Below are 60,948 nucleotides of genomic sequence, written 5' to 3'. Positions count from 1 at the left end.
CATATAAAGTTCAGCCTTATATATAAAATGTCTAGAAATGGAAACTCTGTACAAAAATGCCTGTCAATAAACACCATTCGTTAAGCCTATTACTTGCTAAAAATTACACACTTTTTATTAAATATATGTATATAATGAATTATTTGTGATAAAAGTCAGCTGTTTGCTTAGTGAAATTTCTCTCAGGTGGTCATTCTACAGAGGTCAATATATACAGGCCTGAACTTCAGGTGGTCATTATACACACCATATAAAGTTCTTAAACATTGAACACAAATGAAATAAATAAAACTCTGATTTCGTTAATCATTCTACATATGTACAATCATTTATGATACCTAAATCAAAACCAAATAAGAAATCCTTCTTTTGTGAACAAAGTCAGCAGAAGTCACAAAGTAATACCATCCCCCTCAATGATCTGTTGATTCAGAGGTCCAAAATACCATCCAGTCAGAAAACAATACAATTTTACAATGTAATTTAATTTTGTAACAAAGTCATTCAGAGGTTTGAACTTTGACCTCTTGTTGGGTGACCTTGAACTCCCAGATGCAGATATCAATGTTGATATTTGACATACTGGGTTATTTTTTCATTATAAACATATTAAGGAAAGTTAATTAATTTAGCAATAGATTTATCAGGACAGAAGTGTTATCCAACAGTTATACCAGGGTATTCACACAGTTAATTTAATTTAACAGAATGAAGTACAATTTGATATTTTATTCTAACAATCCTGATACCACATCAATCTAAATATGTCGAGAAAATATGTCAAACAAAACAGTATATTTCTCTTACTTCCCTTCCATTTTGTATCACAGCACAAGTACACAACAAGAATGACCTAAATATGTAAGTCCTGAGTGTGACCTTGAAAATGTTCACATATTGAGATATGTATCGCAGCAGCATCTCCAAATCAAACAGTAGATGTAGGCTACCCACAGAAGGCAAAAAAAAACAATTTTACCAAATTATGTGTAGGTATGTGTCAATCAAGCCTGAAGTAGCTGCACTACCGACTGATTTCTGTAGATTACACTGTAGCAACTAGATTTATCAAAGTAAAACATTGTACCCGATATATACCCAATAGTAATAATTAGGAGAATAGAACCGATGTGATATTCCGTGATACTGAATATCACTTATTGTCTAGTATACTGAATTGTGCACTTTTACATGCAACTCAATAATGAAGACTCCATAGTTAACTTTACAACATGGACTGTAAAACCGTGACTTAATGCCCATCTTGATAATTGTCATCTCGCTTTAAAACCTCCAATGAATTTCATCCTCTTTTTCACTTTTCTTAACAATTCCTTAAAATGAATTCCTCATTACATATCACAAAATCCCTTTATAGTGTCAAAATTTGGCTGCATACATCTTGTTTCATGTGTTAACAATTTTTTCTTAACTGACCAGTTCCTTTACATAACCCTCGATATATTACCAAACCCCTTTATAAAGCCTAAGGATTTCGCTCAACAAATGGTTGCAGTATAAAAGGTATTGCTGTACCTTGGTCAATGTTTGCTGTATAAAAGGTTTTGCTGTACCTTGGTCAATGTTTGCTGCCTGTGGAGACTAATATGAACTTACACTACATCAGTATGTTTAACAGACATATGTATCACACACACAAATCATTACAGTATCAACCAATCACATGCTGTTGGTAAAATCTGAGAATGATCACAGCCAGTAAATTTTATGAAATGCATTGATTTCTTTTTAACTTAGCACATATAAGTATATAATTAATTTTGAACATATTTGAAAGTAGAACCAATTTCTCCCATTGTATTCTATAATAGAAAAAACCCACAAGAGAACAAAGTTTCAGCTACAACCCTACAGAGTTCTAGTACCATTATATACAATACTTACTTAACTGACAATTAAGTCTTACTATACATCTAATGATTTGTCACTTGATGATAAAGCAACAGTTCAAGTTTAGTTATCATTGAAATCAAACAGCACATATGATTTTGTTTATCACACATGTAATTAAGTATCACAAATAACATCTAAATGGTTCATTCTTAAAACACAATCCTACAACCTCTGAAACGCACTACCATAAACAAGATAGAATGTATGAATGAAGCCCTGAGTATAAAATCAGCACATGTTTTATCTAATGATTTATTATTGGGAATCAGGTAAAAACATCACAATTGATGGATGGGTCAATGTCCGAACATTGATTTAAATTGTTAAATGAAAATACAATAAATTGCTGAAGAAACACATGTTAATGGATGAACTTGTATAAAATTGTATTGATTAAAGTATATGTTAATTGTATTAATGGTATATCTATGTACTGTAAAGCGCTTTAGAGTGGCTTATGTAAGCTAGATAGGGCGCTATGTCAAATGTTGTATATTTTTATTATTATAAAATACAACAAAAATAAAACTTTTTGAAAATTAATTATCATTATTTCAATTTATTGATACCATCAGTGAACGGGTATATATAATTCATGAATATCGTTTTTGTTTATAGCCATTCTCCATTGCTTTATTTGTCAATGTTTTCCACATAAAATAGCTAGAAATGATATACGTACGAGTGAAATGTCAACATCGAACATATGTTGTCACTCATGATGTCACTCTTTCCTGATATCATTGGATGATTAACACAGATATGCATTTGCAACAAAACATAGTACATGCTTTTTTCTCAGGGAAACAAAATAAAATCTGGTTTTATATTACCTATAACTAGGCATGATTTAAAATTGTGATAAAAACACAACATTTGATACCAGAAATATCACAGAATATCTGAGCATCAACCAAATAACATGATTTTCTTGTCTATGCAACAACATAGACAAAGTAAAATTAATTATGGGAAATAATGACCAATAGACTGACGCTGAGGTATGAACGACTAGACATTGATTACATTAATAATCTTAATGCCAATATAATTAAGTATGTTCCGATAACATAATTAGAGGTATGACATGTCACTTCCTTCGTATTAGCGTTTGATGCAATTTTCTAATGAAAACATTGGTATTTCCTTATCAGCTGGTTGGAATAGGGGATCATCTTTTCTGTGAAAATCTGATAATTTCACTTCATCACAATATTAACTTTATAAAAAATAGGTACACTTCTATATTAAATACATATATATTTGTGAACTCATGTTTCAGCAATCATCAACAATTTTTAAAATCATGATTTAACACTACGGATATCTATAATACTAGGAAACAGTGATTTATAATGACAGTGATGAACCTCATTTAGAGTTTACAAATTAGCTCCAAAAGCACTAAATTAGAATGACGCTAAAATGTACGGTTTACTGTGTCGCCCTGATGCATTTCTGCAATATTACGTTTCCCACATATTTACTTAACATCGCTACCTTCCTAAAACTTGCATTGTATTCTTAACATGGCCACCACCGTACCTACGAGTAGTTAAGTATGCAAAATGTTTAATTCGACTCCAGAATGCTACCAGGGCGGTAATGGTTCAAACCATATAAACATTAAAAAAACCAAAAAAACACTGGTTCCTCATTGTCACAAAATTCTCTAGAAAAGGCAGTTAAAATAGATATGTTAGCACATGTGTATTTCAAAATTTAACTTTACATAGTACTGTCTATCATGCTTGGATGCAAAATTTTCACAGGATACCGAATAAATAAATAAATTCTTTGTTTCGGATCTCCCCAAAATTTCAATTTTTTTATTCTGATTTAAATTGGCCTGTTTTATGAACTTTTGAAGTGAAAAAAGACAGCCTCAACTAAATGGCAAGGCTGTAGACCAAAACTGGCCGACACTGGTGTAGCACAATCTACTTTACACTGGCTACTGCTAGCTTTGCTGCTTCCTCAAATCCAAAAGCTGCCTTTATAGGGAGGTTACTTTCTTCTAAGATTTTTCTTCCTGCTTCTACATTTTGTCCTGTGAAAAAAACCATCAAAATTTTTAATCAAACACCATCTACGTACCACAGAGTTTGTTGTTCTCGATACATATATACCTTACAACAAACTAGAACCTTCAATCACCTTAGCAAATTTTGAATAATTTGTATTTACCATAAACCTCATAAGTAACCTTGACTATTTACAAAAACCTTCAGATATTTTCTTTCATCTTAAATCGATTAGCAATCTGTGTCACATTCTAATACTTTAGATTCCAGGTTAATTTGTTCAAATCAGGTGGATGTTCTACTGACATCTGGATCAAGTTAACAGGGTTATATTGATATAGAGCAGCCTGGTTTATCCAGCCACCATAAATTTAAAGCAAACGAAGAATAGAATAATGAACAAGTGTTGGCTACCTTCTAGTCGTACCACCAGGGGGAGCTTAAGGTCGATCCTCTGACAGGCCTTGAGGATACCAGTAGCTACGGTGGCACAGTTTACGATGCCACCAAACACATTGACAAGAATTCCCTTGACCTGCAGTTTGTAAAAATCAAGATTTGTATAATAGAGAATACATTTAGTTATATTTTCGTGATTGTTCTTCAAAGATGTATTCAGGAGGTCTTGTATACACAAAATTATTCCTTGTTTAAATAATGTCTGCTCGATATTTTTGAATTGCAATCAGACTCCCTTCATAAACAACAATACACAAAATTAGACATCTTGTACAATGAAAATGATGCAACAAGCTAAAAGATGAAAACTGTTCAAAAGCCCTGTTTATAAACATGTCCATAGTCAAACCTCAATAGGGCTCTGGGGCTATTCCAGTAAATTATTTTGTCCCTCCCATGGACTCCAGGTTTTGTTTAGGGTAACTATCCATAGAATATAATTAATAATCTACAAAGAAGTCATAGTCAGGAAACCCATCAATGGATAGAAGTGAGTTATTTAAGAGACCTGGGGTCAGGAATTGCCCTTATAGTGGAGCCGGATTAAGTCAGACAATTTGGAATATACACACTTTCATCATAGAAGTGCATTAATAATCTGCATAGAAGTAAAAGACAGGAAACTCATCCCTGGCATAAGTAAACTATTTTTGAGTCATAAGTCATGATCATGATTAATGGAAGGAGAACTCTCTTCAGAATATATTTTAAGAAATGGAATGCGTACATGTGAATCTGCAGTAAGGAGCTGGAATGCATCGTAAACTTGCTGTTCTGATACACCGCCTCCCACATCCAAAAAGTTGGCTGGTTCTCCTCCGTGAAGTTTGATAATGTCCATAGTTGCCATGGCAAGACCTGCTCCGTTCACTAGAAAAAGTGGATAAAGGGAGATAATCAAAAACAAATTTATTGACTATTTAAATATCAGAGTGTTTTGGCCTTTGGAACAGCTGCAGCTATGTCACGGAGATTGTGAGTGGATGATTATATTTATCAATGGTACGGTATCACTGGGGTTACGTAGGTGCTAGAGTACCTCTGGATGTAGGGGTAAGGCGTGGCGTCTACCGTACACGGTGAATTACGTGTTGCTCGTGAATTACCTGGGGTAGGGGGTTGTCTTATACAGGGTGTATAGGGGGTAGTGTCATTCAAGCTGTTGCAGCCAGACAGTGCGCTTGTGGTATTTACCCCCCCCCCCCCCCCCCCGGTCAACGTGGTAGCGAGCAATAAAGAGTTAATTTGTTTTGATGTTACTTGCCATTTGGTGTATGCTTTCAGGTTTATAGGCTTTGGCATATTACAGAGCTGCTAGGACAGATCCTTTGGGATTGGGACTTGGAGCTAGAGGAACAGTCGCTCAGGAACAGCCGTGCACAGTCGCGTGTTGTTGCCGTGTTTTTGTATTTCCACAATAAAAGCGCTAGCTGCAGTCAGCTATTTCCTATATTACAGTGTTGAGTTGTAATTGATAAATGATTTATGTTCGTTTGAACTGGTGAATTAGAACATAAAGGAAATTATTTGGTACTCTAATCGCATTGATCTGATATTTTGCAACATCACCAGATTTTACGACCCAATTATAATCACAGTCAAATTGCTGGTCAACATCAAGACTGATTATACCATGAGGCATTGATTTGATACTTTACAACTTCATGATATTGACCCAGTACAACAGAATTACCTAAACATCCGATGCTGCCCTCCAGTCCAATATAGTTTAACTTGAGTCTGCTGGCCTCTATCTCTCGTGGGTCTGTTTCACTTGTGTCCTCCATTTCAAATATTTCCTTTTGCCGGAATTCTGCATTGTCGTCAAAATTCAACTTGGCATCAAAGCAAACCACTGTTAAAAGACAAAAGTAAAAATAAATAATTTACACAGTATGATCAAATAGTACACTTTATACAATATTACATTTAGGGGTATATTCACAGCTGAAATAAGTGTTCAAACCCCCTGTCCAAACCCCAATGGTTTATAAGCTACATTTTCCTTTAAAACTCCATTTAGTAACTATTTACACAATTATGTATATACTATACACTGTCCCTCAGAGAATCCCTTTATCTCGTATTTTTTCACAATCCCAACTTAGTACTTCAACATAATTAGGTTCTACTGTGTGATAAAATTATTAGAGCTGATTTACCTCGTCCATCTGGTGTCTCTCCAAATGGATTGATCTCTAGCTGTGTGGCGTCCACCTTGACAAACAGGTTGTACAGACGTGTGATCTGTGTGGCTGCCTGCATTAAGTGTACAACTGATTATTTCATGGGGCTGATTTACAGATTCACATATCTTCAGAAACAATTTTGTATTAAACCAAATGAAACACCACTGAAAACTGGCATACCTTTGTATATATGTGGGTAAGTTATTGATGCATCATCTGAACAAGAGAAAATCAGTAAAATGCAGAGCCCAAAAAACAGCATTATAAGCACACACCCTTTGACATAAAAGCAGACATTTAATTAATTTAAACAATCTTTAAAGATCTTGAAATCTATCTACCTGTTTCAACTTCATCAAAATTAGAAAGTATCAAATCATAATTTTGCATTTAAATAAATTTAAAACTGCTGAAGTGAACCTGATTGTAATAACAGAATGTTTAGAGGAAACCTCCCTGACCTACTTTCTTTCACTGAAGTTATACCTGTTGTAGATGCTCTCCTGTAAAGTCTAGTTTTTCTGCCATCCTTAGAGCCTGCTCCTCAGTTATACCCGTCACAATGTCCACAGCCTCCTAATAATGAAACAGATCACACTTTACTTAGCATAACCTCAAATCATCAATGATTTCTCTTTCTATAACACAATTACTGTGTAAATACATAACTTTAAATACATTATTTTACCAGTATCAGACAGCTAAGCATTGGGTAATATCAGATATCAATAAGGGTGTTTTCATAAGTAACGGACTCAGTCTTAAGTCCCCTTGTGGGCCATGATGACCAACCCTGTTCGGCTGTGAGGTTTAGAGTATTTGCTAGTGCTAGAAATCCGATGTGCTGGTAGGCACTGGTGTGTCAGGTCTCTACAGCAATTTTATAGATATTGTTCGTTTTGGGCAACCCTTAGTGTAATCAATGATGGACTGTACCAAATCAATGTGAAAAAACATACAGTAAAGTGAATTCTTTTGTTAGGACTTTTCAAAACAAGTGTACTACGAAGCCACTTGTCTTTTAATGTATGCAGTCCCTACAACAGGAACTCACTTTTCGATTTTTCACTATACATGAACTTATTTTTTCTGTAACAAATCCAGGGAACTTAAGTTACAGTCTTTAAATCAAGTTCATTTTATTATCAAACTGAATGAAAGCCATAGACTTTGAAAGTGAAAGTGTCAAATAGACGATTTGATAAAATTCAAAAATTGTGTAATACAAAAATAAACATTTGGGATTATTCTAAAACTTTACACGGAAAGCTTAGAAAATGGATCATATGTGCCCAAATGATAATCCACTGCATTGATTTGAGGTAAAATTTCCTATCTGAAAGCAGTGTGCATTATTTGAAGGGTTTTGAAAATGTAAAGCACTGAAAACTTCACTTCTCAGAAGGGGAGAAGTAATCAAAGTATGATTGTAACTGATCTATCAGCTTGAGCTTTATTTTTTCCCTGACCTCCGTACTTTGATAATTGAGTCTGGATCTTTTTCTGCTGTTTCCTCGATGTCCACACCTCCATGTTTACTGCCAACCATGACCGGGCCGTTGTACCCTCGATCCATCACAATGGCGAAATAGGTTTCTTTAGCAATGTCTAGAGCTTCTGCCACCATCACCTAGGCAACAGATACAAGAAAAAAAAATAAGTCTCACAATCTCCTTGGAAACACTCGAAGCTGCTGCTACCATCACCTCGGCTGCTAACACCAGAGATTTTGATAGGTCTCACAGTCTCCTTGAAAACACTCATTTTACCAATACCTAGGTAACAGCCAAACAGAAAATGTCATTGGTCCATATAAATACCAACATGATAAAACCTGCATAAAACATGTGTTTTATTTTATTTTTTATTTTTTTATATTGTGATCTGAACCGTTTCATCTCAAAAGTTTTATGGTGCATGTTATATATACCCCTACTAAATAGCACTAGAATTTACATGTAGAAAAGTTCATACTTTTATTTCCAGAACAAATTATCAAGGTTTTAAACTTTGCACATTACCATTAAAATTCAATAGCCCTACCTAACTCTATATTAGAAGGTCAATGTATTTGTATACAGCAAGACCAAATTTTTTGAAGATATTTTTTGAGGCTATGGATATACAAAGAACTCCAGTTTTAGAAATCTTTTGATATATCTAAGTATCATTCTGTCTTGGACAAACTACAATCATTAATAACAAGTCATTATGTATCAGTGCTAACTTGTTAATTGTGATACAAATGTACCGACCTGGTTGACCTTGACCCCATCAGCTGAAGTCTGTTTCGTTGTCAGTTTGTTACCAAGCATGTTTTCAACAATCCCTTCTACTTTGGATGGACTGAAAAGAAATTAATGGCAGGTAAGACTTTCCGTTATAAAAGTTCTCTGGTGGCCTCAAAACTTTTTACATATTGTCTACAATACAGAAAAAACACTATCCACATGACACAAAACAGCATTTTTGTGATTATTGGTGCTACTTCTGAAAAGAAATGTTGATAGTAAGGAACTTCAAAATCAAAATTTATGAAAAAGAGAAAGTGCTAAAATGATATGCATCAAAGTTTGTAAGGAATCTTACTCTTTCGTTAAATGCACGCCTCCCTTGAAGCCGTTAGAAAATGTCCCCTTGCCTCTTCCACCCGCCAGAATTTGAGCTTTAATTACATATTCATCCACCGCTGAAAAATTAACATATGAAATTGTGATGTTCATGATCTATACAAAAATTTCAATACACAAATATTAAAGCTGGCCTTTACTAGAAAAGTTTTATGCTCAAAATTTAACACCGACCATTTTGCTAATTCTTACACAAATCTTGATATTGACCTTCATTAGATTTAAATCACAAACCCAAAGATGGACCTTCAGATTCAGTAAAATTATTTCAGCAGTGATACCATAAGACACATTCAAACAGAAATAAATAAGGATATTAGAATGTTTTAAGTGATTTTCTCATACAACATTACCCAACAATATTATAATCACTATGGATCATATACCAATTAATACTTAACTTAATTTATGTATAAGCTAGCAGCACATTATACCAGGTATATTTTATACAATCTACAAATCACCCCACAAAGTCACAAAGTGATACCTACTTAGTCTTTCCGCAGCAGTTTTAGCTTCGTCTGGACTACTGGCCATTACAAATTTTTGTACAGACACACCGCCATCTTCCATCAACTTTTTACTCTGGTATTCTTGTAGATTAAGATTTCGAGACGGTATCGTAACTGCAGCCGCCTGAAATTGAAACCATATAGTGGAGCATGATTAACAACTACCAATCCCGTTTGTGATAGAATTTATAGTACATATTTATTTTCTTGCACTAAATATGCAGCATTTTTACAGTAAACAAAAGGTTTTGCAATTAAGTCACTTTAGCTTTGAAATATAGTGGCTATATCTATGAAACTTTCCACTACAAACTGTCATTCAGATTTAGAAACAATAAGAATAAAATTGCATTTATTTTCATGTCAACTAAAAAGACAAGTTGAATGTACAAGTAAATCAAAAAGCTCAACTAAAAGTATCTTTTTATTCCTTCATTTATTTTCATGACTTGCGATGAACATAATAATTGAGCGATCTAAGCAAGGTCACAGATGGCGAGCCCCTGAGGCTGTGTCTAGTAGAGATGTCATATATGCATGTGGATACTTAGCAAGAAGGTCAGGGATAGTGACCAGAAGAGTCCAGTAAGTATCAGAACAGGGAGTCTAGGATAGTGAACCAGGGTGTATATCCTGCAATATCTGGGATAGTGGAACAGTTTGGTGACTGTGAATCAGCTTGTACCCGACAGGGTCTGGGATAGTGAACCAGTAAATATCCTAGAAGGGGGTTTGGGATAGTGAACTGTATCCTAACAGTTGATTCTGGGATAGTAATCATGAAGCGGTGTCCCTGGCAAGGGGTCTGGGATATAGTGGAACAGTGAGTATCCTAAAATAGGAGGTCTGGGATAGTGAATGTGATTTGGTGTTTAAATACCTGATAGGGGGTCTGGGATAGTGGACCAGTATACTAAAATAGGGGTGTGGGATAGTGGATGTGAATCAGTGTTTTAATACCCAATAGAGAGTCTGGAATAGTGAATGAATCAGTGTACCTGGCAGGGGGTTTGTGAAAGTGACTGTGAACTGGTGTCCCTGGCAGGGGTCTGGGATAGAGGACCAGTTCGAATTTGTATCTTAAAAGTTGGGTCTGAAATATTGACTGTAAAATAAAATTGGTGTATATATACCTGACAGAGGGTCGTTCTGGGATAGTGGAACAATACAAGCATTTTAATAGGGGGGTCTTGGATAGTGACTGTGAATCGGTGTGTATCTGGCAGGGGCCTGGATGATGAACCAGAAAACATTCTAGTAGGGAGTCTGGGATAGTGAACTGAACCAATAATTTATTCTAGCTGGGGGCTCAGGCTGATGATTGTAAAATCTGCATGCATATGGCAAGTGCCAAGTTCAAGGGGTCTGGGATTGTGGACGAGTCATGATCATGATCAATCAGTATGTTTCTGAGGGGTCAAGGATAGTGAACCAGTAAATATCCTTGCTGGGGATCTGGATTATATAGTAAACAATTTTTCTAGTAGAGAGTTTAAAGAGAGTCATAATGACTGTGAATCAATGTATTTTCCAGAAAGGAGGTCAGGCTGAGGGACTAAGACTAAGAAAAATATTCTGGCCTAGTGTCCTACTTAGATAAGGTTTGGCCGAACAGCTGGTTCATTCGGATGCGATAACCCCTGTATATTACATATGGCAAAGTCCGAGGTAAACCAAATGCGAGCACTGGTAATCTAAGAAGAAAATATAGACGATCATTTAAGTGACAAACACTAGCCATGGATCATTCAAATTTGACCAAATTGAACATATTACGATAATGTGTTACTGCCAACCTTCCGATTCCATCTGCTTTTGCATAAACATCGATACGACGAAAGTCGCATGGACGACCGCAAAATCTGCATAGGCGCAGCCATATCTACAATCTCGCGAGAAGTTGTTACTAGCCTCACTACCTTGACATTCTATACTATTACGCATTCAAATAAAGTCCTACATTAGTTCTACCAGTATCATAAAAATTGGCCGAAATTATTAGATTTAACAGAATTGTGTGGTTAAAACACATACATTCTATTTTAATTTAGGATAATTATTAGTATTTACATTTTTGAAAAAGTAAATGACGGCGAAAAATCCATACGAAAATTTGTTCATCCGCCATCCTGGTCCTTGCTCATCCTGGTTCTTGATGAAACACCCGGACGAAAACATCGAAGTAAGATTCTCAGCTAACCCACGTGGTGGAAGAGGACACAACTGTCAAAAGTTGTGAATGAATGAAAACGCGTTAAAACTCAAGTCTGTGACAAATACTACTTGGAATTGTTTGTTTTCGACAAAACTTCCAAAACAAAATGGCGTATGCCCATACACTTTTGACAAGTGATGTTTTTAGGCTCCACAAAAAATATGAGTCCAGACGGCAAGTGTCTGTTAGGTGAAATATGACTATTAAAATATGGTGCTGAACAAGTAGGTGATGCAACTTCTTGAGAGGCATGTTCTCCATACAATCTCATGCTAAGTCTGCTTATCATAATTAAAATTAGAAAAAAATGTTTCTTAATAAATGCATCGTACCAATTAGGAAAAATTTCTAACCTGGAAATAAATATTTTCCTAACTGACGTTGGCCACGGCAGCTGGGTACTGTAGTAAATGACTATTTGTCCGGTAGACGAATAGAATAGTCTACCACAACAGTTCGACCCAGACAAAGCACAGGAGCCTGGAGTTCTGTCAACAATGAATAATAACAGTAATACAAAATAAATACCTAATATTTTTTAAGCACATTATAGGTGTTTTTTTTTGTATTACTGTTATTATTCATTATTGACATAACTTCATGCAGGCTCCTGTGGACAAAGTGAATATATGTGTAAATTACAAATGAAGCTAAATATTGCCATAAGAAAGTATAGCTTGATCTTATGCATTCAACAGGTTGGGCACAATGGCGCATATTATGCCATTTATGGGTAATAATCCTGCATTTGGGTATTACAGTTACCCATTTGCAGTAACAATTTTATTACTGAGATGGGGGAATAAAGTGAAATGGGGCAAAAAAGGGTGTCATTCTTTCAACATAATTCAATAAAAAATACAATGAGGTACAATTGGGCACAAAAAAATGTAATTCAGTTGTCTAAATGTTTGTGAAAATGACAAACTGAATCGATCGCCTCCATTGCTTATAGTGATCTGTAGAGCAGCTACAGTTGTCTAAATGTTTGTGAAAATGACAAACTGAATCGCCTCCATTGCTTATAGTGATCTGTAGAGCAGCTATAAATAGAACACAGAAAAAAAATCATGCTCACCTGTCACATTTCCACTGGATGATCCCATTGACTAACGTAAGTGCAGGCAAATTCGTCACATTAGTAAGAGTTTCGGTATAATTTGTCCGAAAACGCATGTATCAAATGCAGACGAGCACCAGTACAGAAGAAGATTGGACTGGAATGCCTAGAAATACACATTGTTGTAAACACGCATGAATGACGTCACGCAGCAACATTTGTGACGTCATCAGGCCTTCCATGGTTTTGCAAAAAGGTGCAGGCAGTTTCGCCACCTTCAAACATTTCACTAATTTGCAAGTAATGTAATAGTTTAAATGTAATATTTTGTATGTTTATGTTACACAAGCCGTACTAGATACGAACAGCTCCAAATGTGTGTGTATAAACAATGATTAACATTGAAATAGATGGCTTTTCTTAGTTGTGATAGTTAATTTTCGGTAGCTTGAAGAAACTGATTATAATGCTGTTTGAGTATCATGGCTGGGATCGGCAGAGATGAGGTCAATACTCATGCATCGCAATAAAGACTCAGTCCTGAACAAATTTAAACTTCCAAATCGATACCCAAAACTATATTTTTCATCGGGTCCGGATGAGAGGGTCCAGGGCTTTCAACAGTCGTCCTTTCCCCTCGAATTTTGGATGATTTGTCACATCATCAGTGTCCATCTCGAAATCGTATTGCACGTAAACAGGACACATCTAACAAATTAAAAAAAATTGGGGGGCTTGAAAACTTATTCAACAAAGACTGCCCGGCCAGATGTTGTAAGTGTGCTTACTTTTTCATGTAAAAATCAGTCTTTGGTAACTGTCAGTCTCTATACATGCATTCAGCGATTGCACACCAGTTTTTTCAGGCCAACAATTTTTTTTCAGAAATAAATTTAGAAAATTTAGATTTAACAGTATTTTTTAAAAGCTACTGGTTGATTGTTTTCTAAGTAGCCTAATGAATTTCATAATTGTTTTAATTAATAATATAACTTTTCCCTTCTTGTACCTGTCCTTGTCAAAATATTTGAAAGCTTTCACTGTTTTGAAGACTATGGTGACACTATTTATGTCACATCTTATGTATTATGACGTCATATGGCATTTTTCGTTTCGGGGTGGCAAATCTGGGTGTATGGCGATTTTCGCCTGCGCTAACATTACACACTGAAGTCAATGGAGAGCAAAGTCAGTGATATGGTTTGTCATTTTTAGCTCACCTGGTCCGTCGTCCATCCGTCTGTCAACTTTTCCTATAAAACGATACTAGTCATGAACGACTGAGCAGATTTTAACCAAATTTGGTCAGAAGCATCCTTGGGGGAAGGTGAACAAATTTGTATAAATTGTGGGTCTGGCCCCCCTGGGGGCTGAGGGGCGGGGCCCAATAGGGGTAATATAGCAAATTATTCTTTAAAATCCTTCTTCTGTAGGAATGAAAGTATTTGTTCCATATTTGGTCTGAAGCATCCTTGGGTAAAGGGGAACCAATTTTGTATAAACGGTGGGTGTGGCCCCCCTGGGACCTGAAGAGGGGGGGGGGGCAATAAGGGAAATAGAGGTAAAACCTTTATAATCCTTCTTCTACCATAGGTATTAAGGGATATTATCCTAATTTAATCGGGAGCTATCTTGGGCAAAATGGACCTAATTTCGTATAAACAGCGAGTGTGCCCCCCCCCCCCCCCCTGGGGGCAGAAGGGAGGGGCCCAATGGGGGAAATATAGCAAATTCTTCAATGGCAGGATTTTGTCAAAATTGAATATGAAACACCCTTGGGTGAAGGGGAACCAATTTTGTATAAACAGTGTGTCTGACCCCCTAGAGGCAGAGAGGCAGGGCCCAATAGGGGAAATAGAGGTAAGACTTTTAAAATCTTTCTTCTACCATAGGGATTAAGGTATTCAGGTGAGCGATACAGGCCCTCTGGGCCTCTTGTTACAAAATGTTAGACATCAGAATTGATAACTTTTTTGTGAACAAATGTACTTCATTGTGTTTTATATTGGATTTAGTCTAAAGAATAACGCCCTTTTTACTCCAAGTGTTAAAAAGAACTTTATGTGTTTTTATTTCACTTAATTCCCCATCTCGGTAATAAAATTGTTACTCAAATGGGTAACTGTTACCCAAATGTAGGATTATTACCCATATGCGCCATTGTGCCGAACCTGTTTGATAATATTTAAAAACATTCACACAGATTTTTTTGTGTTCCTAGTTCAAATAAGTTGGGAAAATATGAAATTGGTTAATGTTGCCCAAGTTTGATGGAAAGTATTAATACAAACACATGTATAAACCAGGACAACTTTTGTCTAATACCATTTTACTATGTGCAAAAAATGAATATAAATGGATAAAAAACCTTACATAATTTGTTTGTTAAAAGTTGATTGAAAAGAGTCTGACGTTTAATCAATATTCGTATAACAGTCTGTATATATTAAAAAAATACCCCATATACTATTTTTAAACGTCAGACTCCTGTGAAAAGAGCAGAAATACTTATAATACGTCGCTTTCTATGTACTTTTTTCTATCAGCTAGGATTAGTTAGCACTGAAAATCTAAAGATGTCCACAACAACCCTGTTGTGCAGTTCCGGACCGCATGTTTAACATATAAGAGTACATGATATGGTCAGTAGATATCCCTTTCATGAAGGATATGAAGTTTCAGCCATTTTCGTCCAAATTTATTGATGTTTTCAATCAACAAATTAAGTTGGTTTGCAACTAATTTTTCTTAACACCAGAAGTACACATGCTCCCTTATATTAATGTACCATGTGATCAACAAATTATTTGGATTCTATTCCTGAAACTTTATATTACTGAGAGAGAAAAAATACTCTAAATTTGGGAGAAAAAGAAAAGATTTATAACTTTAAATATGATTGATGTGAATTTCAGGAATAAAAGAGGTAGTCAACAGAGAGCATGGAGGTTTTGTCGGAAGAGAATTCCCCGGACCTTTCATCTGTAGACACCACCAGTATGACGGATCTGGCGACAGTGAACATCGGTGGTGCCGTGGGGGATTTGTGTGAGGTAGCAATAGGCGAATCTGTGGTACCCACAGTTAAAGAGGAGGGCGGTATGAGCAACGACAGTGTGTGTGCAATAATCAAAAAGGAAGTAGACAGTGAAGAACCAGCCTCAGAAAATGTTCTACGATTAGAATCCGGTATTGCTGATGGTTACATTATATTATCCAGAGAAGCTGCAGGTATGTGAGCTACATGAGCTGGTTGTTGTAGAGATTATATCAAGACTGTTCACATAGGCTGGACTTGTGTTCCATCCACTTGTTAAGCAGGCTGTGTTAAGTACATGTATGTTTTAATCTAAGCTGTACAATACTTTCAATTTAAATTTCATCAAAATGCATTGCAATATAAACTTTATATTGCAATTCATTTTCATGAAATACTTTATATTGCAATTCATTTTCATGAAATTTAAATTGAAAGTATTGTACAGCTTAGATTTTCAACAAAAAGATGTCTTATTTAGAAATATGTCTGAAGAAATAAGAATGAAGCCAAAAAAATGGCAGAATTCACTGTAGTGTTTTAAAAAATGTGAGTGTTACTTGCTATATAAAGTTCTGACGGGGGTTGATGTACTTAATTTATGCCTGGATGTTAACTTTTGTCCAGAGCTAGAACAAAACAACTGTTAAATGTATCTCTAAAAACCCTGTCAGCAACTGTTATACTCTGCTTAAAGAATTGTTAAGGAATTCAAAACAAATGCTTGAAACAGAACAAGATATTATTGAGGACAATTCATTGCAACCATGAAATGTGCATTTTGCAGGGGAAAAAATTAACAGCATTTGTTTTGTAACACTGTAAAAGGAATATTTGATTTCCCTCAGATGCTTTTAACCTTCTTTTAGCTTTAACAATTATCAGTAGTTCAGTAATTTAACACAGAGATATGGAAGAAAATCTATACCATTCCCTTCAAAATTAGTAAAAACACAAAACTACAGTGGCTTCAATTTAGAATCAATCAACAGATTTTAACTACTAATTCATATCTTTATAAAATAGGTCTTGTTAATAGTCCATATTGTTTTCATTGTAAAACTGACACAGAAACTATAGTTCATGCATTATGGGAATGTAAAGAAGTACAAGTGTTTTTAACAGATTTTGAATCATTGCTAGATGTGTTATTAATTCCATTTGCTTTTAATAAAGAATCTTTTATCTTTGGTTTCTATGATAGAAAAAACAATGTTGATAATTTAGTACTTCTTATCATTAAACTATATATTTATAAAGCTAGATGTCTGCAAACTGGTCTATCAGTTTTAGCTTTGAAAAACTTAATTAAAGATATTTACAATACTCAAAAATACATTGCTGTAGGTAATGGTGAAAATTATCTCACTAATTTTAAAAGGGAATGGAAAAAATGGGAAAGATTACTGCAGGCCATATAAATGAAATGTAAATTAATTATAATAATATAGTACCAATGTAATTCCTGTTAAAGGTAGCCTATGTACAAAAATTTACACAATATTGAACAATAAGCCCTTGTCAAATCCTTCGACACCTCTCCAACCTTCCTTTTCGTTCTTGTCCCTCACTCTCTTTTCATTACTCTTTTCTTTCCTATATCTTCTTCTAAAACAATACAATTGTACATAACACCTAATATCCTGGTTTCAACATGTGAAAATAGCCAAACTGGGTTTTTTTTCGTTTTTTTTTTGTATTTGTTTGCTTCTCAACTACAATGTATACAATATTATTCTATGTATCTTGTTTCAAACTTACGAAGAAAATAATTGTTTTTCTAAATATAACAATGTTAAAAAAATGTCAAGACAAACAAAAAACTTGTGTGAAAATTAAGAATGTGAGACTGAAATATGATGTGTTATGTTTAATGTACTGTTGATTTTTTTTTTTTTTTTTATCAGTAGTTCATTTTATTTCCTTTATTTTCTCAATTACAGCAGCTTTTAAAAAATCCATGAGTATTTGTATTAAATTATTATATAGAAATGTTTGAAAAAAATATCATTGTGATCAGTACCTTTGAATAATACTGGTTATAAATGTCTGCTTTCTACATGAAGCTTCCTTGGGTATGAATTCTGACACAGCTACTGTTGAGACAGATGTCACTGAGCCTGCCAACAAGAGATTTAGGTTCCAGGGTGAGGATGGACAGTCGTACGTCCTGACTGTGGCAGACAGCACCAATGGAGAGAACCCAGACATCACACTGGATGACCAGCACAAGAATCAAGCCACTGCAGCTGTTCAGGTATGTCTAGCTAGCTGTTTAAACAATTGTTGGCTCATAAACTTAGAAGTATGGTTTATGTCAGAGTTTCATTATAACAAAGTTATCAACATTTGAACCTCAGTTTTTGTGTCGCCTACGACGGATGTCGGAAAGACACATACATGAAGGCGCTGCTTTTCCGACGGCGTCATCAACAATGTTAAGGTTTTGCGTTTAGCTCTGTTTCTGACAAAGCTACACCATCAAAACCTTGATCATAGATGTAGCATGGGTAGTGGAGCCTTCTGCACTAAAAACATTTCCTTGATTTCTGCATTTTTTTGGTAAAAACCTCAAATTTCTGGACTTAGAAAAAACTCAACGTTAAGGTTTTGCGTTTAGCTCTTACATATTAGGCTGTTTCTGACAAAGTATAAATGCTAGAGCAACCAAACTTGGGTCATAGGTGTATCATGGAATGTATAGCTGAATGCATTACACTCTTTACTAGCATTTCAACGATTTCTGTATTTTTTTGCTAAAAACCTCAATTTCTGGACTAAGAAAAAAACTCAACGTTAAGGTTTTGCGTTTAGCTCTGTTTCTGACAAAGCTACACCAACAAAACCTCGATCATAGATGAAGCATGGGTAGTGGAGCCTACTGCACTAAAAACATTTCATTGATTTCTGCATTTTTATTGAAAAAAACTCAAATTTCTGGACTTAGAAAAAAACTCAACGTTAAGGTTTTGCGTTTAGCTCCTGCATATTAGGCTCTTTCTGACAAAGTATAAGAGCTACACCAACCAAACCTCAATCATACATGTATCAGGGGTAGTAGAGCCTACTATAAAAACATTTCATGGATTTCTGCACTTTTTCGGATAAAAACTTGAAATTTCTGGACTTTGAAAAAAAAACAATGTTATGATTTTGCGTTTAGGTCTGTTTCCTTATGTACTATGTCAAATGCTTATTATATTGACAAAGCAGGACAGGCGTCACATATAATTATGCGTAATTCTTGTATTGTCTTGCGAGACAAAGGTGTTGCTTTTCAGGCGACAGCGTCAACATTAAGTTTTTACGTTTAAGTTAGTTTCTCTGAAAGTACAAGTGCTACACCAACCAAACTTGGACCATATATGCATCTTAGGTAGTACATCTCAACTTATGCATCAAATGCTGGATGCAGCCTATCTTTCATGGTTCATTGACTTTTTTTGCATTTAAGTTGGTTTCTCTGATATGTGCATTGATGGTCAAAGCGGAGCATAGGCAAAACATATCAATTTGAATGGCTTGTTTTCCTTTAACAAGAGGGTGAATTCTAAAAGAAATGAAAAATATAAACATTATTGTGGCAATTGATTGAGGTGACAAATGAATCTTGGGGCATTATAATGAAGGTTTACTGTAGATATTTATATTTTTCATGTCTTTTTAATCAACCAGATGGAAGAACAACAGCTTCCTTTAGCAACAGCAATGGCTTCCACTGTTAATGTTCCGTTAGTGACAACCACACCATCTGTGTCTGAGCAGCTCCTGGGACAAGGAAATACGGGCAAAAAGGCCCCCGGCAACTCTGACGTAACTCAGGCCTGGTTTACCACCCGGTTTGATAAGGTCGCTATGCAAAGTAAAGGTGGGTATCGCAAGGATAAAATATAGCAAAGTCAGCAGGTAAAGCTATTGCCTGTATATTGTTTCATTGTTGTTTCGTGTAGTAGCCATTTACTGTTCTATTGACATGTAATTCTTAGATATGTATGAAATAGGCCAAACTGTTTGTATCTTTGAACTTAATGAGTAATATACCTGACATGAATAAACTTTTTCTGACACTATTTTTAAAAGAAGGTAATTCAATTGCAACAAGTCAGGGATAGGTTTGTATACTAATTGCTTTGTCTACCAGTTTTGCTCAGTGGGCTTCTTCGAGATAGTTTTCATTGAAATTTCTTACCCTTATTGTTCTAAAATTCATTGTGTATCCATATATATATAATGTGAAATAAATATTAGAACTATGTATGTTCAATATTTATGTTTTTTCCTTCAATATTTTGGTGATTTATTGTAGGAGCCAGCTGGAAGCAGGGTCAGTGGACTAAAGAAGAAATAGATGTTTTGCAGTGCAACATTGATGCATACTGCAGGGTATTTATTTTGTTATAGTCTAATGATAGTGGGGACTTAGTTGTTAGTTTAATAATAAAAATCCTGGCAGGGTTTTGTAAATTGTAATTACATTGTACTGGTGAAACACATATGTATCATAGAGAAAAGGAGAAGGGATTTAAAGCTGATTTATAGTGTACCCCTGTCGTCCACTCCAAACAAGTAACATCTAGACTGATGGACATTATTTGACAGTGTCCATCTTGTCAAATCTTAACTGTAAAATCTGAAACTTTGGAGATATGTGGATTCATAGCAAGACAGTGTGTTGCAGACCATTTTTGAGATCAAATTTCCAGTGAGAAATCCAGATCAATTATTGCACTGCTTTGAGGTAGCATAATTTATGAAACTGGCAATAAAATGATTATGACTATCTATACTTGTAGAGTGATTCACATACCACAGTCTTTATGACTTTAACACAAAGCTCAGGGCCACAGTAAGGACTGAAATCATTGTAACGTCTGTCCTACATGTAACTATCATTGCAACGTCTGTCCTACATGTAACTATAACATTGCAACGTCTGTCCTACATGTAACTATAACATTGCAACGCCTGTCCTAAGTGTTTATCTTGAACTTCTTTTACAGGAGCGTGGTATCAGCGATCCTACTGAAATCATATTTGGCATGTCCAAAGACGAAAGAAAAGATTTCTATAGGACAGTTGCCAAAGGTTTACAGCGTCCATTGTTTTCTGTGTATAGACGTGTCACCAGAATGTATGACCAGAAGAATCACATGGGCAAATACTCTCCAGAGGAAATGGCCAAACTGAGGGAGTGAGTATTGCTTCAGAGGCTGTGTATTTGATCAACATTTGATGTCATTTATAGATTATGTGTGATAGACAAAGATAATTTCTGCTAAAAAGATTTACAAGGCCATACTGTATGAAAACACTTACATGTACATTTGGATAAGATAAACATTTTGTCTAGTAAGAAACATTAGCAGTAATTAAGGTATTTGTCTGAAAATTCATTTAAATATTTTTACAAAAATCAGAATAGATAATTGGCTGTAATAAAAAGGCAGAGTGATTAGTTAACGATCATTTATAACACTGAATTGTAGTGGAATGTCTTGTGTTGACAGCTAACTCAAAATATTAATAACACATATCTTTTGCAGATTACGTTGTAAATATGGCAATGATTGGGCATCCATAGGGTCTGTGTTGGGGAGAAGTGCTTCATCTGTCAAAGATAAATGTCGGCTGATGAGAGATACATGTAATTCAGGTAAAATCTCTTGTTTATGCATGTACAGAAATAGTGTAAACCTTTGTTTTCACCATGACACCTGTTTGCTCCTCAAAATTTTAAAATAAAGAAAACATTATCCATTTGGAATTTTCCTTGTTGTTCAATAATGGAAATGGCTAGATAAAAATATATGTCAGCTGTAACTTTATGGAAATTTGTATATTTCTGTGTGCATCATATTTGATTGAAGCCTCTTAATTCTTGTTTATCCTTTCTTTATGTGATTTACAGGTAAATGGTTGCCAGAAGAAGAACACAGACTTTCAGCAGCAGTTTATGAACTAGCAGGTGTCAAACCAGGTACAGTCATTGTGTAAATGTATATTTATTACAGATTGTATATATAGGATCTTACACTAGTTTTCATTTCATATGAGATTTATGAAACAAGTCTTAAGAACTTTTCAATTAGCGAGCCTCTGGCGAGCTAAAATGAAAAATTTGTGACGAGTTTCATAAATTTCATATGAAATGAAAACTAGTGTAAGATCCTTTGTATCACATAATCAAGATTTGTTGCATTTATTCTGACGTGTAAAACGACAATTTTCAGGCAACTTTGAAATGTAAAAAGCCGCCATTTTGACTCCAGTGCATAAGTCTACGACATCATGTACTTGTCCTAGGTGTAACGTCACAATTGAAACAATTGAAACTTACAACCAATCACAGGGCTGATAGGTCATATTACATATTACATGGGTTAACATGCAAAAAAATATGACATGGGTATATTCACTGGATAACACGGTAAATTATGTGATAAATATATTTCTCATTTATGTATACTGCACTTACTCCCCCGCAGCATAATATTGTTTTGAACCAGCTTATAAAGCAATGTTGTGTATTGGTTCTACTGTTTCTTCACCCATATATTCTTTCCTGTCATATGATCTTGTGTGAGACTTGGTGTAAGTGCCAGGTGATTTTAACCTTTCAAAGTATAATGACCATTGATGTACTTATCTCCTAAATCTGAATGAACATCCTTCTTTAAAAATCAGTGCCAATTGTTATAATTTTTATTACTGAAATTACAGAATCTGAATATCATCTTCAAACATCAAAAGAAATGTGGAAGAATCAAGGCACTTCTGGCAGCAATTATAGGGAATATGAAGGTCATGTAGGGGGTGTTAGCCTTTTGATACAAGTTCTAGTAACAAAGCGAGGTGATGTGTTGTAGGTGAGAATGTGACAAGTGGCCTCTCCTGGGCGTCTGTAGCAGAGAGAGTTCTCACCCGCTCAGAGAAACAATGTCGAACCAAGTGGTTAAACTTTCTTAACTGGAAACAGAAGGGCGGGACAGAGTGGACAAGGGAAGATGACATCAACCTGGTCATAAAGTGAGTCAACACTACAATCTGTAGGACGGTTAGGGCACTGATGACATGTTAAACTGTAAAACAAAAATGAAAATGTTAAATTTGTTTTTCAAGGGTATCTGCCAAAAGTATGAGTTTTGTCTTGTTATTCTATGTATTGGCTTTGGAGAAATTTGGATCAAATGATATGCAAGTTTTGGTTCAAAAATTCAAACATTACCTTAAATACATTTCTTTAATATGAGCAGTGACTATTTAATCTCTAATTTAGAATTGCTAACTTGGGTGTATCTGATGACACTGAAATTGACTGGACAGAGTTAGCTAAGAACTGGCCAAGGTAAGTCAGTGACAATTGTGGTATTTTAAAATCATATACAGGTGTTATACAAATTATTTTGAATGAAGAAATGATGAAAATTCTTCATGATATTTGTTTTAATTACATCAAGTTATAATCACATCCTTTTCAAAAGTCACAGGTACAATGTGTAAGGTAGCATACAGCCTAAACTCTAGGTTGGTACAATGTGTAATATAGAATACCTTTAATACAAATTGTGTGTATGATTGCATATAGCTATTAACTCTTAAAGGTGGCATATGTCCTTAACACAAGTACAAGGTGTAGTATATGTCCTTGACTTATATTTTGCAGTGTACGGTCACCACAGTGGCTACGAGGGAAGTGGTGGTCTCTAAAGAGACATGTACCAGATTATCAGCTGCTGTCATTCTCAGGTACAGACAGTTTTATCTTCAACATGTACAGACTTAGATATGGAAAACATATTTTTTAAAGACTTGAAAGGTGTAACCTTTACAAAATCAAGGTGTTTTCTTTTAAAATAGAAATTTAGCACATGTTCAACCTTTTGTAAGATGTTCCCTATATTTCTCATATGTATAAATGTATCACATATGACATTATATTGCTGTCAGTATTATTCAAGTTTTTGTTTCGGTTCATTTCAGATCTGATTACATTTTTGAAAAATGTACACCTACAAAATGTTCGAATGAAGAATCCTGTAACATCTTCTGGTATGCGACTTTCTCACATTGGATTGCCGCGACAAGTAACGACCGCAGATATGACTACACTACAGATACCCATGTCCCTTAACTCAAACCTACATTCACTTCCCATACAAACAGGTAAGCACTACTGTAGAATAAAATAGCAAATTTGTTGGGAGGGGTAGGGACACAGGTTTCCGTGTAGAATTGATTCTATGTAGAATAAACACCTTTGGTACGTTATAAAGATACTGATCATGACCAGCTAGTGATTTAAGGGACAGACTGGCCATTTTGTGATACACTATTGCTACAACAATCCAGCTGTGTAACAGAGCCAGGAAGATTCCATTGTACTTCAATACAAAAATGGTTAAAGGATTATATAGAGGCCAAAATTAGTTCACGGTAGACATTTTCAGGACTTGATCTCAGTGTATATATTAGAATGTCAACATCTTCTACACTTTTTCTTGAAGCAGGTAACCTAGACACAGGATCTGTAGATGGGGATACTGCTTTCCAGACATTCGAGGTACTACATCAGACAAGTTCAGGAACCTTTCTTATCTCTCAGCCCCAAAACAGTCCAGTTATCTCCCTTAGTGGGGCTGCTATGGGGACTGACCACATCATTGTACACACTCTACCTGTAAGTAATCTTCTCGGGTTCTTCTTTAATACTCAAAGTTGCATCTCATTTAAAGCAATGTGTGAAAATTATTGCAGTTTACAATTTATCTCCAATTAAATAAACGACATTATCAATATATATTGTTGTAGAAAAACTTCCTGAATAAATGTTCATTTTGAATGGGCTTTTTGCCGATTCTAACCCTGTATTTGTGTGATAACTTGCAGCCTAAGTTAATTAAATGACTAGAGTGCTATCATTGTATAATTTGGAAGTATAAATATATTTCACATTCATTTTCATGTGTGCAAATATTAATGGAAAAAGAATCTTAGAGAAATCAAATCAAAACTACCTTATATTTGCAATACATGAAGTCTATTAAGAAAAAATGGTACAAGTTCAATAAAAGTGGTTTTTATGGTGTTTGTTTTCAGACCACCACAATAAGAGGCAATGAGAATGTAACAGTACAGATGAACCCCACACCTGTAATACTGAGTACTGGTCCTTCACAGGACGAGGTGTCCGAGGTGGTGGCCACACTGGACGCCAGCGAGATGTCCAGCTCCATACAGCTAACTGACACCATCACAGAATCAGATCCAGGTAGGTTCATAGAAAAACGATTTTAAATTATGCTGTAGAGCATGATTTTGTGAAGCATAACCAGGTATTGATCAGATTTTGAAAAGGTGCTAGTTATTTTTATTCTGTACTACCGATTCCAAGAAAAAGACACATTTTGTAAGTAATGATATTTTTCATATCAATCAAAATGAGGCTACTGTAACTGTTTTACATCAATAACATTTGTGCAGATCTACAGACGCTAAGCCAGGATGGCCAGTTGCCAGGAGATGAGGGCGAGATGCCAGGGTCAGGACTTGACAGTAGTGACCAGTTAACTTCTCGAGGTCAAATCATCACAAGTGAAGAAATATTTGAGGCTGAGGTAACGCACCATCTACACCTTCATCTTTGAATGTACCTATAGTTACTGATAGAACAGTATTTATAGTTGTTTTATTGTGTTTCGTTGCTGGGGCCAGCATACTTATATGCAACCAATATCAACAAAACCGTGGATTTCAGTTATGTATTCAAGATCTTTGTGTTAAAAATGTCAATATATAATGAGTTTACTTTGTTTAATACTGCCACTGTTATTCCTCCAATTAACGAACAAGATGTTCTTTCATTTATATCCTATTTTCTTTTCATGTTCCTTAAAATAGCTAAAGGTACTTTCCAGGTTTCTCCCACAATGGTTTGAACCATGCCTTGGTAACCAATAATTTATTATTTATTATACCCCCTCATCGACCAATTCGGGGGTATATAGTGTTTGCTTCGTCCGTCCGAAGGTTTTAGGAGCATATCTCCCATACTATTTCACCTACGGTTATTAATCTTGGTTTGTGGGTACATGCATGGAAGGCGGTGTGTCACATACCATATGTAGGTCACTGTGACCTACATACTGTCGTCAGAAAGGTTTCCGGAGCATATCTCACCTAATATTTCACCTAAGGTTATGAATTTTGGTTTGTGGGTACATGCATTGAAGGTGGAGTGTTCCGTACCATATGTAGGTCACTGTGACCTCTACCGTGACCTGTGACCTACATATTGTCAGAAAGGTTTCCGGAGCATAACTCCCGTACTATTTCACCTACGGTTATGAATCTTGGTTTGTGGGTACATGCATGGAAGGCGGTGTGTCACGTACCGTATGTAGGTCACTGTGGCCTTTGACCTACGTAACGTGAGACTTAGCGTCTGCAAGGTTTGCAGAGCACATCTCCTGCTTTGTGGCTACTGCAACCTTCAACCTATTTACTTTGACTACCAGAATCACCCTCATCTTAATCCTATTCATGTGCTAAATACATGTACATGTATATACTACGTTGTCATGTATCAAACTACCTTCAGTGCAAATACTTGCAGCATATAAACTCTTCACTTGATTCTTCCAATCCACATGCCCATCACTCCCACCAATTCCTGATCAATCAAAGTGGGGGTATTCATGAAGGCACCCCTTCAAGTTACATCTAGTTTACATAGCAGAAGATCAAACAGGTCATCCTATGAAATTATGTGGATGCTAGTGTGTTTTAAAATATTTAATGTGAAGTTATAGCAAAAATACCAAAAATAATGATTAATGTTTTGTGTATAATTTGGAAAAGTCTTTAACAATGTTTATTGAAAATTAGCATTGGTTCTTCTGTGTTTAGATATTTTGTTTGTTAGTTTATTATTAAGCGAAACAAGAGTATTTATTGATGTTTTCTTGTAAAAAAATGGAATAAAATTCTGCAACTATCACTTTACCATATACAGGAGACCAACATTGGAAGCTCGACTGCAGACACGGTGGACCTTGTTATGGTCAGTACAACGTCCCCTTCCTTTGTCCAGACCACCAGTAGTGAACTCATGTCATCCCTATCAGGTAATTTTATGTCAGCACCGAAAAAATCATGGTGACTTGTTGAATTATACACTGAGTTGTTCAATACAGCTAATCTGTTATTTATGAAATAGTAAGTTCTGGTTATGGAGGGAGAGTCATAGTGAGTAATAAACAAGGTCGTAGAAGACAGAAGCTCATTTAATATGGGTTATGTAGAAAATAATGAAAGTGTACGGAAACCAACACAATTATTGGCGAAGGAGTCCAACGCCCTGGAGTGTAGGTGATGGTTGGTAGATGTCTCGATTGAGGAATATGGGTTATGTATACAGGAAAAGTTTGTGATTGGAACACTTGTGGTTAAATAAGAGAGAGGAGATCACTAAGTACCATATACCATTATAACACTGGAACCTTTGGTCCTGGATATGTATAATTAAAAAATATAGTAAAGTCAACTTGATGAAGGATGGAGCATCAACGCCAACGATTCCGTAGGTTTAGAATTTATTAGTTTACATGTTTCGGTTGGCTAGGCCAACCGTCTTCAGAACCTTCATCAAGTTGTTATTACCTATCGTCTATGGAGCTCTGCTAGAATACTCCGGTATCCACCTAGGATTCCTACACCGACACATCTAGCGAACATTACCACCCACGGGACGTTGGNTTAAGTAGACATGTAGGAGTTTTAAGGATGGGTTAATTGTCCAGAAAATGTACATGGTATATGTATCAAATATAGTTTTATTCCTTTGTCGGTGTTAATGCTGAGAGGAAAGCAGAGAATAGGTTCTTTTCTATGCCATTAACATTTTGGGAGATATGTATTTTATACCCAATTCATAACAAGTGTATTGTAGATTCAGATGATGAGCAAATATGTATTTCAATTAAGAAATTAATTTAATAATGCTATTGTTCCTTTTTGAGAATTAAAGTCCCTTCAAGTTGGTAGGATATTCATCGTGTTTTGTTCTAAACTAGGTATACAGTAAATTTCAGATGTCCTGTTATTTTGAGTCTTGATTATAATCGTCCTCTCATCTAATTTACGTTTGATCTTTGTTTCGCTCCCGTTTACTGATATGTGGCATAAAAGCAACATATCAGTTAACGGGAGCGATTCCAAGATCTGATTTTAATTAGATTGAACGGTCCTCAGAAAGTGAAATGTGAACAAGTTTTTCCATGTATGTATCAGATGTCGGTAACTTTGTGTCCAGATTATCTAAGACCACATCAAGATGTGAGAAAGCTTGATTATGGTGTGTTACTATGCGTATCTGAGTGGTTTATTTGATATTACAGATCCCATGTTACCGTACGGAGGGTCAGACTTGATAGGGTCATCATCCGACATGGAAGGAGAGAAATCACATGGTCAGATCTGTGAGAATGACACAGACATCACTAGTTCAGATATCAACGGGGCTGACAGTTAGCACATTGCTCTCAGCTCGCAAGACTTATGTGATAAATATATTTATTATTAGACAAATGATGATATTATTTGGTTTCTATTGAAAAAATGCATTCAGTAAGAAAAATGGTTTAATAAAAAACACAAACACAATTAATCTGCTGTTCTAGTTTTGTTAAATTTTGACTCAAAACTCTTTAACATTAAGGTATAAAGACGATTTATTACGAAACAGGAGTTTGTTTAGAATGAATGTTTATGAGAGCATTATTTTTGGTTTGTAACAAACTTTTTTCACGGAGATTATCTGACATCATACATCTTTGGAATAATCCATATACATCAGTTTGTCATAAAGACAAGGTTAGTAAAGTGCAGCCAGTAACATAGGAACAATGTAAACAATTCTCAATGGAGTTTCATTAATTTTCTTACATTTGATCAGACTTCATACACATCATCGACATGGAAGTGAACTTGTCACGGGTTTGGTTTTCTTCATAGTATTGTTATATTACTTTGACATCCACTGTTGGCAATGTTTAGCCTTTACTGTGTATCTTATGGGGTAGGGGCTCCAAAAGCGGGAACAAGGAAAAGTTTTAAAACTTTACAAGTTAAGCTATGTCTGGACGGAGAGAGTGGCTTATGGGTTTGTCCATTTCAGCCCTAAACTGGGCAGCACTAAACGTAGAAATTCCAACATACTATATCAACAGTAATTTGATTAATTTTGTCAATTAATGTTGCTCTGAAATTTTTGTGTTAGAGAGTTGATGAATCATATTATTGGCAAAGTCCACACTGATGTAAGTATTATGCTTTGAAAGTATTAATATCTTTATGTATAGTCAAAGCTGTGATATCTCACACCATTCTTTCACAGGGATCCTTGAACTTCATTCCATTTGACTCTGCTCACAGACTATCAATAAACTTTAAGGTCGTGTGATTTATATCATAATAATATAATGGTACCTTTGTTGAAACTAACAAAGTTGCACATGATTGTCGTAAAGGATGTTTTATTTTTTGATGCATTTGTGGAGTCGTACATCACATCTCCTACAACCTTATTCTTACAGAAATATTTGTGTTCAAATTGTCTAAAATTGACACTATTAGAAAAGAATGGTTTAATGACAGTGTGAGCTTGGAAGTTCAAAGCAAAACGTCGATACAGTTTACCAGGTAATGTCTAGAAGTAACAATGGACCTTTAACACATGATAAAGAGTCTTTAAGACGCATGGTTTATTTTACCTTGTGCATAAAACAACTTTATTAAGTGTTTTTATTAGGTCCTTTTGAATTCCAGGATGCTTTTCCGACAGAAGTGAAACCCAGTTATTTTGTATGTAGTGCTAACAAAGGGTTTGACCCAATACAATGTTTTCCAGCGAATTTATAACTTATTTCCTTATTTATCAGCACAGATCATGTGCATGCATGTGATACACATTTGCTCAATAATTAGAATTTTGTTGTGGTGAGATTCCATTGTATGGTTTGTTGTCTTCTTCCGTTACCCAAGATCTTTATTTAATAAAGATGATACTATTTTTAGTCAAATTTGCTGTGATTGTCATTTTTAAATCGCTCTTTTCATCAGTCTGTCGTTTTAGGCTACCAGCCCAACTATTGCTTTGTATAGTGGAGAACACTGATTAAGGCTTGGATACTGCAATGCTTTAATTTTGCCAGGTAAAGCTTTGCTTTGTGCAATACCATTAATATTTTAGTAGTCAATGGTTCAGAATAACACTATCAAAAAGGAAAAAAATCATGAAGGAGGGGTGAAACTGGGCAAAATATTAGCAATACAGTCCCAACAAAATCCATGGTATGTGTAATATTTATTGTTCTGTATCCAATTTTTTTAATGAAAAAAGCATTCACTCAAGTTTTAAGAAATATTTATTTCCATTTTTTTTCAAGGAAACCAATAAACCAATATTTCAACAGGCATTTGTCGCAAAGAGAACTTAAATGACCAACACCTACATGGACGAGATGTAGGGATACATAAATACATAATTTCTTTTATTATTTACGATCCAACAAGATTGAAAAAGCTTAAAAATATCTTGGACATGCCGGAGAAAACCACATCCATACATTGATCTTTGGCTTAGATTTGTCAGGTCATGACAGTACTAAAGTTTCTATTAATATGAATGAAAGAATATTTTTAAAGCTAAAAGAAAATTCTTAAGTAATGATTCTTTATAATGAACACAAGTTGAATACTAATAAGCAAGTAACTGGACACTAGGAGTACTAGATATGGCGGTGTAGTGGTAAGCCCAGTTGCTTTTACCAAGACTGTTGAGGTCCGATCTCCAATCAGAATGAGAAACAGACATCTGATCTGAGCCTGAACAGACAGCCTTGTGGATCAGAGCCTGAACAGACAGCCTTGTGGGTTTTCTCATCATGAGACTAAGTACGTGGTTTCCTCCCACATAATGAGCTACACACGCTTCCACTGGGCCAACAAGAGTGACGAAAATATAATTTGATAACTAATTTCATAATAATTGTAAAATAAGTAGTGCTATGATAATTAAAATTCAACTGAACACCAAGCTTGTCTATAACACCCTTTAAATCCTCTTTTCATGCAGACATGATAACTTTAAACATACATGAAACTCGCATAATGATAACTTTTATCATACATGATACCCTCAAATAGATCTTTATTAAGGCTATATGCTTGCTTACACATTCTGTGATTTGTGTTACCTCCCTGGAGAACGTTTCAATCAGCACTAGCTGATCACTAATAATTACCTGAGTGTTGTCAATACACGTTGGACCTTTCAAGTCTCATCGATTATGAAACTGTTAATTATAAACTTTAAATAAATTTCCTTAAATATGTCTCAAAATGAGAATTGTCCAAATACACAATGTTCCAAGTTATTGTCAGGTAATGTTTAGGTATCATGAACAGAATGGACAGATAAGAGAATAAAATGTGTATTTTCCATTCTCACGTTGTATTAAGTGCATTGTCATACTTCAAATGAAATGCCAACTACTAAATAGAATATGCCTGTTTGCCACTGCACTTAATATCAGGGTAGAAAAAGACAAATTACGCTTCATTCCTTATAATGGATCTGCATCTTGCTGACTTACTACACTTCAGATACATACCATCCTCTGTTATCTTTCAAAAACAGTCAGTAACAAACAATGTTCCACCTAGAAAAGCTACCACCGTTGGTAAGTCAAGAGTATCAAGTCAACAAAATGGGTATATTTCAATGAACACTGGATTTTTGATTATGAAGAGCTTGTTTCCCTTGTCTATAAAACGTGTTATATGGGAAGTGGGCTTATGATACAGAGCGATTGGTCTCCATTCTAAAAGAGTCGCACTAAGAAACCTGTATACAGTATAATAACCCTTTTTTTTGTAAGTCCCGTATTTATCCTGTAATGAGACCAGGGGCCAATGCATAAATTCTGGCTCAAAGTAGTTGGAGGATTATGAAAAAGCATTTGTTAGTCACCCACGAAATTCTGAATTGGAATTACAATAATGCTAGTTCATCATTTAAAAAATCAAGGGAAGTAACTTTTAAATTCAATGTGTAATGCAACATATAACCTTAAAAATGATGGAGAAGCCTGCATAATCTTTGAGATTATATTCATCCATGAAGTATCTACAATATATACAGGTTTAATCATTATATACAGTGTTAAAAATATGTCATATATCATAGCATCAATGTTTCATACAAATGTCACATGCTTATCACACCAAGATATTTTTCACTGTAAAATATGTACCGGTAACGTAAAAATAAGTTAGTGCAAATAACATGTCAACTATAAACCATTTATTATCCGAGATTATATTTCCAAAACCTTATTTCCAGGGATTTTAAAGTGTGCAATAATACATTTACATGTACAGTGGAGTCCTGATAATCCAGCAATATTTGTTCCTAGCAACACTTACTTGATAACGGGGACAATTCTGTGGCTGGAAAGTGGGTCTAGCAGAGGAGAGATGGCTGTGTAATAGGTCAACCAGATTATTGGTGACTGGGAAGTTAGATGGCCGATTTAGAGGTGGCTGTATAGGAGACGACCAGATTAGTGGTGACTGGGAAGTGAGATGGCCGATTTAGTGGTGGCTGTATAGGGGAACAACCGGATAAGTGGGGACTGGGAAGTTAGATGGCCGCTTTAGAGGTGGCTGTATAGGAGACACCCAGATTAGTGGTGACTGGGAAGTTAGTTGGCCGATTTAGTGGGGGCTGTATAGGAGACAAACGGATTAGTGTTGACTGGGAAGTTAGATGGCCGATTTAGAGGTTGCTGTATAGGAGACAACCGGATTAGCGGTGACTGGGAAGTTAGATGGCCGATTTAGTGGTGGCTGTATAGTGGAACAAACGGATTAGTGGTGACTGGGTCAAGGGAAACTAGATTAGTGATGTTAGTATAGTGGAACAATCAGATTAGGGGTGGCTGTATAGCGGGACAAGCAGATTAGTGGTGGCTGTATAGAATGACAATCAGATTAGGGGTGGCTGTATAGCGGGACCAACAGATTAGTGGTGGCTGTATAGAAGTACAATCAGATTAGTGTTGGCTGGATAGAATGACAATCAGATTAGTGGTGGGTGTATAGAAGGACAATCAGATTAACGGTGGCTGTATAGAATGACAATCAGATTAGTGGGGGCTGTATAGAAGGACAATCAGATTAACGGTGGCTGTATAGAATGACAATCAGATTAGTGGTGACTGGATCAAGAGAAACTAGATTAGAGTTGTTAGTATAGTGGAACAATCTGATTAGTGGTGGCTGTATAGAAGGACAATCAGATTAACGGTGGCTGTATAGAATGACAATCAGATTAGTGGGGGCTGTATAGAAGGACAACTAGATTAGTGGTGGCTGGATAGAAGGACAATCAGATTAACGGTGGCTGTATAGAATGACAATCAGATTAGTGGGGGCTGTATAGAAGGACAATCAGATTAACGGTGGCTGTATAGAATGACAATCAGATTAGGGGTGGCTGTATAGAAGGACCATCAGATTAGTGTTGGCTGGATAGAATGACAATCAGATTAGGGGTGGCTGTATAGCGGGACCAACAGATTAGTGGTGGCTGTATAGTGGAACAAACGGATTAGTGGTGACTGGGAAGTTAGATGGCCGATTTAGTGGTGCCTGTATAGGAGACAAGCGGATTAGTGGTGACTGGGTCAAGGGAAACTAGATTAGGGGTGTTAGTATAGTGGAACAATCGGATTAGTGGTGGCTGTATAGCGGGACCAACAGATTAGTGGTGGCTGTATAGTGGAACAACCGGATAAGTGATAACTGGGAAGTTAGATGGCCGCTTTAGAGGTGGCTGTATAGGAGACACCCAGATTAGTGGTGACTGGGAAGTGAGATGGCCGATTTAGTGGTGGCTGAATAGTGGAACAACCGGATAAGTGGGGACTGGGAAGTTAGATGGCCGATTTAGTGGGGGCTGTATAGGAGACAAACAGATTAGTGGTGGCTGTATAGAAGGACAATCAGATTAGTGGTGACTGGATCAAGGGAAACTAGATTAGTGGTGTTAGTATAGTGGAACAATCAGATTAGTGGTGGCTGTATAGAAGGACAATCAGATTAGTGTTGGCTGTATAGAATGACAATCAGATTAGTGGTGGCTGTATAGAAGGACAACTAGATTAGTGGTGGCTGTATAGAAGGACAATCAGATTAGTGGTGGCTGGATAATGGAAAACCAGAGTAGTAATGGTTGGAAAATGAAACAAAGTGGTTGCTGGATTAACTGGGCTCAACTTTATGTCAAAGTAGTTTGAAAAATACTACAATTCCTCTTTTTGACTCCGCTCTCAAATGAACATGTAAAAATAAATCTAACAAACTATAATGACTTACAGCACACTAATCTAAGTAACAATTAGTTTTGATTAGTTGTATCATATTTCAATTTCTTCAAGTTATTAGGATTGTAAATCTGATAGTATTATTGTTAATTTGGAAAAAATCTACGTTTTTGTATAATGTGCACTTTCCAATCATGATGACTAGAAGAGATATTACATGCATGACAATACAAGATAAGGTTCAATAGGGTCAAAAAGACACTTAAAATTTTCACATCAAAAAATATTTTCCTTGTGGAAATATGAGTAAGTTTTCCCCATATACAAAAATATCATTTGAAAGTAATTCTGTCATACAAATATTAATGTAAAGCCATCATAATTATCTTAACAGGACATCCAATGCTTTTCTGTACATATTCCCAACATAATTCACAGTTGAGTCAATAAAAATACTACATAATATACCACTGGTAACATGCTCCCCAGGGATGTAAAAATTTGGTTAAATCTGCACTGTAACTGGCTGTTATTTATCAGATCTCCATGGCCAAAATAAAAGTAATGTTCCTGTTCCTTTGGCATATCTTAACTGCAGAAATAAGGGAAAAGTTTTCTTCTTTTTTAACCTTGCTTAATTCTTATGAGGGTGGCATTATTTTTTTCATTTTTTGACTACATCAAAATTTTGAAAAATTAAGGAGGATTTCTATGATGTAAGAGAAATTTAAACAACATATTTCATATTATCATCAATCAAATAAATTTAATGTACAAAACCTTTTTATCTCTCAAATAAGCATCATAGTAAACTTTTTAAAAGTTTTCAAGATTAAATTTTTACTTTATTTATTTTTAAATTTTCAATAAAAATCAATTCATTTTATACTTTGAGTTTGAATATGATGTAGGAGGCCTGATAAACACGATATTGTTCTGTTTGCCTAATACATGTTACAAATTGGAATACATGGAAACATGACAAATATGTACAATATGTATGTGTCAAAAATTTGGAAAAAAAATACCAGGAAATAATAGTTACTATTTTAGGATGAAAAATTAGAAATGACAGAATTTCTGAGAACTCTTATTAATTTGGCTTTAGACTACAGTCCAATTTGTTCAAGAGACCACACTTATTAACACTTTGACCCATATGTCACTTTAGTAGGCTATACCATGCATTGTTATGGCCGAGTCCATTATGATCTACAGTGGTGAAAGGGTTAATCAGAAGCAATTACCTCTTTTAAAAGACTAGCAGATTCTCATCCCAACAACATATTTTTACTACATTGTATATATACTCTATTATGAGATAACCTCTATTAAGATACCACTATTGAGCATTTCCTTGGATTTTTCTTAATACAAATAATATATTGTTTGTCTAATGTGTTCGAAGCATCTACATATGTATAACCTCTTTGTGAATTTACACAATATAATTAAAAAAAAATCACAAGTAATTCATATTAGTAAGTCTTATAGGTACAGCAAGTCATTACCTCAGAAAGGTAGTAATTACCACCTAAGATTAGAAACCTAAAGCTCCCCTTGAAGGCAATGAATTATTAAAACAATAAATAAACCGGAAAGAAGATATTTACAATTGTAATAAAGAGAAGCATATCATGATAATTAATGTGGAGAAAAAAATTCGAAACTACATTTTAAACATATATATCTGCTACATTGTATTATCATATAATATAACTGTATAACTTAATCACATTGGAAAAAGTACAGGTAGTATGGCACATTACAAGTAACTAGATAAGATCTTGAAATCTATAATGAAAAACTTTCATTTTATAGACAAATTTACCCTTCACATCAGATTTCACATTCACCCTAAACATTGCAAATACTATGACTATTAATACACGATGAATTTGTGGAGGAGAGGACAGTGAAAAGTTAAGCTGCATGAAGTGTTCGCTTAGAATACAAGTCATAGAAATTATAGCATGTCTAATTTTTTCATAAAGTGAAAACATAGGCAAACTTGCAAACCAGATGTGCATGTAAATACTCTTTTACTGACAATGTTTTGGGCTTTCAATCATATATACTTTGTACACAAGCTTTGCCTCACAATCACGGTAAACATTTTCAGTTCATTTTGTAGTCTTTTCACCCCCGAATCCATGAAAGTATAAGTTACCACACACACAGAGTAACATGATGGTGAAAGCATTGTAAATGATCATGGTCCTAAACTTGGGCTCAAGGTCACCTTGTCTGTACCAGTAAATCTACAAAAACAAAACAAAACACTTAACTGACTGATATAGAATCGAAGTCGCTTCACGTGTATGTTCGTTAATGTACAAGAAAACTGAAAACAGAAAAATTTCAATTTTTGAATAAAATGTTCAATAGGATTAGTTGGATACAAGCTAAATATTCAATAATAATATACAATTTCACAAGTTTCATTATTTAAATACTCAAGTTTTTTTTAGTGATAATTGCCCTTGTATATATACAAGCCTAGCATCCTGATACTCCCGGGGAGCCACCTTGTGGATGACACACAAGAAGACTAGTTTGATCTTTTGATGTACATCAAAACAATTCTGTAACAGCGTAATAGTAAAATTGATCGGTTATGAGATGGGTGTTGCTCCTCTGTAATGTTTAAAAGACAGGTATCAGCCTAGCGATTGGTCAGGGTTTTTACATGAGACCAATCAAATTGTCAGCCACATGCCTTCAATATTGCCCTGACATATTCCAGTACAAGAAAACTTGCAGAGAGCAAAAGCGAGCGTAGCCCCTGGAGTATTGTTGAAGATGAGTGAAGCAGATGTACCTTATAAGATGTAACATACATTAGAATTATTCGTATCCATTTCCTCTGAATGGTTTCAGCATTAGCAAGTAAAAAGAGTATGTTTGTCCAATTTATACACGTACCAGAAGTAAATGTGAAGCGCAGATCAAAACCATAATAATAGCAAAGAATACATTGTTTCCCGCAGGTGGCCATTTTGGAAAGATGAATGCACTGACCAAAGTCACCTAGAGTAAAAAATAAACACACATGTATTTACTAATTACGCATTTGTCATATACATGCATTATTTAGATTTGCTAGATATTTACATGTTTTTACAAACATTTTTTTTTAACAACATATTATTATGATTAAACATCAAACAATCTTAATTTCATTCATTCTCACCTTTTCAAATTCTGATTCAGGTACTAGATAGGATGCAAGTGTTTGTATCTGTACTGCAAAATGTGTTCCATAAAAAATTTCCATACAGTATATCACATATGTTTGGTCAAAGAGTCGCAGAGGTCACAGGGTATGCTATTTATGGAACTACACATACATGTAGTGTGTAATCAGATACCATAGCAACCTCTTTTCAGTGCCACTTCATATTTACTGGAAACACTCCATATTTACTGGGAGTGGTTCATACTTACAGTAAATGGTTCAGGCTAATAGGGAACAGTCTATATTTACAGGGAGTGGTTCATACTTACAGTAAATGGCTCAGGCTTATAGGGAACAGTCTATATTTACAGGGAGTGGTTCATACTTACAGTAAATGGTTCAGGCTAATAGGGAACAGTCTATATTTACAGGGAGTGGTTCATACTTACAGTAAATGGTTCAGGCCTATAGGGAACAGTCCATATTTACAGGGAGTGGTTCATACTTCCAGTAAATGGTTCAGGCTTATAGGGAACAGTCTATATTTACAGGGAGTGGTTCATACTTACAGTAAATGGTTCAAGCTTATAGGGAACAGTCCATATTTACAGGGAGTGGTTCATACTTCCAGTAAATGGTTCAGGCTTATAGGGAACAGTCTATATTTACAGGGAGTGGTTCATACTTACAGTAAATGGTTCAGGCCTATAGGGAACAGTCCATATTTACAGGGAGTGGTTCATAATTACAGTAAATGGTTCAGGCTTATCGGGAACAGTCTATATTTACAGGGAGTGGTTCATACTTACAGTAAATGGTTCAAGCTTATAGGGAACAGTCCATATTTACAGGGAGTGGTTCATACTTCCAGTAAATGGTTCAGGCTTATAGGGAACAGTCTATATTTACAGGGAGTGGTTCATACTTACAGTAAATGGTTCAAGCTTATAGGGAACAGTCCATATTTACAGGGAGTGGTTCATACTTACAGTAAATGGTTCAGGCTTATAGGGAACAGTCCATATTTACAGGGAGTGGTTCATATAGTTCATATGCTTACAGTAAATGATTCAGGCTTACAATGAACAGTCCATATTTACAGGGAGTGGGTCATATTACAGTTAATGGTTCAGGCTGCAGTTCAATTAAAGAGCAGTTCATAGTTACAGGTAATTGCTCATACTAACAATGATTGGTTCATATTTCTAGGATAAGTTTCATATTTACTAAGAATGGTTCGTACCTCTAGGGGGCATGATATGGCTCCATATACAAGGTTCATACAGATTGGTTCCAATTCACAGGAAATGGTACAGTTGAATAGTCAGACTTACAGAAAATGTTTTATTTACTTCCAGTTGTACATATACAAATGTACTTCTATGGATTCAGGAAATATTTATAGTTACCTTGATTTGTACACTTACAGGGATTAGTTCCTACTGAAATGAAATGGTTCATACTTACAGCTACTATAATACTTGTAAATACTGCAACAACAAGGTTCAGCATGCGATCCTAAAAATAAAAATATGAGATAATTACGACCAGTGACAGCTAGTTTGTTAACATTCGTCCTATATTTACCTATGGTCATTTTACTACACAGCCAAATCGGTCTATATAGCCAGATTTGCCAGTGATCCAGTGCCTGATCAAGTGACAGCTAGATCAAGTGGCGGATCCAGAGGGTTTTTTGGGGGCTTCAGGAGACACTCCCCGGCCACCCTGAGCATTTTCTTTAAAAATCATGTATTTTCACCATTATCCTCAGTTTTGAGATCGGTTTATAGTTCAACATATTATAGGTATATATAAATAACGTATATATATACTGTACACCTAAGTTATTTTACGTACCCTCGGCTGTGGGTCGCCAAACAACGGGCGAGCCGCTGGGTCCTCATACGTGTTGCTCATAATGGGTCCGTTGGGAATGGAATGTTAGATTCTTGTTCGTCGACTTGTCTACAGTCTGTCAGTAATCACGTCATGTTAATCCTGCAAGTCAATTTTGTATCACGGTCGCACTTTAGGCCATGCGTTCCCATGCTTCCATTTATCAGGATAAGTCAAATGTATCTCCACTTTATTCAAATCCAAAAGTCTCGCTACAAAACCAATCTTTTTTTAAACCTGCGCGTGATCATCGACTTTTATAGATCGCGATACGATTTACATTATTCAACAAGTAAAAGAAATACTCATGGGTAGATCCCTCGTCGCAGTTCACAAACATACATATATTTGACGTTCGGCAGAACAAATTTGAAAGAAGATGTTTTGTTGACAAAAACTTCCTTGGTCTTGATACGACCTGTTTTCACTGTCAGGGACCAGAGCAGAGCTTCATGTGACTTCCTGTATATTTAAAACGAGGCTATAATTTCCCCGTTCTATTTTTAGAAATTAATACTTTCGTTTTAAATTGGTTCTCGTTGTGCCCGCTACTGCTATTAGTTATGACAACGATAGCCTATTAAACACCGAAGCATTTTTATCTGTGTCGACGTGTTATTTTAGAGTACGTCCATGTTATTATAACTAGAGAAGATCTGCTACGAAAATAGCTAAGTAAGAAAGTGCAATTTGCATGTGATATGTAGGGCGATTATATAATTTCGTATTAACATTGAGTTTATACTGTTGGAGAAATTTCAACGAAAGAAACTTTTCATGAAACGGAATGTCTACAGCAATAATGAACTTATGAGGTGAATTAACAGATATTGACGGCTACAACTCAGAAATATAAGTTATGATATGTCATGCATAAAGCAGATGCAAGCGTCGAGCTTACAAAAGGGGCATGATCACGCCAATTTTGTAAAAGGAGAAAGAGAAATGCACGAATACACATATAGTATACATTATATGGTCAAAGAAGTAATAACGACAGTGCAGAAATATTGACATACGAGGCTAGTACCTGTGGCACAACCAGACTGGGTGGGATATATTCGAACCCAAGTCCTCCCGAACTCTAGACCGTTCCGGCTACCCATTGAGCTACCTGGTCACCGACGTTCGACCCAGTCCAGTTCCGCATTACAAGTAAGTAAGAGTTGACAAGCTCACCAATTTTGTAACAGGAGAAAGGGAAATGCACGACCAGACCGGAAATCGAACCCGGCGGCACCCTCGAAACTCTAGACGGACGCTCTCACCGAGCTACCTGGTCGTCGACGATCGACAATGGGTTATCAGGTGCCTTATTGGTGCAATACTTACTAATATTTTGAAAGTATCTGCTGTCGAGGACAGCGGCCCCAAGAGCGAGGTGAAAATCTACATTCTGAGCATGTTCCTGCGTACTATTTATATTGTCATTTTTTCTGTCTCTCAAATATTGGATATGTCGGAGAAAAAAAGAAAACAAAATCAGCACATCATGTAGATCTCAATATATCATAATAAAGTGTTCGTTTGAAAAAAAATGACGCCAAGAAGAATTGTAAATCTTCTACTAGGCAGTGCATTATGGGTGGAGATAGTATAAGGAACAGATCTGGGTATTTAGAAAGTAGGATATATTTTTTTTGGGGGGGGGGGGGGGGGNTGTTCGGGGTTTTTTTTGGTAGGGGGATGGTTTTAGTATGTGTATATTCTTCTAGCATTGAAAACTGTACTAAGAGTAATATATTGAATCGTAATCCAGCAGCAGGGTAATTATCAGTTTTAAAGATTATAGCCAACATGCGTCGATTACCCCCACCCCTTCTCAAAGAAACAAAAATAACACACATTCTAAAAAAATAAATATGTTTGTGTTTTGTCTTTTTAAAATTCTTTTAACGTTTTCCATGATAATTTGATGATCTTATTGTTTGAGCATTACCGTGACCTTTCAAACAATTAATAAATAACTATTTCTCTCAAACCATGAAGCAAGTGAAGTTGATGCCAAGCTTTGAGGTGGAACAGGATGATATTTTGTTTCTGATGTTGTAAAAATATAAGTTTACAGTTTAAAAAATGTGAATGAATGTTGCCCAAAGCTCTGTGTTGCATTTGAACGCCCAGGGTTCGGCTATTTTACCGCCAAAAAGTTGAGAGGGGCGGGGCGTCCGGGTCCCTCTACCCCACCCCACCCCACCACACCCCACTCCCCCTTAAAATCCAACTCGTTCACAATTTCAAACTTGAATTCCACCCCTCCATTGTAAATGGAGCTGTACAAACGAGCCCGTTACATTTGTGCGTGGCATATCATTTCGATCATGTTAGTGTCATTTGAAATGAACATTTAAAACCAGAAGCTCCACTGTGACGCCCGTCAATCAAAAGTGGAGTGATTCTTTCAGCCAATTGTTTTGCAGATTTTTTTTCTGTACTGTTGCGCATGTGCGGATTTCATTTAACATGCATTGAAACAAAGTCGTCTGCAGGTGCCAAAAAGCCGCCATATTGGAAAGTTTTTAAGCTCCCAAACTTGGAAAGACAAACAACGATGAAATCAACATGAAAAACGTAAACAGGTAAATAAACATGCATATGATTCAACCACCCAAACCAGGTAAATACAATTACTGCTGTGTATTGAAAATGTTTTGAAGTATTTAACAAAATGTTTGGCTAATTGGATGCGGCACCTGTTCTTACGCTTCAGTCGCTGAAATTCTCCATTTCCATGAATGGTAAATTACAAACAGAACACAAGGCAAACATAAATAGAAAACCCGGCTCCATGGAGTTCACATGACTTGAATCCCGCCAATATCGAACGAAATCTATGACATGGTGCATAAACATTCGACCAACTCGAAGCCGAATAGGGATTCATGTCCTGTGAGCAACTCTTTGTAATCGTGGCATTTGTTTTTGTCAGGTTTGCACTCTTACTCTGATGTATATTTTTATATGGACATTATTTTGCAATGACGCCCTTCCAAAATGTAACTCGTGCTGTCGCTTGTTTATGGTCGTGATTCAATTGCAAGAAGACGATGTCAATTTCAAATCACAGATTTCTCCATGTATTTACACGATAAATAAAACTAGTGAAATAGATAAATTTTTACTCCGAAAAGCGAGAGGTGGTTTTTTTTTTCGAGAGTGATAACACTATAGTGTAAATCCGAGTAAAACATGTTGATAGCGGTTTTGCTGGGGTTGCTAGTGCCGGTGTTATTTCCTTCAGTGATATTCAACGTGCCGAGGAACAAGCCAGATGTTACATAGACAAAGATAAAACACTCCGGACCGGAGAGCTGTTGAATACATTGCGTTGTCACCGGGGAGGAGGAATGGCGATTTTTTTGCCGCAACCGATACCGGACGGGGACAGTCGAACCCAAGCTACATTCGAGTTGTAACAGGTAGGTACCATGGACGTTGTGTTGTTGGTTTCAACTCATCTGACCCGGAGGGTAAGTGATCTTATGTCGTGGGGCGGCGTCCACCGTCCGCCCGGACGTCTGACCGTCCGGCGTATTTTTTTTTCATACTTTAAACGATTTCCTATGAGTAACCAAGAGACACACAATTGGCATAATGCCAGTAAAGTGGTGGAAAAACGAGTTATTAGTTTGTTGAAATGAATGCCATTGACACACTTTCAAGGTCACACAGGTCAAATTTGATTAAAAAAAAAGTTTTTTTCTGAATAAGCAGGGGCGTAGCTGGGTTGAATATGGTATGTAGGCAGAATGTTAGCGCGAGAGGGGAGGGAATGGGAGGGGGTCTTCCCACGACAATGTGTTGCCGCAGGCAGCACCCGAGCGCGAAGCGCGAGAGGGGGAGGGGAGGGGAGGGGGACTTCCCCCTCCCCTTGGTGGGGGTCTGGGGGCCTCCCCCCGGAAAATTTGGAATAATAGAAGGCCTTAGGAGCAATCTCCCGTGTTCCGCTGGCAATTGCAATAGTTTAATTAATGAAAATAAAGCTCATTTTTTGTGAGAAAATATCGGGAAATATATTTTATTCCATATTATATCACACATTTTGTCGAATATGCATACTTTATGATGGGCAACATCAGTGATTTATGTGAATAAATGTTTTAAGCGTTATCCAAAGTCAGTATACAAGTTAACTGAACGATTTCAGAGGTCAGACAGTGTTCAGACAAATTGTAATCGCCGAGTTTTCCGGGCAGCAAACTGGCCATTTAGTTAAACTTTGGAGTACACTTGCAATATATTTCTAACTGCCATGTGATCCTCGACCCACGAACTCTCGCCCCTCCCACGGGCTTCCGCCCCGTCCACACGGTTATTAGATTGACCCACCATACCATATTGTAATTGTTTCCTAGGAATTCATTTACCCCTCCCCGAGTATCTCTCCTACGACACATTTATAACTTTTGACACACCTCTAATATAAATGTATATATTATATATATATGTTCTCAGTACAACAATAGGCCTATAAGGCTGTATATGGACACAGGCAGTCGTCTCGTATGTGTGGGTGTATGCGAGTCCCATGTGTGTAGTATACTTATAATACTACACACACGAGACTCACATACAAACACACATACGAGACAATTGCCTGTGTATATGGAGCAATATTTATATACCTTGATGGAAAATTGTACTGGTGGCAGTCCGTCCATTTTAGAGACATTATATCTCGTTTGTTGATAGTTAAATCGGAATTACCAACGTCGGGGTAGGGAGGTGACATACCGAGCCGACGACGAGATTGAAAACTTTGCAAAAACTTTAGTTTAATCAATGTCAGATTCTGATACGATATTTATGCGTATGTTACATATGAAACAAGCGTTCGTAAGATTATCGATCAGACATAGGCTTACTAAAAGAAAACTGGACGGCAAGGGAACGACTCGTTAATGACGGCCCGGGGACGGGACAAAACTTTATCCGAAGACAGTCAAAAAGCAAAATTATACATGTAATCGACAAAAACAAGGACCAGTAAAAAAAAGTGTATTTATGAAATTTTATGTGTAGGCAGTTGCCTATTCTGCCTATAGGCAGCTACGCGTCTGATAAGTAAAAGGCTTAGGGCGATGCTATTTGGATATAAACATGCTGCTTTGGAGTGCTATTAACTTTGTTCAAACGTCTGACTGTAACCTATTTTCATAGTCACAGGGGTCGAATGTGTTAAACTTTTAAACGACTTCTTCTCAATAACAAAGAAGCCTAGGATAATGCCATTTGACCAGTAACATGAATTAAACAGGAAATCAAATACCCGGTTCCATGGAATTCACATGACTTGAATCCCGCCAATATCCAACACGTGATACCTGTATGCAGTTGTACAGAACACAATAGGGATTCCTGTCAGGTGAGCAGTTCTTTGTAATCGTGGGCTTTTTATACATGTTTGCAATCCCCCACTTTTGTTTGTTGACTGAGAAATATAATTGATGTAGATGCGTTATTGTGTGTGTGTGTGTGTGTGGGGGGGGGGGGTTCACGGATGTTGTCATTGCCTCCACAATTGAGATGATATCTATAGATATATATGTGAAACGGAAATTTAAAACGGGTTTCCATGGAATTCACACGACTTGAATCCCGCCAATATCCAACGAAACACGACATGATACGTGAATGCTACTGTACAAAGCACAATTGGGTTCATGTCGAGTGAGCAGTTCTTTGTAACTACGGGATTTATTGATGTTAAAAGAAGGTCGGCCTTAGCTAATACTTGACATGATTTTATTTCAAAGTTACGGTGTCAGTATCGAGGACAGAGGGCAATGGTATCCTGGAATCAAACATTTGAAACATTCGTAGTTTTGTGTTGCTTCATCGGCAAATAATATGTTAAGTTGTATTAGTTGTTGACACTGTTTTCATACGTGCTGTTGTATTTAGTTTTTATTTTCATAAATTTTGTTTTAAATAACATTTTCACTTCGTGCATGATAACAGCTAGATCTTCATTTTCAATCGCGGTTTAGTAAACTCAAAAAATGCTAACAAAACTAAAATACCCGGTTTTTATATTTTCCAAGTAGGGTTATCAGAAAAATGAAAACAAAATTCAAATACCTGGTTCCACGAAATTTACATGACATGAATCCCGCCAATATCAATGCAGTTACACAAAGCACAACAGGGATTCATTTCAGATGAGCAGTTCTTTGTAACTACGGGAATACTTTTTGTCAAGTTCGCAAACAATCGGTGTTAATGATTTTAAAAATGTGTACACTTGTAAGGAAATTATTTTGTGAACACACTCTCCAAAGCGAATTTTTTTTCGTTTGTTAGAGGACGTGTTCCATTTTGGATATTATTTTGTCAATTTCAAGGTCAGAGATAAGGGGATTCCGTGTATTAAATAAGAAATATGAGAAAAAGCAATACATCTTTAACGATGCGCTGACCTGTGCTGTCGTATGCCAGAAACATAGAAAAAACTTCTTGGTGGACAAACAAAATGTTTATATAATTTCGTTTATTGTTGCAGTTGTTTTCACTCTTCACAAATTTGTTTGTTTTATGGTTGTTACTGTTGACAGTTGTTACTAAACCTGGATCTTCATTTCTAAATCTTGTAAATTGAACGCCATCTCCATGCAAACAAAAATAAATCCTCGGGTTCCACGGAGTTCACATGACTTAAATCCCGCCAATATCCAGCGAAATACAACATAGTTTAAACATATTTTATTGCCAAAAAATGCAAGAGGATTGGGCNAATTGACCCACCATATTGTAATTGTTTCCTAGGAATTCATTTACCCCTCCCCGAGTATCTCTCCTACGACATATTTATATCTTTTGACACACCTCTAATATAAATGTATATATTATATATACCTGTTCTCAGTACAACAAAAGGCCTATGAGGCTGTATGGACACAGGCAGTCGTCTCGTATGAGTGGGTGTATGCGAGTCTCATGTGTGTAGTATACTTATAATACTACACACACGAGACTCGCATACAAACACACATACGAGACAATTGCCTGTGTATATGGAGCACTATTTATATACCTTGATGGAAAATTGTACTGGTGGCAGTCCGTCCATTTTAGAGACATTATATCTCGTTTGTTGATAGTTAAATCGGAATTACCAACGTCGGGGTAGGGAGGTGACATACCGAGCCGACGACGAGATTGAAAACTTTGCAAAAACTTTAGTTTANTAACAATGAATTTTCTAATAAATAATTATGCAGAAATTTTGTAATAACTTTTTCAAAAACTTTCCCTACAGTGCTTAATAAAGCTATTGGTCTATAATTACTGGGGCATTGTTTATCGCCTTTCTTAAAAATGGGCATGACTAAAGCTTTTTTCCAGGAATTGGGATAAATTCCTTGATCAAGAGACTTTCTGAATATAAGAAATAGCGGAAATGAAACATAAAGAGCTGTGTTTTTAAGCATTTGGTGACTAATTTTATCATATCCAACAGCTTTACCTAATTTAAGAGACTTAAGGATGTCAACAATATCAGCTTGTGTAAAAAATATATTATCTATGCGACTTTGGGTTCTCATATCAACTTGTGGTAAAGGTACACCTGAGTCGTCTATAGTAGAGATAGACACAAAATAGTCATTTAAAATATTAGCTTTTCGTTCATCATCTACTGCAGTAGAATTAGTAATAGGGTCTTTTAGAGGAGGTATAATGTAAGATACATCTGCACTTTTAGTTAATCTCCGAACCAGTTTCCAAAAATTCTTTTGATTAGTTTTTGCATAGTTATCTAAAAGTCCATTAATATCAGCATAAAAAAGTTCTCTTGTTCTACGTTTGAGATTGTTGACATGATTTCTATGTTTTTTAAATTTAGCTAAATTCTCTATAGAAAAAACTCTTTTTAATTTTTTATGCAATCTATTTCTAATTCTAATTTCACGACGTAGTTCAGTAGTAAACCACGGTTTATCATTTGGTCTAACAGTAATAACCTTAGTTGGAATACAAAGATGAGCATATTCCAAATACTTATCTGTAAAAATCGAACACATATCGTCGCATGTGTAAGCATTTCTAAATACGTATTGCCAATCGGTGTTTTGTAACAGGTTATTAAATTTAGGATAGTCAGCATTTTTATAACACCAAATCATGCGTTTAAATTTGTTAGTAAGAAAAATGTTTAGTTTAATTTCAACGAGAGTAGCGTCATGGTCCGAAATGTCCCTGTCAATTTCAATAACATCGGAAAAACCAACAACGCATGTATCGCTCACGAGCACGGGGTCAAGGAGCGAAGCACGTGTTTGGCCTACCCGAGTTGGTTGGTTTATTACATTAGAAAACAGATACGTGCGGATAATGTCGTTCAGTTTATGACGAGTCTCAACCAGTAGGTCAACGTTTATGTCACCAACTATAATGACATGTGGGTTTTCATCAAGTGCATTTTCAATGGAGTTTTCAAATTGTTCCCAAAATGGATTTACACAGTCATTTGGTCTATATACTGTACATAGAAGATACGAGGAGTTATTAAAAATAATTTCGACCCAGATGGCCTCACCTGATGGAAATTCTAAATCCAAACGCCGCTGGGCAGAAATTAAAGGCGAAATATAAACAACGACACCCCCACCCTGTGAGTATTCACGGTCTTTCCGGAAAGGATTATTATTAAAACCTGGAAGTGCTATTTCTTCGTCAGATATACTGTTGTCTAAGTGGGATTCCGTGATACATACTACGTGAAATTCGTCTGCAATATTTTCAAGGTGAGTTAGCTTATTTCGTAAACTACGTATATTTAAATGGAAAATTGTTAATTCATCGGAAGATACATCAGGCCCAGGGTTTTCATGTATGTCCATGCAAATCAATAATAAAAGATGGAGGATAAGGATGAAATTAGTGTTACTGAAATAGCTATGTATAACATAAAAGAGAATACTGTATTGTGTGGTCTTAAATGTAAGAAGAAGGATTTCAAATAGATTTATAAATTCATCAAATACGAAATTTAAATTAATTTTAAATATTGAAGATGAGCTCGAGTGGTTACAGTGTGTACGCATGTAGAAATTGCCGACCGCCACCCTGTGTGCTACTATATCGTTACCCATTATCAAGAACGGTCATGGTTGGGTGGCTATCGGCAAAGAACATACGCACGTGCGTATACACCTGTCCAACAGTACAAACGGGCTCGAGGTGAAGGTCACACAGAAGTAAACAAGAGGGAAGTGGGAAGAGAAGGGGGAATAGTAAACAGGAAAGGTAAATAAAAGAAATCATAGGTGGAGAACCGAAGGATGTTTCTGCTGCTATAAAGAAGAGTAAGAGTTAAAATGATTGTTAGATAGATAGACCGACAGATTATGATTATTTTGTATATAATGACAATGTATAGAAAAATGGGAAAACTATTTACATTTTCAGCATGGTATAACTATATGAATAGCATAGTCATTAATTATATACAAGTCAGCTTGGGACAAACAGATTATACAAATGTGTACAATTGGTACACAAACAACACAGGGTAGGGTACTATAGGTAGACACTTTAAATAGCTTATATTGACAAGGTAGACATAATCAGACTACGTAGGGTTACACATAGACCATATCATAGGTAAAACGAAAGAAGGCATGGGTAATCACGAAGGCATATTTTGGGGAGACACGTGAATCATACGGATATCAATCAAGACAGACTACCTGTTTTAGTGATAACAGTGAAAACAATATAGTTGTCTTCTGTGATATCAACCATCATAGGATACTTGATTTGAGATATCAATCATCACAGGATATCTGTAATTGTGGTTCTTGTCAATCAACACATGATAATTATTTGAAGATTCAAAACAGCACATATTACTTTTTTGGATATCAAACAATAAATGATACTTATTTTGGATATCAAGCAATAAATAATACTTGTTTTGGATATCAAACAATGAATAATACTTGTTTTGGATATCAAACAATGAATAATACTTGTTTTGGATAGCAAACAATAGATAATACAATGAATATTACTTGTTTTGGATAGCAAACAATAAATGATACTTCATTTTTGGATATCAAACAATGAATAATATTTGCTTAGATATCAAACAATGAATAATACCTGTTTTAGATATCGAACAATGAGTAATACTTGTTTTGGATAGCAAACAATGAATAATACTTGTTTTGGATATCAAACAATGAGTAATACTTGTTTTGGATATCAAACAATAAATGATACTTGTTTGGTTATCAAGCAATAAATAATACTTGTTTTAGATATCGATCCAATAAATAATACTTATTTCAGAAATCAAAACAATAACTGGTACTTGTTTTGGGTATTAAACAATAAATTATATTACTTTTAGATATCAAACAATAAATTATATCAGTTTTAGATATCAACCAAACATACTATTAGTTCTGATATCAAACAAATGATCCTTGTTTTGATATATCCAATAATAAATTATATTCGTTTTTATTATCAAGCCAGAAATGATACTTATTTTGGGTATCAAACATTATATGATACTTATTTTGGTTATAAAACAATAAATGATCTTTGTTTTGGATATCAATCAATATATGAAACTTATGATACTTGCCTTATATATCAAACGAATGACACTTTTTTAAATTCTTTTTAAATATCAAACAATAAATAACATCATTCTGTATGCAATACAACCATATTGATGTCCAAATATAATGGCAAGTTACCATTTCGATACATGGATATGAATATCTCTTTAGGATTAACTATCTATATGAATCGTTATATATAAAAAGGATTCTGGATCATCACGTAAAGTGATAAAAGTACACACACCATGAACGTACGTGACATTTACAGTCAACAGTGAGGTTATTCGAGCGGAGAAAGTTGCAGAAGATATAGACAGTGCTGGTGAAGATGTTGCTGATGCTGGTTGCAGGACGCGATACACTAAATCAAAGTACTGAGAGTACTTCAATACTGATCATGCAGAGGAGTCATTGTGAAGAGTTGGAATGATGGAATGCAGATGGTGAATGTTTTTGATTAGGATTTTGTCCGAGTCTCTCGATCGTTTGAAGAAAATTCTCCCATCACTGGTCCAATAAGAATCAATGGACTTGGTCCATTTGGCTCGTCCAAGATCCTTTACTATTGCTTGCCTAGCTTTGGTCAGGTCTTCGGTAATGAAGAGTTTAGACGGGTTATTTTTTAAGCGTTTTTTATTTTTAAACACAGAGTTTTTAAGGTTCCAGCTGCTAAACCGGCATATAATTTGATGTTTCCCTTCGCTAGTGGGCTTCCCAATTACATGAGACCTATAGATATCTTCAGGGCGTAGGTCAACATTTAGCTGAGATTTACAGATGTCAATAATGACTGGGTCAGTGAAACGTTGTTGCTCTCTAGATAACTGGATGTTATGAAACCTGAGGGTGTTCCTCCTACCGTACTGCTCAAGCTCCTCGACTTGGGATACTAGGGATCCAACCTGATTCTCAAGAGTTGAGCACTTGGATGACAAGGAATCGTTTGATGACTTAAGTTCATTGATAAAATACAACATGATGCATGTATGCAGTTACACATAGCACAATAGGGATTCATGTCAGGTGAGCAACTCTTTGTAACCGTGGGATTTATCTTTAGTTTGAAATCTGCCATTATTTACCTGATGTCTACTTTTTCAAGGAAGAATTAATCAGACTGACCATTGGTATTAGTTCTTTAGTTCAAGGTCACTATGTCAATTTGAAGGTCACAGAGCAAGAATATTCATGCAACATAGTTCAAAAAGTTAAACAAGATTAACAAATACAAACTAGGCTGTTTATGTCGTTGTATAACGGTTGTTGACGTTGTTTTCATTCTTGCTGTTTTTTGAACTTTTGTTGTTTTCATAAATATTTTCGTTGGTTTTGTTTTATACTCGTGTCTTTCTTGATGGCGTTGCTGTTGACAAACCCAGACTTCATTTCTAAGTATTGTTAATTAAAAACAGGATAATGTCAACAAAAGTTAAATACCAGGTTCCATGGAATTCACACGACTTGAATCCCGCCAATAGCCAAAGGAGAGCGACATATTACACACAAAGAGCTGAGCAGCTCTTTGTAACCATGGGATTCGTTGCTGTCGATTTCAGAATCGGCTTATTTTTCGAAAACGAGAATCATATTGTTGTCTGTTAGTTGACATACCGGTACTTCATTTTAATGGTAACAACGTCAATTCCAAGGTCACAGACAAATGGTTTCCACGATTACATAAGAAATATAAGAAAAAACAACAACAATTCAAAAGATATTTTGATGCCTTTGTAACAAAAATAAAAGAAACTAGAAACTAGATTATTTGACTGGTTTTGTCTGATGTGGCCGTACCAACAATATAGCAAAAACTTGAAAAAATGTATTGTTAATTTAGTTTTGATGATTTTGCCGTTGTTCACTGGATGTTTCTCTGTCCTTTTGTTGTTTTCACTAAGTTATCACAGGTTTCACTGTCTCATTTGTTGTTTTCCGCTACCTACGACTGTTGTTGACGGATATATTAAACCTAAATCTTCATTTATGAGTAGTTTACCAACAGATAAATGCAAACAAAAAGCAAACCCGGTTCCATGGAATTCACATGACTTGAATCCCGCCAATATCAAACACACAAGGACATGAAACGTGAATGCAGATACACAGAGCACAATAGGGATTCATGTCAGGTGAGCAGCTCTTTGTTTCCGTGGGATTACAATCTGTCATTTTTATCTCGTGTGTATCTATGTAAAGATAAAAAGGAACCAGACTAACATTTGTTAATAGTTGAAGTCATTTAAAGTCAAGGTTGCTATGTTAATTGCGAGATCACAGGACAGAGTTATCCATGTTTTACATAAGTAAAATTAAGCTAATGTAACAGAATTTTGAAGGATACTTCGCTAAGCTTTGCGACATCAGCAATATAACAAATATATGTAATACATTTACTGTTGTTTGTTGGTGTTGAATCTGTCTTATCTGTTGTTTGGTTTTGATTTTAAAATGCTGTCACTTTGATTTTTATATACACTTTATTCTTGATACTGTGTATTGCAAAAACCTATATATTCCCTCTCTAAAATGGTTGATTGAACAAGAAATACAAAAAAAATATGATAGAAAAGCGTTCACAAACTTTGAATAACAGGTTCCATGGAGTTCACACGACTTGAATCCCGCCAATATCCAGCACACAACGACATGGTGGCTGTATGCAGTTATACAAAGACAATAGAGATTAATGTCAGATGAACAGCTCTATGTGACTGCAGGATTTGTATTTTTTTTCTCTCAAGTTCGCAGTCTACCCATTTGAATCCGCCAATATCCAACGAAACAAGACAAGATATATACAAAGATCAAGAGGGATTCATGTCAGGTTTATATTTAAGTTTGCAATCTGCCAATTCGTAATCTGACATCGTTCTGTTATAACAGTTGTTGCTGTAGATTAACTTATATCTTCATTTCCAAGTATGATCAATTAAAATTTGAACCCTGTAAGCAAAAATATAACACTGACTTTCATGGATTTCACATGACTTGAATCCCGCCAATTACCAACGCAACACCTGATGCCTGTATGCTGTGGGGTAAAGCATAATCCTTCATGGGTGATCAGCTCTTTGTAACCGTGGTGTTTATTTTTGTCAAGTTCGCTTTCTGACAAATTCCATTGCCTAATGTTGACTTAGGTGAGGAACCTATTTTGACGCCCCTCTCAGAAAATTATGCTGATAACTGATGGCCTTCTTTTTATTTTGTATATTTATTTGCTTATTTTTTGTTCGGTTTGTGTAACGTTGTTTAACAAATGTTTTTGTCATGTTGTTGCCTTGGACGTTTCTTTCTTTTGACCAAACTAGATCTTTATTTCCAAATATGGGTAATGCAAAAACAGACCAATGCAAACAGACATAAATCCCCGGGTTCCACGGAGTTCACATGACTTGAATCTCGCCAATATCCAACGAAACAGGACCTGATACTTGTAAACAGTTACGTAGACAGACCAATAGGGATTCATGTGAGGTGAACAACTCTTTGTAACTGCGGGATTTGCTTTTGTCAAGTTCGCAATCTACCCTTAAATGAAAATGATTTTGATGCGTGTATATTCCAGAGGTTGCCACGTGTAACCAATACAACACACTACTTAAGGTGCTTCGACTGGTGTTGACTTGGGTCACGATTCCAGCAACATAGCAGATATATTGTTGAAAAATAGGTTGTTGATTTAGTTTTGTGTTTTTTCTTTGTCTTAAGTGGTTTTTCTGTATGCTGTTTTCACAAATAAATTACATAGTTTCGCTGTTGGATTCATTTATTGTTGTCAGGTGTTGATAACCGTTGTTGCTTTGGACAATAGTTGCCGTACAGAAAGTTTGATCTTAATTTCGAATTATTTGTAAATTATGAACAGATCAATGCAAACAAATATAAAATCCCGGTCCCACGGACTTCACATGATATCCAACGAAACACATGCATGTTTGCAGTTACACAAACATCAATAGGGATTCATGTTGGGTGAGTAGCTCTTTGTAACCGTGGGATTTATAATTAAGTTTGCAATCTGTCATTTTATAACCTGTCGCCTTTATTTCATAACAGTTGTTGTTGTAGATAAACCTAGATCTTCATCCTATATCCAAGTATGATAAATTAAAGTGCGAACAATGCAAACAAAAATAAAACACCAGGTTCCATGGATTTCACATGACTTAAATCCTGTAAATAACCAAATACGATATGATTACTGTTTTCGGTTATACAAAGACCAACAGGGATTCATGTCGGGTGATCAGCTCTTCGTAACCTCAGGATTTATTTTTGTCAAGTTCGAAGTATGAACATTTTTATTTCCTAATATACACTTTTTTAAGGATCTTATTTTTGACGCACACCTTTCGGAACAAAAAATATGCTAATGTTTGTTTGTTTGCTGACGACCTTCATAATATTTTATTGATTTGTTTGCTTATTCTTTTGTTTCAATGTTGTTTCTCACAAACGCTTTTGTCGCTGTTGGGTTCATTTGTTATTTTCCGTTATTGACGAACGGCGATTTGTTGCTGTTGATAAACCTAGATTTCCATGTTTAATTATTAGTAAATTTAGAAAAGATCAATGCAAACAAACGGCCTCGTGGAATGCATATGACATGAATCCCACAAATATCCAACGAAGAATGACATGATACATGTATACTGTTATTGTTATACAAAGACCAATAGAGACCAATGCCAGGTGAATAACTCTTTGTAACCTCAGGATTTATCTTAAATAAGCAAACTGCCATCTTATACCTGGTGTGTATCTCTGTACATGAAAAATGAACCAGACTGACATTTGTTAATAGTTTAATGTCAAGGATGCTATGTCTATTTCAAGGTCACAGAGTAGAGGTATCTAAGAATTAAATGATATATAAAGCTATGGTACAAAGGTTTGAAGAATCCGATGTAAAGTGTTTCGGCATCAGCAAATAAATGTTGTATATTTTGTTTTATTGTTTTGGTGTTGACGTTGTTTGCATCTGTTTTTATTCGTTGTTGATGTTTGTACAGTAATTGTTTTTATTATCATATTCATATTGTTCTTGATAACAGTTGTTGCTGTGTTGAATAAAACCCCTATACTACACGAACAAATTTAATATACCAGGCTCCATAGATTCACATGACTTGAATCCCGGCAATATATCAAACTCTCCACAATAGGAATTCTTGTCGGGAGTGTAGCTCATTGTTACAGTAGAGAGTTGTTTTTGCCAAGTTCGCAATCTGCCATTTGCATTGCCAAATGTTTGGAAACGCTTTTGGTACGCCCTCTGTAAGTATCGTACCACTTATATACACGGATGTCAAGTATTTATCTTGCCACTTAAATACACAGCAATGTGAACTGGGGCTTCCTCTGTACCGCATCACTTATGTACGGGGATGTTAAAGGGATACCCTTGATCTTATGATGGTGGGCTTATAATAGATAAGCAGAAACCATATTCAAGGTCAAAGGAGTCGAATGTGCTAAACATTTGACCAGTAGTATGCTCGAATGAAGGGCCATCAAGTTATTCAAATGAATGACCTTCATCCAAATCAAGGTCACGTGTGGTGTCAAATGTGTTGATGATACTTAAACGACTTGCCAAGCATAGATGTAAATGTTAGCATACAGTTTTATTTTTGTATCATAGATTTGTAACTTCTTTAATGAACACTTAACGAATTTTAGTCACTTTTGGCTGTATTTACTGTGTAAACATATCAGTCACTCAGGAGACCTCTGGTACAAGTTCTGATATGTTATTGTCTTGACGAGGATTTTGGGGCGCTTCCTTAGCAACTTTATAGAAGTCTGTCGATTGTCCAGTATGAGTAGATGTTCTTTGCTTGTCTGGACTTGCCTAGACTTTTAATTATTGTCTGGCTTTAGCTGTCAAGTCTTCTGTTATAAAAATGTTCTGCCTGGATTCCTTCAATTTACGTTTTTGCTTGGAACATTAGATTTTTGACTTTCCAATTCCGCAAGCGACAAAAGATCCGAGCTTTACCATTCCTAACTTTACCTATAACAAGTGACCTATTAATGTAATCTTTGGTGAATGGGAATCTCAAGTCACGATTAACTAAGAGGCATATAGGGCGATATTTGTTCGGCGGCACGCTGAGATGATGAGCTACCATGTTTGTTTAAACGAATGATGCCATCTTTTCAATAACCAAAAGAGCACTGAGTGATATTTGGTCAGTAGCATGCAGGGATGACGGGTTATTAGTTTGTTCAATGCCACAGGGATCAAATATGTTAAAATCTTCGGTTTTTAAATTTAAATTTTTTTTTTTTTTTTTTTTTTTTTTTTTACATTTGCCCACTTTTAAATTTTCTTGTAATTAATAAATACCAAGTGAACGATGCAGGCCCATTGGGTATCTTCTTTAAAGTTTTACCAAATCAGCCCACCCTTTTCGGGCCCACTCTTTAAAAGGTCGGGTCATGATCAGTGTCTTCATTTCCCTATGATAATTTCAACGAAGTTTTAGTTATTACGAACTGCAAATGAAGTTCTTTCTAGAATTTCTGGATAGAAAGGAAAGTTTTGAGCAAATTTGACACTTTTGGACCTAACCCTTCGGTCCCCTTGAGGTAGGAAACTACATAATTCACAAAGGGAACTAACTGTTGAATTGGTGCAGTAGTTTTTAACGGAAGTCAAGACCGACAGACGACAGACGCCAATCCATAGACAAAATGCCATCGAAGTAGGTCACCTAAGACTTTGTCTCATGTGACCTAATAACAAAAAGAAAGACAACATATTGTGTTATATAGGAAAATCATATTTCTTTTAATTTTCTTGTCAAGTACACTTGGTTTTCTACTAGTATCATATAGTATGCAAATTACTGAAACGTACATGTACACGAATAAACAGGTAATGAAGGCATCTAGAGAAAGTGTCATAATGGCTAAGTACTAACCAGTGGTCAGTAGTGGTCAGATCACATCACAATGGTCATCAAGCATCTGACACAGTCACATGACCAAATGATATTGAAAATATTGCATGATCATGTGATTGTCAAACCGTTACGTGTGATTATCGGTTATTATGCTCTTTTAAATCCACGTACCGGTACATTATGTTACATACATTTGTGATTTAAAATGTTCAGGTGACGTCATATTGATGACAGTCTGATGACTTGGTCCTGGGTTTATAAAAGTCGCATATGATAATCTCACCCAGTACAAAAAGATGAATAAAGTCATGTGACATGGGATGTTGTCACATGACACCGACGTAAAACATACAAAAAGTGAAGGACTGAAAGGCTTGGCTAACAACTCACACACAGTACCCTATATAACCCATCAAAATCACTAGCAAAACTTTTGATTGTTATCATCTTTGAAAATAAAATAAAAAAGAATTGATTGACAAGGTAATGACAAAGGCATAAACAGCTTTTGGTATAGTAATTTCGCTCGGTCGTGCTGTCCTGTCTACAGGTAAACTAAATTAAGATAACTGTCCGACTCTGTTGACGCGTCAACGTGTGTTGAGGCTTAATGATGACCGTCCATTGACACGTCAACAATGTTGCAACGACATGATGACAGTCACTGTTGACATGTCAACAGCTGTTGCAACTCAATGGTCACAGTCTGTCACCACAATTAAACAGATATTACGAGGTTATTAACAGTAATCAGTCACTTTTCAATTAGTTACTTTCTATCTATTGGAAATATTCCTCAAACGTCCAATAGTTAAATATTGCAGTGGACACTAGGGTAAACATATATAAATAATCGCAAAAAATGTAAAAAAGTAAAAAATGGAAAAAAAATGGAAACAATGCTTTTAAAACAAACTCTGTCTTTAAAATGTTTTGACAATTATAAAATAAAATATTTCCAGCTGATTAAATGAAATGAATTTTTAAATATACTCAATCCTGAAGAAAATAATAGATTGGTCTCCCAAAGGTAAGAGGTTCTAAATACAGTCCAAAAGGTGACGAGCTACATTCACCTACCCAGGTAAACAAGATTACTTACAGGCAGGAACTAAAAATAGTCGAAAAAGAATTATCACAGCCTTGCCCCATGAGCATCTCCAAATAACAACGGTTGATTTCTGTTTGCTCACTCCTGTCATCACAATGAAAGGAATACATACAATATGGTAGTTGATTTCTGTGTGTATACCATAGGTTGTATGTACCCCTTTTTCAGTTGAAGGTTGACATTATCAGAAAATACAGTTATTTGCCTGATGTAGAAAAAAGACTGATGTGTTGTTTGGCATTCTGATGAGCTACATTGAAAGAATTGAAGCTTCTGTGTCCCATCAATTTGGCACTGTATCAGTTACGACACTAGTGACACAATCACCCATAACAGCAACAGACACCACTCAGAACCTACCATGCAGGTTATAATGTTTTTGTGACTAATAATGTTTGAACTCCTCGAGGTAATGGCTATATACTGGGAACTACCTATTAATTACATCATATAGTTTTAAAAGATAGTTCAAATTAATTCTACTGAAGCTTCAGGGAACAAAAGTTAAATATGCCTTGCTTGTCATTACAATAGTGGAACAGTATTGCTTTGGAAAAGTAGGGTAAAAATAAAATCCCAACACAAATCACTTACTTAAAATTATGAAAATACAAAATTAAATATATTTTTGGTTTTGCTTAAATCTTTCTGTATGACTTCTACCTTTGTAAAAGTTCTTGTATAGCTTATACAGAATGTTAAAAATAAAATGAGCAAATATTAAATAAGATATTAATGATCCGAGTGTCATTAAGATAACATACTAGCTTAACATCAGTGTTAATATACAGATATGACTCAATTCACATAACAAACAAGATCTACAGACACTACAATTAGTATAATAATATTTTTGGCACATAAGTTTGCAGAGAGTGATACAAATATCAAACATCAAAACATACACACAAAACAGACTTTTAACCAATAAGCATAGATGAAGTAGTCTCTACACCCCGACGACTTCACTGGCGGGTCCAGGATTTCTAAAAAGAGTGGGCCCCAACTTCAGAATTCCATCAAACCTCTTTGAGGTCCAAGGGACTACATCATACCCCTTAACTAGGGGTATGAGGTATTTTGGTAATGAATCCGCCAATGAACTCAATAGCAAGCACCCTGTTTATTGATTTGAGTGCATAAGAATTGTGATGATTTGGGGCAGACAGGAAAGATTTAACATCGAACAACATACAATTTGACCAATTTAACACTTACAAGAACACATTCGGGCTATATAGATATAAAACAATTACATTTAAACAGGAACTTTCTGAAACAAATTGATAAATAATAGCAAATGTACAATAATAGAAATGTAAATTGTGTATCAACAACTACCAGTCACATGTTTAAAACCCTCTCCACACTCATACCTCAGCTCCTGTACAAAAAGGCATTCAATGCTAAATATTGCCTGGATATATATATATTATGTCACTTCTTCAGAATTTATGTTCCACCATCGAAAAATGATATAATGCAATAATATATGAAACAAATGTTTATATAAATTATTATGCCATATTCAAGAATGATCTTTTTCATGAAATTTATATACAAAGTCACCTTACACAAATATGTATTGTGATAATGACACATTTGATTTGCATATCAGCAAATTAGAATACTTTCATGATTGTGTCAATGTTGTAATATAAGCAAGTAATATTTCAAAATTTACCCGAAATAGAACAGATGTTCTTATACAGACTTTACAAAGACATACAATGTATTCGCTATAATTGGCTCCCTGTATTAACACTCCTATCCCTCTTCCTTTTTTGGTGCAAAATTCTAATTATAAACACTTCCTAACCCGACCTTCACCTTGATCCTGGCCTTCATTGATGAATTAACTTACTATTTACACCTAAACTGCCAGTAGTCAGACTGCTGATACAGATATAATGATAAGGTTTCCTTAACACAACACAACTCCTAATCGAAACCCTTTTTTAACAGCTTAGTTTTTTTATCATAATAAAAAGCCGATTTTAGCCAATGTTTGAAATGCCATGGGTGCTAATTACGGCAAATACAGTATTCTTAATTATAGCATATGAGAACATAAAAGCGAGCTCTTGTTAGCATATTAAAGAACACATTATATTCTCATACAAATATGGCATATATAAGGACATATCTTCTTACTAGGTTACAGTTACAGTGTATATATGTATTAATATAAACATTTGATGTAAATTAGGTATATTTCAAACCTCAATGATAATGGTATAGACAGAGAGAAAAAGCGTAGTATAGAGTATTATTATTGGTCTCAGTTAAAAGTTTGATCATCTTGAAACAGACTTAACTTATATTAAAACAACCAAGAGGCCCGATGAACCTGTTCTATTCAACTCGGTGAGTATTTCAAACCCTTTAGATCAAAATGATAGTTGACCAGGTGAAGAAAAAGTCTGGCATTTAGCATGGCCTCTTTTATCAATTTGGTCCCAAGAAACCAATTTAAGTGTTGGAATCAAAGTACATGTTTGATTTGGAAAATCAGCACAAACAGTACTGAGAGGACGCACTCATTAGCCAAAATAAAGTTAATCAAAGACTCAGAATATTAAGTTATGAAGATGATTTTACCTCAGAAATGTTATTTATAAGCTAATCTTCACATGATTGCTACCTGAAATGACCCTTTTCGGCCAAGAATCAAACAACATCAGTTTAAACCTTTTTGTGGGGTTTGTTATTCAGTGATTGACATATATTTAATACATTGAAGATAGTTATTTCTGAGAATAAAATGCCGGTGTCATCTAATGACAAGCAAACCTGTGTACAATTTTTATACCTCGACTTTTTACCTATGAGATGTAATATATCTT

At 35.5% G+C, this 60,948-nt stretch overlaps 4 protein-coding genes across 22 annotated transcripts in view; 1 reads left to right on the top strand and 3 right to left on the bottom strand.

Moving 5' to 3' along the window:
- Positions 1–2,445: 2,445 nt before the first annotated feature.
- On the bottom strand, positions 2,446–11,625 carry LOC110461731 (succinate--CoA ligase [GDP-forming] subunit beta, mitochondrial-like). The gene is made up of 11 exons (XM_021515361.1): positions 11,525–11,625; positions 9,708–9,852; positions 9,176–9,275; positions 8,842–8,932; positions 8,064–8,216; positions 7,073–7,162; positions 6,560–6,656; positions 6,091–6,252; positions 5,125–5,267; positions 4,353–4,473; positions 2,446–3,964 (listed from the first exon to the last, which is right to left on the bottom strand). Exons 1-11 carry the CDS (start codon positions 11,606–11,608, stop codon positions 3,855–3,857), a joined length of 1,296 nt encoding a protein of 431 aa, XP_021371036.1. The 5' UTR covers positions 11,609–11,625; the 3' UTR covers positions 2,446–3,854.
- A 217-nt stretch (positions 11,626–11,842) lies between these two features.
- On the top strand, positions 11,843–30,110 carry LOC110461704 (cyclin-D-binding Myb-like transcription factor 1). 4 transcript variants are annotated; one of them, XM_021515315.1, is made up of 17 exons: positions 11,843–11,910; positions 15,919–16,234; positions 18,107–18,297; positions 19,716–19,908; positions 20,347–20,423; positions 21,041–21,231; positions 21,584–21,693; positions 21,949–22,017; positions 22,907–23,066; positions 23,317–23,385; positions 23,704–23,786; positions 24,021–24,203; positions 24,548–24,717; positions 25,137–25,308; positions 25,521–25,654; positions 27,052–27,163; positions 28,436–30,110. In XM_021515315.1, the coding sequence occupies exons 2-17, from the start codon at positions 15,946–15,948 to the stop codon at positions 28,567–28,569; spliced, it is 2,337 nt and encodes a 778-aa protein (XP_021370990.1). In that variant the 5' UTR covers positions 11,843–11,910; positions 15,919–15,945; the 3' UTR covers positions 28,570–30,110. The 4 variants fall into 4 exon arrangements, with proteins under 4 accessions (XP_021370990.1, XP_021370987.1, XP_021370989.1 ...); XM_021515312.1 differs by having other exon boundaries at positions 24,545–24,717; XM_021515314.1 differs by lacking the exon at positions 11,843–11,910 and adding an exon at positions 11,920–12,167 and having other exon boundaries at positions 24,545–24,717.
- Positions 30,111–33,871: 3,761 nt separating this feature from the next.
- Positions 33,872–39,958, bottom strand: LOC110461689 (transmembrane protein 243-like). Its single transcript, XM_021515294.1, has 4 exons — positions 39,465–39,958; positions 39,072–39,122; positions 37,352–37,456; positions 33,872–36,687 (listed from the first exon to the last, which is right to left on the bottom strand). The coding sequence occupies exons 1-4, from the start codon at positions 39,522–39,524 to the stop codon at positions 36,550–36,552; spliced, it is 354 nt and encodes a 117-aa protein (XP_021370969.1). The 5' UTR covers positions 39,525–39,958; the 3' UTR covers positions 33,872–36,549.
- Positions 39,959–57,908: 17,950 nt separating this feature from the next.
- LOC110461677 (plexin-A1-like) overlaps positions 57,909–60,948 on the bottom strand; it is a 217,529-nt gene continuing 214,489 nt past the window's right edge. For all 16 annotated transcript variants that reach the window (XM_021515256.1, XM_021515258.1, XM_021515257.1 and 13 more), the window contains one exon: positions 57,909–60,948. This exon is cut by the window's right edge and continues 2,051 nt beyond it. The gene's annotated coding sequence lies outside the window, so the exon portion shown is untranslated.

Source organism: Mizuhopecten yessoensis, unplaced genomic scaffold (genome assembly GCF_002113885.1).
Source record: "Mizuhopecten yessoensis strain PY_sf001 unplaced genomic scaffold, ASM211388v2 scaffold10651, whole genome shotgun sequence".
In the NCBI taxonomy this organism is placed as follows: Eukaryota; Metazoa; Mollusca; class Bivalvia; order Pectinida; family Pectinidae; genus Mizuhopecten; species Mizuhopecten yessoensis.
Note: the sequence above shows the minus strand (reverse complement) of the source record. Positions and strands in the feature narration are given on the sequence as shown.

What these genes read in the sequence shown, in the direction of transcription:
- LOC110461731 (XM_021515361.1), bottom strand. Translation starts at nt 11,608, where the DNA reads ATGGCTGCGCCTATGCAGATTTTGCGGTCGTCCATGCGACTTTCGTCG. An exon ending in TCCTTACTGCAGATTCACAT is followed by an intron (nt 4,474 to 5,124) that starts GTACGCATTCCA and finishes TACAAACTGCAG; the next exon opens with GTCAAGGGAATTCTTGTCAA. An exon ending in CCTGGTGGTACGACTAGAAG is followed by an intron (nt 3,965 to 4,352) that starts GTAGCCAACACT and finishes TTTTTTTCACAG; the next exon opens with GACAAAATGTAGAAGCAGGA.
- LOC110461704 (XM_021515312.1), top strand. Translation starts at nt 15,946, where the DNA reads ATGGAGGTTTTGTCGGAAGAGAATTCCCCGGACCTTTCATCTGTAGAC. An exon ending in AAGCCACTGCAGCTGTTCAG is followed by an intron (nt 18,298 to 19,715) that starts GTATGTCTAGCT and finishes TTAATCAACCAG; the next exon opens with ATGGAAGAACAACAGCTTCC. An exon ending in ACTAGCAGGTGTCAAACCAG is followed by an intron (nt 22,018 to 22,906) that starts GTACAGTCATTG and finishes GATGTGTTGTAG; the next exon opens with GTGAGAATGTGACAAGTGGC.
- LOC110461689 (XM_021515294.1), bottom strand. Translation starts at nt 39,524, where the DNA reads ATGAGCAACACGTATGAGGACCCAGCGGCTCGCCCGTTGTTTGGCGAC. An exon ending in TTGGCGACCCACAGCCGAGG is followed by an intron (nt 39,123 to 39,464) that starts GTACGTAAAATA and finishes TTTTATTTTTAG; the next exon opens with GATCGCATGCTGAACCTTGT. An exon ending in GCGCTTCACATTTACTTCTG is followed by an intron (nt 36,688 to 37,351) that starts GTACGTGTATAA and finishes TTGTTTTTGTAG; the next exon opens with ATTTACTGGTACAGACAAGG.